Here is a 72,089-nt window from a genome sequence, read left to right as displayed (position 1 = left end):
GGAATTATATTGACTGACCCTTATCAGTAAGGTGGTACATGCTACTCTAGCAGAAGATCAACTTAGTATAGTTGTTTTAATGAAAGACAGGTCCCCAAAATCTAATGGACTACCTTGTGAAGTAGTGACTTTCCCATTATTGGAAGTATTATTCAATATAAGTTGAAGTAAATATATGTATGGAATATTGTAGATAGAATTTCCACCATGGGCAAGAGATTTTATTACTAATACTTGAAAGGCCATGTCAAACTCCTGCCTTCTATAATTCTATAGATATCCTTTGGCATTTGTTGAAATGGATTTTTTTATCATAATTTATATATTGCTAGAAGACCAACACCAAATGCAGTATATTTTTTCTTGTTGGGGATTGTCTTGCTCACTCAGTTTTGTTTAAATTTGTTTAGCTCTTTAAGGTAGGAAAATTTGAGGTATATTTCAGAATTGCTGTTAAGTGGTGTGTTCACTTAATATGCTATGTAATAATAATGATTTTATGAGTCATCTTTTGTAATTGCTTTTGACAATTTCAGTTGAGTTTCCTGAGAACCTAATGTACCTAAATCAACCCTTCATTCATTTGTAATTATGAAAATGTTTTAATGTAAGAGGTCCCTATAAAATGTTAATACCACACATTCTCCAGTTGCAGCCATTAACCACATTAATTGCTATAGCTCAAATTTATGAGGAAATAAGTTAGCCAATGTTGATCTCAACACAATTTATTACAATGATTTACTTCTTTAATATATCTTCAAACAATGCTGCTATTCTTCTTTCATCCAGTAGTCTTGATAGTTGATCCTCAGACAAAACCTTTGTTGCCTGACAAATTTTGTAGGGTTAAAAATCAACCACAGGGAAATGAATGAAAAGAAGAGACATTGGTATAGCTCATCACATTTTCCCATGGAAGTTTAACTGATTTAAGCCAATTGTTATAAGGAAGAGTCCAAAAGGACTGAGATACTACCTCAGTCAGCAAGCATTGATCACTTGTGAAGCAGAGAGATATGGTAACCAGGAGAAATGACAGTTTAGAATATAAATGTGTCTGTAAAACTTTGTGAAGGAAAATGGTGTAAGATTATGGGTAGTATTGCATCCTAAGATTCTGAAGAATTGTGAGGGAAAAAAGGTTTACAAAAACCTTGGCAAGACACTCAAGTCAGATTATCACAACAATTTTCTTGTTGGTCAGTCAATTTTTTAGTTGTGTCAGACTCCTCGTGACCCCATTTGGGGTTTTCTTGGCACAGATGCTAGAGTGGTTTGACATTTCCTTCTCCAGCTCGTTTAACAAATGAGGAAACTGAAACAAACAGGGTAAAGTTGTTGTTTGTCTTTCATTCTCCAATGACTTCAGAAGGGTGATATCTTGACCTGCAAGTGAATTGTACTTAAGTGCAGCAGGGCTATGCAAAGTCATCAGCCTTCTTCTGTCCTCCAGAGTCATCTGGGTCCAGTTACAGGAGATAGGTCAGCATGACTCGAGATGGCTCCAGATGCAGTGGGAGACTTTGACCTTTTTAAGCTAAGGTCTTTTTCAGGTCTCAGTTTATCTGAGGCAACATCCAGTTAGTGATTTAAGGTTAAGTAAGAACTGAGGCAAATGATGGCCTAGTTTGCCAACTCAGAAGAATCAGTCTCAGAGTTTCTGGCCGGAACAGAAACAATTGCTATTTACACTCACTCTGAGCCAGCGGACCTGAACAATGAACAAGTAAGACTTGGGCTGGGACCTGTTATTGGCTGATCAATGAGAGCCAGAGTGATTTGGGTTTAGAGGTATAGTCAAGTAGTGCCATTTGAATTCCAATGGGCTTTATCAAAGCTCTATTTGAGGAAATCATAAATGAAAACCAAATGAGATAAAAGAGTTAATTGTCCCAGTTTTTCAGAAAACAATGATAGAATAAATAAGTAGAGAAGAAAATAAAAACCTAGCCACCAAACCCCAAGATATTTTGTGAGGTTTAAGTGATTAAAATTTTTTATTTCTTTTGACAGAGCACCCACATGTGAAGGTATGGCTCCCCATGGGGACAGAATGAGAGGAGGAAGGAAGGAACAAAGGAAAAAGGAAGGACAGAAGGGAGGAAGAAAGGAAGGAAAGGGATGGAGGAAGGGAGGAAGGAAGGAAGGAAAGAAGAGGGAGGGAAAGAAAGAGCATTGCCCAAATGTAACTGGCCAGTTGTGGCACAGCTACTACTACTACTCACAGATTATTGTTAGTCCTTCGTTCTTTGTCAGGAGGGTAATGTCTTGACTTGCAGGTGAGTTGATTTAAGTGAGACACGGCTGTTCAAAGTCATCAGCCTGACTTTTTCCTCTAGAATCATCTAGTAAGTGTCTGAGACCAGACTCCAGGTCTGGCACTCTATCCACTCTGCCACCTAACCACCTCCATTATAGCAATACTTAAGATTAAAACTATAAGGAAGACTAAATAAAAACTTTAAAATGGAAATGACTGATGAATTTTTTTGACAAGATCTTTTCTCCACTGGTAAAAATGGAGCCACAACATTTGGGCTGTGCTATCACAGTCCCTGATGTGCAGAATGAGAAAGTATAAATGGCACCAAGGAAAAGAAAAATGAAAAAAAAAAAGCTGGACTAGACCAGAAAAGGAACTGTGTACACTTATACTCAGGACATCTATGGTGGAGGCAACAGATTTTTTTTCAGGGTTTTGAAGAATCAAGCCTCAGGATATCTGAAAGAAAACAGAAAATGAGCCCCTGAAAATCATCATTTATTTAATATAAGTACTCCTAAAAGGAGCAGCTGCCAAAATTAGAGTGCAAGATTATATTTTCCATCTATTAGACAATTAAAACATATAAAATTCTAGGGAATGAATAAATAAGCACACTAATTATTTAAAAGATGTCTCAAGGTAATTTGTAAACTGTGAGAATAATTTTGATACCCCTACTCAATTTGATCAATATCTACTCAGTTCATTGTCATTTAATAGATATCAATGATTGTATTAGTGAATTAAATAGAATAGGATTAAATTTGAGTTAAGTTTTGATAGTTAATGCTGTTAGGATAAGAGTTATGAGTAATTAATCTACTATATATTGATGATAATATCATGTATGGATGATCATAACTGATACACTTATACTATGTAGATTTATAGTTTGTTATTGAAGCCTGTATTAAGCTATGTTAGGAATAGGAATAGAGACTTGCTGCCGCTAAGGCCCCTCTTCTACCCACTCCACTTATGTTCTTGTTGGTTGCTGTGCTCCAGAAAACCACAGCTTCCCTATCCTTTTGCGCCTGATGGCCATAACAAGTGGAAAGTCCCAGAATCCTGATGCCTACTCACCGGCTAAACACTCATGACTCGTGACACATGGAAAGCCTGATGATAAAACTTCAGTGTTTAATGGACATTTCCCTTTGCCAACTATGAGATTCCCTTGCTTCTGCAATTTACCAGTCATGAATTGTACCACCTCATTCTATTGTTAGTGATCTCTCAAATTGTATCAATATTCTGCCAAAACTAAGCAAAGGGGTCCATGACTGCAGAGGCAAGTCTTGGACCCAGTTTCTTGAGGAACACTAATTTTCCTAAGTTGAAACTGCTCAGAGTGCCTCAGTGTCTTTGTTGTTGACTAGATTTTGGGGGTCACAAAATGTCCCAAATTTTGAAGAACCAAGTTTCTGCTCTTGTCTGAGTATTGAAAAATAAATTTCTGAAATTTGAAAATTAAAATCCAGAAACGTCTAAAATTAATTTTATGTTTCTGAAAAGAAAGGAGGGTTTTAGGCATTTCTGGATAGGCTGTGAACCCTGAAGTACCCAGCCAGTGGGGAACAGGGGAGGGTAATGGGAATCAGGATAGGGATAAAAGCTGTGTATTTGTCTTAAACAAATGTGCCTATGCAGAAGACACTCACTCTTGCAAGAACGCAATAAAATGCTTTCCTGGCTTCATCAATTAAGGTCTTATTCCTTTGTGAGCCAGTTTCTCACATCCTTGATTCCCCCTGTCCTTCCTCATTCCGTTCACCCAATAATTTGCCAAAATTTTCTCTTTCTACCACCACAGTGTCTCTTTCATGAGACATTTTCTCACTACTTGAACAACTACCACCTTAATTAAGGTCATCACTTCTCCCAGTGGTGTGCTGGCAAATGTTTAACAACCAGCTCTCCATAAAAACTCTATGTGTAACACAATTTTAAGTTTAAATTGTATTGTTAGCATTTCCTTCATCACTTTTACAAGTCTAGACTAGAGAAATAAAATACTTAGCCCACAATATCCTGAGTGCCCCTGAATTAAATTAAAATGTAATTGGGAAATATTTAGCAAAATAAACAAAAGTAAAATAGTTAATATTACATTTCAAAACTGTCAATAAGTGGCCAGAAGAGATCCTTATGTACTGATCTGTGGCCTCTGTTTATATCTGAGTTTGACACCACTGACTTAAACAATCAACAAAACAAAAAATTGGTCTTGATTTGTAGCATTTGCTGATTTCTGAAGTATAAATGCTTCCATTGAAAACTTTAACAATCTGTTCTCACAAGCCAGTTTTAACTGGCTCCAGCATACCTTTGATTGCTTACCTGAACTACTGCAATAGCCCCTTAACAGTTGCCCCTGCCTTATGTCACCTCAACTCTATTCTATTATCTACACTGATGGTAAAGTGATTTTTCTTAATATCAGGTTAGATCCCTAAACACAGGTCACTTCTCTACTCAGTAAACTTCAGTGACTAGCTCTTGCCTCTAGAATAAAATATAGCCCTCCACCCTGCCCTTTTTTCTTGTCATTTAAAGCTCTTCACAACTTGGCCTCAGTGTACCTTTCCAGTCTCACTATATTACTCATTTTCCACACACTATATTCCATTCGTTTCTCCTCACCTACAATTTGATCTCCATTCTTTGTGCCTTTCCACTGACTGTCCGCCATTCCAAGAATGCATTCCTTCCTCACCTTCATCTTGTGAAATTTCAGATAATGGACAAATAATGCTCCAACATCATAATATTCCTCCAGGAATGTGGATAGAGCCTTCAATGGAATGATACTGAATGGATTCTATTTCAAAGATTTCATGAAGACTCAGCTCAAGCATCACCTTTTCCATGAAACCTTTTCTAAATCCTTCAGAAGCTAACGCCCTTTCACACCAGAGTATTTTGTATTTGTTTTTAATATATTCTATACACCCATGTATATGTACATATTCTCCTTTCCCTAGACTGTAAGTTCTTTGAGGGCAGAGACTATTTCATTTTTGTCTTTGAACTCCCCAGTATTTGTCACATAATAGATGCTTAATGCATATTTGTCAATTGATTGATTGATTTACTGAATTTGCAGAGACTTCCTGGTTGCAGTCTTACCTTACTTCCTAGCCAAGGAGTTTTAAAATCTTTGCCATGGAATCCACTCAGCCTCTGTCCATGGAAGGTTCTGTCTACATTCCTGCTTAGGGCTGCAGCCTAGAGGAATACTACAGCATTAGAGCATTATGTGTCCATTATCTGAAATTGTAATAATTGCAATTTATTCTCTCTAGCTAACTCTCTGGTTTAGACATCTTTTGTCATTATATAGAACTTTGTTCATATTCACCCACTGTTTTTATTATTATTTTTAAATTTGCAAATGCTTTAGCTCATCTTTATCTCCTAAGGTCCTTGGATTTCTTCAAGTCCCAGCTAAAATCCCACCTTCTATAGCAAGTCTTTCCCAATCCCCCTTAATGTCTTAGTGTCTTGACTCTGTTGATTATTTCCAATTTATCCTGTATATAGCTTGTTTGTTTATAGTTTACAGTTTGTCTCTTCCATTAGAATGTGAGCTCCTGGAGATCAGGGATTCTCCTTTATCTTTCTATCTCCAGTGCTTAGCACAATGCCTGGCACATAGTAGGTGCTTAATAAATGTTTATTGTAAAGCATTTTGCATCAAAAATAAATTATTACAATCACCCTTGACTTCCAACCTGGGGAGCAATGAAACTGATAGAGGTGTGTTACTCATCTCAAAAACCCAAGGAAAAGTTTTAGAATTTATTGTCTTGCCATCTCCCACTAAATTTTAATTTGCATTCATTTGCTGTTTCAGAAAAAAGAAATCAGAGGTGGAGCCAAGATAACAGAGAAAAGGCAGTGATTTGCCTGAGTTCTCCCCTAAACACCTCCAAACTCCTTTAAATAATTCCACAAAACAACTCCTGAAGTGGCAAAACCCACAAAAGGATGGGGTGAAATAATTTTCCAGCCAAAGACAGCTTAGAAGATCAGCAGGAAGAGTCTGTCACACCTAGGTGAGAGTAGAACACAGTTTAGCACAGGCTGCACCAGCACAGACCTGGCCCAGCAAACCAGAAACAAGCCTTGGGAGTTGTTGAATCAGCAGTGGAAGTGTCTGCTTCCGGAGCTCTTAGCCCACAGATAGTAAAGGGGTTGAACAACTGTTTAGACAGAGGTTACAGGGATCTCTTTGCTGTCAATGGGGCAGGAGTCTTGTTGCTTTGGCCTGGGTGACAGTTCTGCCTGGGTGACAGTTCTGCCTGGGTGGGAGTCTCAGGGTGAGGAGGAGCAGAAGCATACCAGAGCGTATAGCTGCAGTGAAGCAGGGACCCTTGTCACAGTATCAGGGCAGAAAAGAGCGCTTCTGATCACTCACAGACCAGAGCATAGGCCAGGAGAATAGTAAACTCACCTCTCCTTAGATCATACCACCTTAGAAGAACTGAAAACTTAGCCTAGAAGCATCTCTGAAAACAGTTGCACAAAACCCCTGAAATCCTCCAGCCTGGAAGCAGAGCCCCTCTTTAAGAAAGAGTTAAAAGTCAAGAAATAGATTAGAAAAAGGAGCAAACAACAGAAAAATTCTGACCATAGAAAGTTACTATGGTGACAAGAAAGATAAAATACACACTAAGAAGATGATAACAAAGTCAAAACTTCAATATCCAAAACCTTCAAGAAAAATATAAATTGGTCTCAGGCCATGGAAGAACTCAAAAAGGATTTTGAAAATCAGGTAAGAGAGGTAGAAGAAAAATTGGAAGAGGAATGAGAATTCTGCAAGAAAATGATGATCAAGAAAATCAACAGCTTGGCAAAGGAGACACAAAAAATACTGAAGAGAGTAATATGTTAAAAACATACTAGGTCAAATGGTAAAAGAAGTTCAAAAAGTCAATGAGGAACAGAATGCCTTGTAAAGCAGAATTAGCCATATGGAAAAAGAGGCACAAAAATTCACTGAAGAAAAAAAAACTCCTTAAAAAGTAGAATTGGCCAAATGGAAAAGGAGGTACAAAAGCTCACTGAAGAAAATAAGTCCTTAAAAATTATAATTGAAGAAATAGAAGCTAATGACTCTAAAGAAAATCAAGAAACAATAAAACAAAACCAAAATAATGAAAAATAAAAGACAATGTAAAATATTTCATTGGAAAAACAACTGACCTGAAAAATAGATCCAGGAGAGATAATTTTAAAATTATTAGACTACCTTAAAGCCATGATTAACAAAAGAGCCTAGACATCATCTTTCAAGAAATTGCCAAGGAAAACTTCCCTGATATTCTAGAACCAGAAGGTAAAATAGAAATCAAAAGAATTCACCAATCACTTCCTGAGATTCCAAAATGAAAACTCCCAGGAATATGATAGCCAAATTCCACAACTTTCAGGTCAAGGAGAGAATAGTGCAAGCAGCCAGAAAGAAACAGTTCAAGTATTGTGGAGCCACAGTCAGGATAACACATGATTTTGCAGCTTCTACTTTAAAGAATCAGAGGACTTGGAATATGATATTCTGGAGGGCAGAGGAGCTAGGATTACAACCAAGAATCATCTACTCAGCAAAATTAAGTGTAAACCTTCTGGGGAAAAGTGGATATCCAATAAAATAGAGGACTTTCAAGCATTCTTGATGAAAAGACCAGAGTTAAATAGAAAATTTGATTTTCAAATACAAGACTCAAGAGAAGCATAAAAAAGGAAACAGGAAAGGGAAACCATATAGGACTTAACAAGGTTAAACTGTTTAAATTCCTATATGGGAAGATGATGTTTGGAACTCATAAAAACTTTTGCTAGGGCAGTTAGGAGTATAAATAGACAGAGGGCACAGGTATGAGTTGAATATGAAGGGATGATATTTTAAAAAAAATACAATTAGGGAGTGAGAAAGAGGAATGTACCAGGAGAAAGGGAAAGGGAGGGGTAGAATGGGGTAAATTATATGACAGAAAAGAGGCAAGAAAAAGCATTTTACAGTGGAGCAAAAGATGGGGAAGGCAAGGGGGAGTGAGAGAACCTTACTCTCACTGGAATTGGCTCAAAGATGGAATAACACACATACTCAATTGGGCATAGAAATCTATCTTTCCATATAGAAAAGTAGGAGGAGAAGGAGATAAAAGAAGGGGTGTGAGTGATAAAAGGGAGGGCAGATTGGGGGAGGCTGTAGTGAGAAGCAAAACACTTTTGAGGAGGGACAGGGTGAAAAGAGAGAGAATAGAATAAGCAGGGGCAGAGGGAATAAAATGGAAGCAATCATTTAGCAATCATACCTATGAAAAAAATTTGAAGCAAGTTTCTCTGATAAAGGCCTCATTTCTCAAATATCTATAGAACTGAGTTAAATCTATAAAAAATAGGAACCATCCTCCAACTGATAAATGATTTAGAGATATGAACAGTGTTCAGATGAAGTAATCAAAGCTATCTATAGCCATATGAGAAGGTGCTCTAAATCACTATTGATTGGAGGAATGCAAATGGAAACAATTCTGAGTTACCACTTCATCATATCTATTAGTTTGGCTAATGGGAGAGAAAAGGAAGGTCCTTAAAGGTCATTATATAAGCTCACAAATTTTACAAATGAGGGAACCGGTGCCCAGAGAAGTTAAAAAATAGAATTATTAGGATAGATGACATAAACTAAACTAGTAGTCTTTGATAATAAAATAGATAGCAATTATTATAATTGGAGGGGGGATAGGAATATTTGCTGTGGCATCAGGAATAAAGGACAAAGGTCTACAGACCCACCTTGCTCCCTTGTATCTCTTTGAGTGTTTTTGACATTTCAAAGTAATTCGAATTCTCCTTGGGTTTATCTTTCAGGGGCCTGATGGGAGATGAAAGGAGTTCACTAATTCTAACCCAACTATAAGGAGAGCTAGAAGATTTTCATCTGGGTTTAGGATTGTGGGTGGTGGGTAAGTGAAAAAAATTTTTTTAAACAGGGATTTTGGCAACTACCTAAGAGTTTACACATTGTGGTAGGCTTGATTAACGTAGAACTAAATATGGAAGAATTATGATTGTTGTTGTTCAGTCATCTGAGTCATGTCCAACTCATCATGAGCTCATTTGGGATTTTGTTGGCAGAGGTTTTGGAGTGTTTTGCTATTTGCTTCTGCAGCTCATTTTATAGATGAGGAAACTGAGGCAAACAGGGTTAAGTGACCTGCTCAGGGTCATGTAGCTAGTCAGTATCTAAAGCCAGATTTGAACTCAGGTGTTTCTGACTCCACACCTGGCTCTATCCACTGTGCCACCTAGCTCCCCAGAATATGATTAGCTCCTGGATATATTAACCAAGATTAATATTGAAGTATAGATTAGGTAATCTCCCCCAATTAGCTTGTAAGCTCTTTGAGGGCAGGGGCTGTCTTTTGCCTTTGTTTATGCCTGCAGGCCTTAACTCAGTGCCTGGCACATAGTAGGAACTTAAAAATATTATTTGATTGATTAAGTTCCCCATCATTGATTTTTTTGAAAAAGAAATTAATAATGGAGCCAGTAATTTTTATTTAAAGAATGTTTATATCTGAACTAAGGGATAAAATTTAACGTTTGAGGAAGAAGAGGCAATAGCGTAGCAACACCAGAAGATGCCAGCACAGCAGATGCCGGTGGCAACTAGTGGAGCAATAGTGAGTATTGGCTTCAGAGGCAGGGAGGATCAGTAGCAGATTAGAGCAGAAGTGAAGCAAAGGAGGTTACTGGAAGCTGGAACCACGAGAGGTGTTTGAACCATCCTCCAAGTCTTTCTTACCAAGCAGAATGCATCATTTTTACTGGCATGGGGGTTTGTGGGACATTGTGCCCATTTAGGTATGGGAAGCAAAAACCAATTCTGCTATTTAATGTTTTCTTGTTACTTTTCTATCCTGGTCTAATGAAATTCTTTGCTATTTGATTAACTGGATGGGAGCTCAAATTGTATTTACATAATTATGATTACTCAAAACACTCCTCATTAAACCTGGGTAGCAAGGCATTCTAGAGCTGAATGGGTCTCATCACATTATACTATTTAGATGTAGACCTGCCAGGGACAGGTAGATGTATTAGATGACTAACTGAGGTCCCTTGCAGTACTAAGGGCCGATATGATTGCTTTCATTAATTACTGATTCATTTATGTGAATAGGTAATTGTGTACTCACTAATTATCTCAGAGGATGCTGTCTTGGTTTTAGTTGTTTCAGAATTTCATCTGTCCTTGAGTTCCTTAGTTATACCATTATTTTATTATATAATATGCTTCATAAGTTTATAGTAATAATTATATATGAAAATTATTATGTAAATGCTCACAATTTAAGTAAGTTTTAAATTTTATTTATGTTTTGAATTAATACACAAGCTCAGGTTATGTCTCTGTCATTGATTTTAAAATGAAAGGAATTAATAAAGGGGGCAGGAATTTTTCTTTAAATCATCTTTATTATATTTGAACTAAGGATAAAATTCATCTTACAGGTTGAACACTACAGTCAATAGTTGAATTATTGATGAATAAGGGGACTCTTATTGTGGCCAATATTTATGTTCCCTTACTTTCTTTTTTATGGTTAAGAAACTTTCAATGACCTTAGTAGCCATGGTAATAAATCTATTATGTAAAATGCTTGAGACATGTTAACAACTGCTTCATATTCCAAACCACACTGGTGCTGAAACATGCTCTAATAAGCTACTTATGACTCTTCCCAAAAGGTCATTATTGCTTTTGATATAAAAGATTTTCAGAAAATAAATATCCCAGGCTTGCAGCCTATTTGAGCATGATTTGGATGTTAGAAAGTAACAGTTTTTTTCCCGCTCCATTGCTAACAGTTGTCCAAATAATTTCATGAAACAGAGAGTGTGTAGTAAATTTGATCCCTGTTTTACTCGCTCATAAAATTGGTAAGGATTAAATATAAAGGCAATCAAAACAAGGAAGGGCTTCTCACATAAAACTAAAATGACAACTCCGATAAAGAGCAGTCCAGACCTTCAGATTGATAGTGCTGAGTGGGCTATCGATCACTACTGTGTCCTTTCTAGAAGAAACCACTGGACAAAGGAAAATAGGGGCTTTATAGCTGCTCCCAACTTTACAACTCACTTGTTTTTGACACAGGTTCTTTATCTCACTGAATACCTTGTTTTCTGAGAACATTTAATTATGGAAATTTCTTAACTCCTTTAAAGGAGACAGTGAGTTAGAGCCCTGAGGTGCTTTGCAGACAAGTCCTTTTTTTTATTCCAACTCTGTCACACAGGGGAAAGAAGTGCCACCTGCAGGTTGACATAAAAGAGATACAAGAGTGGTTGAACTTTCCTCCAAAGGAGTAGCCAGTAGAAGGTCTCCGTTATTATTCCATATGGGCCCTCAAAAATACCTTTAGAGTAACAGGCTATATGTGGTCTTAGAACATTTGCTCAATCAGAAATAGTATATAACTGCATAGTTTTATGTACACAGAGGTGTTGGAATATTGTAGAAAGAATCCTGCATTTGAAGTCAAAGGACTTAGGTTGGCATTTTGACTGTCATGACTTTGGACAAATCACTTATCTTTTTCGGTTCTCAGTCTCCTCACCCGGGAAACGAGAGAGTTGGACAAAATGATTTCTAAGGCACATGTCAGCTCTAGATTATATGATCTTATGACTTGGCTTTGCCAACAAACATAACAAAATAATAACAGCGGTAACAACAGAAACAAAAGAAAATCAAAAGACCAAAACACAAACATGACTCCTTTCAGTTAGGGAAGGTATGAAGTCTAGCCAAAGAAACGAGGATGTATAAAGGAGGACAGACACATGGGAGATGTCTTCCCCATGGCTCCACCCACCGGGGAAAATGCAGGGAGAGAATACATAAAGTAGGGGAGGGTGATTACTGACTAGTTCCTTCCATGTTAAGAAAATTCTGAAGGAAAGCCAAAGAAGGTAACTAAGCCCTTTCCATGTTCTATAGTCTGGTCCTGATGTTTAGGCTACAGATCAGAGCATAGAACTAATATTTAGGTTTAATCAAATTAACCCAAAGGTGACAAGGTTGCAGCCACATTAACGATTCTCCTGACAGTAGAATGGCTTTTCCTTCTTGAATGCATCTACCAAACAGTACTATTATATGTGTGAACTATTCACAAAATAGCATATCTTCGTGGCCTTTACATAGTTATTAGGCTGCTAGTTCTGCAAGGAAGGGTAAGCTGCACCTTTTTCTTTTCTTGAGGTTGGCCCACCTAGGGAAGGGGCTTGAATTTAAAATGTCTTGTTTGCTAGGACTCTCCCCTTGCCCTTGTAAACAAGGTCCCCTGGCCTGCCACATTCATGTTGAAGAGGCTTTTGATTATCTTTTTTTTGCATTAGCTTGACTCAAGGCCTCAGTTAGTACAATAGTCTTAGGAAAGGTTAATGCTTTGTTTGCGTAAGCCAGATTCAGAGAGAGTACTGTGCTACCTGAGTTACTGAAGTCCAAGCACTATACATTGTTGGCACCCTATTGACCACCATCAAATTTATCTAATGATGATGTAAACCATGATCTCAAGGTGTGTCAAAAATTCTGGGATCCTAATGACTGAGTTTAATCCTAGGGGTTGATTCTAAGGGGGTCAGTTTCTCATTGACTCCATCTAGAGTTGATCTTGGAAAAAATCTCTTCATCTACTCAAGGGAAAGATCCTTTCTAGGGCTTTGCACTGTGGGTAAAATGGCTCCCTAGTTCTTGTACAAACACTCCTGGCATATGGAATTCCAGATGTGGAATAGCCTTTATTTCATTCCACAGAAAATGTAAAAGACTTAAAAGTACTGGAGCCCATAAATAGGTATAGAAAACAAAAGAGCAGGGTGGCACAAGGATCAAGTGCTGGACCTGGAATCAGAAAGACATGAATTTAGATCTGGCCTCAGATGCATACTAGCTATGACCCTGTACGAGTCACTTAACCTCTGTCTGCTTCAGTTTCCTCATTTGCAAAGTGGAGATAACTATAGAACCTACCTCCCACGGCTGCTGTAAGAATAAAATAGAATATTTGTAAAGTGCTTTGCAAACCTTAAAGTGCTATATAAATGCTAGCTGTCATCATCATCATCATCATCATCAGATTAGCTAGTGTCCTACAAGGGTATTGACCTTGTACCTGCTATCTAACTCTATGACATTCTGGTGAAACCCATTTTCTAACTGAAACCTCCATAGTTCTAAATATTGTAATGCTACCTTGTATTTTAGTCTTTCCTTGGAAGCTAATATACTTTGGGAGATGTTAAACAAGCAATCATCTTTCCATTTAGTGTAATAACATATAATAGTATAACAATAATTTAGTGTAATTTCCATTACACTATTTGAGTAATTCACTGGTTTTGCTTTCTAAGCAAGATGCAACATAGGAACCATGTGGACAATTCTCTTCTTCCTCCATGAAACAAGCTGTATCAGGAAATTGCCATCTCTTTCTAGAAAATTTGATCCCTGAACTCCCAAACTTGAGAACTTGAACCTGGGGTTACCTGTGAGGCAACTCCCAAAGGTGGAAGCTAGCCAAAGAGATTGAGGTGGTTGCACAAGAAATTCACTGAGCAGTATACATTATAAGAAGGAGTGGCATTAGTGACTCTGCTCAGTCTTGATTCCAAGAATATCAAGCCTTCCCCAGGGGAAGCTAATCGCCTAAAATCTCATCACCACGCAGATTGACTCAGCTTTTGATACTCAACAACTTCTCTGCTCCTTCAGTTCCCTCTCCCTTTTGACTGGAGGGCTGAGCTATAAACTGTCCCCCAAATCTTCTTTTAATGTAGGACCCGGAACTTCCTAGGTAGCTCTTTGTTTTCAATCTACCTCTTGCCCCTTCAGTTTCCTTTTGTGTGTGGTCTTCCCCTATTAGATTGTAAGCTCCTTGAGTGCAGAGATTGTCCTTTTTCTTATTTGTATCCCCAGACCTAGATGCCCTGCCTGGCACATAGTAGGTGGTTTATAAATTTTTATTGAATTAAATTGAATTGGTAGAAGACAACAATATGAGGAGGCCTAATAGAGGAGTATGATGAGTAGAACAATCCTGTTAGAATTACCTGAGTTTCCTTAGGACCTTTTTCATGTTTTCTGATAAGATGAGTTTTCTGAGGCTGCCCTTCATCATTCTAAGGCTGTGTTTGGAAGTTCCAGATATAGTAGTTCCTTCAGTTCTACGAATACTGATCTTCTTTTCTTTGTCCTTCCCAAGGCTTAGTTCAAATTGCTCACAGCCTCAGGTTGCAACGCAGGAGCTGTAGGCTATAAGTCCAGGGTATTGTCCCAGCTAGAGTGGCCTAGTCATGTTACCATAGCTGCTCCTCCAGTGCTTCCAGCTGTGACAGCTTCTTCCCTGGCTGTCTGCTAAAATTTCCTTGGATCTTATAGCAGAAGCAGACCATTGTGAGATAGCAAATAAGAGAAAAATCTGTAATGAAAAAAAGCGTATCAGGCAGTAGGAGTTTGTTCTGTGATAGAAAAATTAAGAGGTATGGTCTAGTAATGGTCAGTTTCCATTATTCTGGTGGAGGATGTAAGTTCATTTCTGGGGAGTTACTTGTTCAAAGTGGCCATTTTGGGGGTACCCAGTACAATGCATGTAGGGGGGGCAAAGATAGCCATACTGGGACACTGACAAGAAGGACACAGCCTATGATAATGAGTTCTAAGATTTGCAAGCCATACAGCTATCCTTTTCCTAAGCCCTGGTGGCTTGCCTGGGTCTAATCCTCACTCTGCAAATAACTGAATCATCCCAAAGGCAGCAGGGTTGTAGCCACTCTAATAATCCACTGGCAACCATAATGGCTCTTCCTTCTCCTTAAATGGCTCACTTAAATGCTGCTTCTGCGTGGTTATAATTGCTCACAATGCAAATCGCTAGCTCCCCACATCTCTGCTGGCTTTCCCTAATTACAGTGCTAATGTCTATGTGACTTTTGAGGGTGCTGGAAGAGGAGTATTGGTCTTGCCACCTTCAATGGAATGTACTTTATAATTAGTTATTTATATTACCTTTGGGGCCAGCTAGGTAAGTTGGTTTGCACAGGGTGCTAATGAGGTCAGGGTCATGGGTTTGGTTCTCATATGAGCTAATTTCTGTCATATGGAATAAAAATTCTGTTACACACACAGAAAATGTACCCCGTGATCCAGGTCATGTGAGCAGAAATGCAAATGTAAGAGCCTTCAAATTTCCTGGGGGATTATAAGTACTCCAACCCCTCCCCCCATCTACAGATTATTTTATACTGAAGTCCCATTCAACGATAAATCTACAAAGGGACAATTTTAAAGCAATACTTGCACAGAATAAATGTATTTTAAATACTTTCCCACAACTAATTAAGTCTGACAAGAATTTTTTTGTTACTCTACAGTCAGGATCAGAATTCTGTCTCTTAGGACTTTCCATTATTCTACTGATGGTTCAAAGGCCACAGAAGAATGAAATTAGTGTTGGGTCTAGAGTTAGGAAGACTTGAGTTCAAGTCCTACCTAGGGCACCTCCTAACATTGTGGCCTGATGCCTCAGTTTCCTTTGCTGTAAAATAGGGATAATAATAACTTTTCCCACACAGGATTTCATGGGGCAGTGGATAAAGTGCTGGATCTGGAGTCAGGAAGACCTGAGTTCAAATATAGCCTCAGATGCTTACTAGTTGTTGACCCTGGGAAGGTCACTTTACTCTGTGTGCCTCAGTTTCCTCATCTGTAAAATGAGTGTGAGAAGGAAATGGCAAAACTCTCCAGCATCTTTCAATGGGGTCATGAAGAGTCAGACATAACTGAAAAATGACTGAATAACAAAAACACAGGATTTCTGTGAGAATTAAATGAAATAATATATGCAGTTATTATTATTGTTGAGAGGCAGAATGGATAATATCTAGGGCACTGGATTTGGTTCAAATCCTGCTTCAGGATTGACTAGTTCTGTGATCCTGGGCAAACGACTTAACCTTGGTAATGTAAAATGTAAAATGATAGAGTTGGACTCCCTGGCCTCAAGGCCTGTACCTTCCAGCTCTGATTTTATGATTTTTCTATGTCAAGGTTTGAATCATTTTAGGCCTCAGTTTTAGGCCTATTTTATTACAATCTAAATAGAGTGCTCCCTCTTCTCAAGAAAAACCAACAAAGAAATTTAAGGAGCTTAGCTGGAGAATCTCTGTTAATACATCATTGCTTACAGGAGTAAAACCCTCAAATCCTGTAACTTATTAACGGCGATCATGAAGATGACCTCCTTTTAAACATGACCTATACTTTTAGGATTGAATATTTCAATTTCAATTCTGTCTAATTCCAGAGTAATCTAACTGCTAACTTGAAATGGAAAAAAAAGACATTTTACTATGGAGTTGTTAGAGGGTCAACCTTGGAAGCAGGAAGATCTGTATGCAGATTCTGCCTCTGATATACCAACCAATTAATTGATTAATCAGCAAGCATTTATTAATCGTATGTACCCTGTGCTAGGTTCTAGAGATATAAAGGCAAAATGAAGCAATTCCTGCCTTCAATGAGTTCATAAAATTAATGAGAGAATTCAGTGCTTTTTCTTATTCCTCCAAAAATTCTAAAAGAAAAATTTGATACCAAAAGGCATTTTGTTAGAAATTTGCCATGGTGATTTACTTTTATTTTTCCTCAAGTTCATGGTATGTGTAAAATAAGGCACTTTGCTGGATTTATTCATTCAAATATGATTATTGATAATAAGAATAGCTAGCATTTACAGAATATTTGAAGGTTTGTAAGTGCATTATGTGTCATCTCATTTAATCCTCATAATTTTTTAGGTACCATTATTATCCACATTTTACAGATGAAGACATTAAATCTGACAGAGGTTAAGTGACTTGCTCAGGGTTACACAGTTAGGAAATATCTGAGGTTGTATTTGAACTCAGGCCTTGCTGACTCCAAATCTGGCAATCTATACACTGTGACATGAAGTCATCTTCTATTTACTAGTTTATTTAAAGTCTTAGGTTGTTGTTATTTAGTCATTTCAGTTATGTTCAACTCTTGGTGACTCCATTTGGGATTTTCTTGACCAAGATACTGGAATTTTCCATTTCCTTCTCCAGCTCATTTTACAGATGTGGAAACTGAGTCAAACAGGGTTAAGTGACTTGCTCAAAGTCACACAGGTAGTGTGAGGCTGGATTTGAATTTGTCTTCCTGACTCCAGGTCCAGTATTCTATCTGCTGTGCCACCTAGCTCCCCATTATGTCATGTAGTTATCTTCTGTTTACTAAATACAAGTAAATTGGAAAATGACAGACCTTAAAAATGATGCAGTCTTGGTAATTAAAAAAAATTTTTCCTTTTGTTTCCATACCGCAGTCATTTTCTCTTAAACACTTTCAACCCCTTTGAATCCTGGCTTATAACAAAACATTCAAGCTAAACGAACTATAAGGGAATTGTATTCCACATCTCCTGCCTTCTTACTGAGAGCAAAGAGGTGTGCTTCATTGCATCCATGAAAATTGAAACCATTGGAACTCAATAGCAATCCTATATGTTAATTCCACTGAAGATCATTGTTAGCTTTCTAACTGATGTCTGTCCTCCAATCCTCCAGTCTGTTCTGTGCACTAAAGATTAATTTTCTTATTTTTGAATTCCTGCTTCAATTGTTTTATTCCCGCATTAAATGTGGTTCTCCGTTGCCTAAAAGATAGTTTAAACTCCTTAGTCTGGAACTCAAGGCTCTTCACAATCTGTCTTTAACTTGTCTTTCCAGGTTACTCCTTATCAATTTCTTCTCTCTCAAGACTGTGAACTAATATTTACCTCATAGAGTAGTAATGAGACAAATAAGTTTAGACACACACACACACACACACACACACACACACATATATATATATATATATATATATACATAGGTATACATAGGAAGCTTTAAAGTGCTATATAAATATTTATTATTATTAACAATTGTTAATTTTTCATATATTGGAGGAATTGTTATTCTTATATGTCTGGGGCTGCAGAAGCAAGTGGCACAGTGAATAAGACTATGTAGAGACCAAAAGAACAGGCCAGTGAAGAGGCAAGTAAAGTCAACAAGTATTTATCAAGCACTTACTGTGCAACAGCAACTGTGCTAATTGCTTCAAACACAAACATAAAGACAAACAGAAAAAAACCAAGACAGTCCTTGCCAGCAATGGTCAGGAACATGGTAGAGAAAGTCCAAAGAATGGGGAGTAAACCTGGAGTGGAGAGAAGACATGGATGTTCTGGGCCAGGGAGGGGAACCTGCAGCCTTGAGGCCACATGTGGCCTTCTAGGTCCTTGGGTGTGACCTTTTCAGAGTCCAAGTTTTACAGAACAAATCCTTTTATTGAGGGGATTTGTTCTGTGAAGTTTGGATTCAGTCAAAGGGACACACTTGAGGATCTAGAGGGCCACAAGTTCCCCGCTCCTGGTCTGGACTTTCTTCTTAAAATGGAGGTTCTTGGAGGAACTAGCTAATAAGAGGAAGGGGCTGCAGGAGCAGAGGATACTTTCAGTGTGGGAAATCCAGTGGTAGAGTGAATTTCTGGGGTATAAAATCATCTGTGGCAGGGTAGAGAAAGTTGGGAGGATCATGAGTGTGGCCTGGAGAAGATAGAGGCTCCCAGACTTGTTTTGATGCTAGATGCCCTAAGTTTCTGGTTGACTCCTTCTTCTGTTACCTGAAGGCGTGACCCCTCCGCAGGCCTTGACATCTGACATAGTTCCCTACCCAGCTTTCTCTGATCATTCATGGGACTTTTGACAGCTAAAGGAGTTTCATGAGCTCCCTGGCTGGGGGAGTAAGGGGATCAAGGGAAGTGAATGAATTCCAAGAAGGAAAGGGAGAATTGAATGGGCTTAAAAATGGAGGTGGAATGGTGACATTTTACTAAAATCTCATCTTTCCCTCTCTCCATCCTAGAGGCCAATGCAACAATACAGGAGTCAATTAGATTTTGGGGGGGTTCCCACATCTCCTTCCCTTGCTTTTTTCCCTGCCTGGTATGATAAGGTGAATTGCAGGGAGGATAGGAAGGGGGTTTAAGGCACAGAGAAATGCTTTAATCCACTAGAACCTCATGAGGTGGTTATTATTCATTGCTACATCTGGAGACTTTTCCTGGTAGGTCTCCAAGTTGGCTGCCACCAAGACACCTCATTCTCAGGCAGGAAAATGGAGTCAGAAATCAAAGACATCCTCTCAGCCACTTTCCTCAGGCAATATTCCGTCAGGATGGGTCTCTGTCCTTAAACTCATAATCTCAAGATTTCAGAAAAAGGAAAAAAAAGCCTCTCTATTAAAAAAGATTAGGGACAGATTCTTTCCTCCCCTATTTAAAAATTAGAATGCCCATTCTAATTTCCTCCAAAAGCCAACTGCTAGAGTATTTTGATTACTCCTGGCCTACAGACAGTAGTTGTCATGATGTGAGTTATAAAGTCACTGAATTAAAAAAGATCACAGACACCTTTGTCCATCCTCCCCAACATTGGCCCACTTCTGTTAATCTCTCTCTGAGGTTGTTTTTGCCCTCAAGCCAGTCATCTGTTATATCTTTCTTCCTCCACTTCACTTATAAATCCCATTACTGTGGTCACATCACTGCATTTCTGTAACACTCTTCTAAAAATTACAGAGAAGGTAAAAATGTTGGCAGGGCCAGTTATACTTATATTTTGCTTGCATGGATTTCCATCGAGTTCAGATGTGTCTGAGTACATGGGATGTGGTGCCCTTCATGCGTAACTGCTTGGAAGGCATACAGTTTCTGCTAAAGCCTCTCCTTCCTGGCTTCCCCTGAAGACATGAAATGTCTTGGCAGCCATACCTGCACTTCAGTGCTTTCTTAATCTGAAACACTTTTAATTTTGAGAAAAATCCCCTTTTGTGGGGAGCTGCGATGTACAGAAATGTCACTCAGAAGCATAATTAGTGCTTTTCCTGCCTCAGCATTTCCCCAACTACAAAGTAGACTGATATTGCTTCTTCTAGCAAAACTTACAAGCTTTTTCAGGCATTCCTCAGCAATCTATATTTGTGTTATGCAGGAGCCTGCAGCAAGCTAGGCCCAGCTAAGTTTGCTTAGGATGATCTTTCTTTGGTCCTAACATTTCCCTGATGTTTTTGGTAAGGCTAGATAGATCCATAACCATAGCTGGACAATGGGAATTTTCACCCCAGGTGTCCAAATTTATAGTGCATTGATAGCACTTATGTATAATTTGCAGTGGAGAGGTACATGAGCATAGAACAATGTTAGCAAGGTTTTTTTTGAACTAGGCTTGTGATTTAATTAGTTTAGGAAACTCCCAATAAGGAAACATCCAATTTACCAACACAGGTTCACAGGTTCTTTTTTTTCTTTTTTACTGTTACAAGTATTTATTATGTGCCAGGATCAGCACTGGAGATATATGTAAAACTATGATCACTCCCCTCAAGGAATTCACATTCTTTTTCTAGATTCTTAAAAATTTTTTTTGGAGAGGGGAAAGACAGGGCAATTGGGGTTAAGTGACTTGCCCAAGGTCACACAGCTCGTAAGTGTGTCAAGTGTCTGGGGCTGGATTTGAACTCAGGTCCTCCGGACTTCAGGGTGAGTGCTCTACTCACTGCACCACCTAGCTGCCCCAGAGCTCACATTCTAATAGGGGAGAATCCATCCCCACTTCCACCCCCCCCCATATACATACAAAGTTTATACAGTTTAAATGGGAGGTAAGCTCAGAAGTAAGACATTAGAAATCCAGGGAACTGCAGAAATTTATTGCAGAAATTGAGATGAGTTATTTCTTGAAAAAAAATAAAACAAAACGGGGAAGCCAAGGGGGTAGAGATCTAAAGGATGAGGAACAGCCAATCAAAAGCCATGAATTTGGGATAGAAAGTGTTGTATTTGAAGAACATTAAGTCCAGTGTCATTGGATCGTAAGGTCGTACGTTCTTTACAACTTATGGTTTTAGAGGGTTGTGCTGAGAAGTTAAATGACTTATTCAGAGCCACACAGGCTCACCACATAATTTTATATAATGTGAACACACAGCACCTAATAATTCATGCCCTCATGGAGCTTACATTCTAATGGGAGAAGACAACATACAGAAGGGAGCTGAAAATCGAGAGAGCATTGGAGGAAAAGCATATTATATTTATACTGTATGTTTTATATTGTATAATGACAAACATGTATGTTAGGACTTTAACTTATCAGGTGATCTGTAATTTATACAACAAAGTTGCAAAGAGGGAAATTTAATCTTGATGTTAGGCAAAACCTCCTAACGATTAGAGCTATTTCAAAGTGAGATGGGGCCCCTTAGATTGCACTGGGTTTCCCTTCTCTGGAGGTCTTCAAGCAAAAGCTTGTTGACTGCCTGCCAGGTATGTTGTAGAAGAAATTCTTGCAACCGTGTGAGTAGAACTAGATTGGGTTTGAGATCTTTTCCAACTGAGATTCTCTGAATTTCATTGTTTGATTAATAACAAAAGACTGATTATCACAACGATATTTCTATTTTCCTCAAGAAATAGTGATTTGATTTTGCTGTTGTACTGCCAAAGCATGCAACATCATTTCCTTCATGGGACGTATCTATATAGACTGAGAGTCATTGGATTGATCCATATTGCGTGTGGGGAGCATAGCTTAACATCACTTCCCTTTTAAGCAGTGGAGGGGAATATGGCTAGTATGAATTTACTTACTGTAAAAGATTTGATATAGTAAACTATTGCCTACCTGGAAATACAACTTTTGCCTTAATTTGATTTTTCTTGCCTTTTTTCATATTTTGGCTCATGGCACTTTGTTCTCGCCTGACTTCTACTCTGATTTGCTTGCTTCTATATACTAATACAGCTTGAATTCATAGGATCCTGTGTACAGCTGAAACACATCTTAGGGGTCATTTATTCTGATCTCATTGGTTTATAGGCAGCGGTATATTGGAGGCATCTATAGCTGGCTTGTGAGAGCTGATTGTTAAATGTATAATGTGAGCATTTATTCTTTAGAAATTAGCAAATGCTGCAAATCAAGGCTTGATTTATTATTTTCTTGATTGTCTATACTTAAGAAAGTGATGAAGATAAGTGTTAACAATACATATTAAACTAAAAAGTATATTCTTATATTCATTTGTTTTTGGAGCACTGATTGTTTAACATGTGCCAGAATACTTTCATTTATAGGTGAGGTAAATGAGGCCCAGGATGGTTAAGAGACTTGTACAAGGTCACACAGGTAGGAAAGATAGAGGTAAAATTTAAACCCATGCCTTTTGACTCCAAAGAAGAACTCTTTTTGATTAACCACTCCTAGTTTAGCTACCTTGTCATCTCACTATTTTTTTTTACCTTTGGCCTCTTTATGTTGATCTTTGCTATCTCTACTTTTGGTTCTGGACACATAGCTCTACCACCTGAGCGTAATCAGACACCCTGGACTGCTGTGGGCTGACAGGCTTTTCTAGGTCATCTGGGTGATGATGATGATGATGATGATATAGACAAAGCTGTTGCCTACAATCATTTAGACAATATTGAGCCATGAACACTTAATAACAATGTTTTTAGTAGATGTTGCCATTCTGAACCTTTTTAACTTCCAAACTATGTAGAGTGAAAAGTTCTCAAAATATAGAGACCTAGAAGAAGAAATTAAAACCATGTGGCTACAGGAAGAAATGCACACCAGTAATCTCTTCCATTTTGTCTGCTACTGGAGTTTTCCTGAAGGCATTTTTTTTTTAGTAAATCTGCAGAAGATGACCTTGCTTGTCAATACTTTTATCCCATTACAAAAATCAATTATTTTAGCCACTTGCTCAATAGCCTGGTAAATATTAAGCCTAAAAGAACAATAGTAGGATGTCAGATTGATAGTTTCTATCCAAAGTTCATTGAACATGAGAATGAAAAATAATAGCTAACATTTACATAACACTTGAAATTTGCAATCTTTTTATGCTCATGATCACATTTGATTGTGATGGGACCAAATCTTTCCACTCTGGTTTAAATGTTGGGAGGGTGGGTGGGAAGTGAAGAGGGGAGAGAATTTGGAACTCAAAGTTTTAAAAACAGATGTTCAAAAACAAACAAAAAAAGTTTTTGCATGCAACTAGAAAATAAGATACACAGGCAATGGGTCGTAGAAATTTATCTTGCCCTACAAGAAAGGAAGGGAAAAGGGGATGGGAGGGGAGTGGGGTGACAGAAGGGAGGGCTGAATGGGGAACAGGTCGACCAGAATATAAGTCATCTTGGAGTGGGGGGGAGGGTAGAAATGGGGAGAAAATTTGTAATTCAAACTCTTGTGAAAATCAATGCTGAAAACTAAATATGTTAAATAAATAAATTTAAAAAAATATTAACATTGGTTTATGCCAGTCTTATTTTAAGCTCACCTATAAAATGAAGGGGTTGATCTAGATGGCATTTGAGGGTCTTCTAGCTTTATGATCTTATAATCCCAAGATCCCAAATTTTCTGGATTGGAGTATGGGACAAAATCTGAAAATGACAAATTAAAAAAAGGGAAATGTCCTTTTCCATACTTTGTTCTGCTCTTTTTGTTTAGATATTTTAATTTCCTTTAGTCAGATATGGATCTTCAGAATAGGAACGTGATGTAAGATTCATATTTGCATAGGAAAAGAGTTCAAAGCATCTTTTCTAGGAGAAAATAAGAAATGTATTTGAGGCAAAATAAATTGAAGATATTTTCTTAACAGGAGACCTAATCTTTGGGCGTGCAGAAATAACTAAGGTACTTTAAAGGGTTTCTGAAACTGACACAGTACTATTGTAATTAGAAACAGGTGCATATAAATTAGTAAAGAAAGAAGACTAATTGTTACTAATGGACCTTTACAGTAGAAATTTTACATAATAAAATGCTTAATTAAGCATTAATGACCAAATAAATGGTTGGCGATTTCATCTCACTTGTGCTAAATTTTGGCCTAAGGTGAAGCCTAATAGGTTTGTAATGGTGAGGCTGCTGTTGCTTGGAGATATTTGTTAAAAAAAAAACATCAAACCTATTCTGCATTTATTTAGAGCTTGCTGATGTTTAATATAGATTTAAGGGATGAACATCCTTAGATGGGCCTAGGGCGCTAGGGAGACTCTCACATCCAGGACATATAAATTGACTGGAATCACATTCCTCAGAGAACTGCCTCTACCTCTGGACCAAAAAAAGCTGAGTGTTTTCACATATAAACTATTCAAGCCACCTTGGATAGTTTAGACATTAGTCAAAGGACCTCCACTGTGTAGTGAGGCTCTTGGTCTGGACTCTGCACATTTTGATAATGAATTTTGATAAACCAAACCAAGAAATAAAGCAAAATGAGGCAGAAAAGTTCAATTCAAGTTTTTCATGATCATGCATGAACAATATTTCCCACTTTGAATTTTTTTTTCATCAAGGATACTCAGAAGTTCTCTATTTCATTAAAGGTCTGTTTCCCCTCATGAGACTATACTCAGTTTTTCTAGTTAAGTTATTCTTGCTTGTAAACCTAAAACTTTTGCCATCTAGAAAAATATATAAACTTCTAAGCTTTCTACTCCCTTGTAAGTTGTGGCTGCTAAATCTTGAGTGATCCAGTGCTTAGTGCAGTGGCTAGCATGTAAAATATCTTGATTGACTGATTATTGGTTGATCCTGACTATGCCTCAGTATTGGAATTCTGTCTTTCTGGCTGCTTGCTGTATTTTTTTACTTTGGTGTAGAAGTTCTGTGTTTTGGCTATAATGTTCCTGGTACTTTTTTTGGGAATTAATTTAAGGAGGTGTGCAGTGGGGTCTTTCAATACCCACTTGAATCTCTGATTCTAAAAGACATGTGCAATTCATTGACTCTTAGATGATCTCTTGTTGATCTTTTTTCCCTGTTGATTGCTTTTGATATGAAATAATTTATATTTTCCTCTATTTTAAATAATTTTTGCTTTGTTTTAATATTTCTTTTTTTTCCTCATGGAATAATTGGCTCCTATTTGGCCCATCCTAATTTTTAAGAAATCTGTTGCTTTGAAAGAGCTTTGTACCTTTTGTGCCAAGTTGTTAATTCCCTTCCCAATTCTTTCTCCCAGAGCTTCTATTTCTTTTCAAACTTTCCTCTAGCGTTCTCATTTCTTTTCCAGTTGTTTCCCATAAGACTCTCATTTCATTTATAAAATAATTTTTAACTCTTGATCTGTAAGTGTGTCAAGTGTCCAAGGCTGGATTTGAACTCAGGTCCTCCTGAATCCAGGGCTGGTGCTCTACTTACTGCGCCACCTAGCTGCCCCCCATTCTAATTTTTAAGGAGTTACTTTCTTCAGTGGGTTTTTGTAGCTCTTTTGCCATTTAGCCAATTCTTCTTAAGTAGTTATTTGCGTCAGTGAAGTTTTGTGCCTTTTTTCCCCACCATTTGGCTAATTTTTTTAAAGGTGCTATTTTCTTCAGTATTTTTGTGTACCTCTTTTACCATACTTTTAATTGAATTTTCATATTTTTATGGCCTTGCTCTCCGTTATTTTCCCATTTTTTTATCTACCACTCTTACTTGAGTTTGAAAAATTTTTTTAGGTCTTCTAGGCATTCTGGTTGGGCTTGGATGCAAGCCAAGTTTTTCTTTGAGGCTTTGCTTGTAGTTGTTTTGACATTGTAGTTGTCTTCTGATTTTGTGTCTTGATATTCCTTATCACAGTAGTAGCTCTGGTTCCTTTTTTGTTGTTTGCTCATTTTTCCCCCGGCCTACTTCTTGACTTTGAAGCTAGATTAAAGTTCAGCTCTGTTCCTGGGGTTGGAGGGCATTGTCTCAAGCTTCAGGCTTTTTTTTGCACTGCTATTTTCACAGCTTGTTCTAGGATTTTGGAAGTTTTTGATACTTCCAAGTTTGTGTGATTTAAAGAGAGGTGTGGTCACAGCTCTCATGTTCTGCACTTCCTTACCTAGGAAGAGCCACTAATTCCTTGGGACAGCAAGGGTTAGTGTTCTTCAGGTCCTCTGATCCCTTAGTAAAGCAAGTAGCACTGCTCCTCAGGGTCTCTGCTCCTATGGGACTACAGTTACTTTTCTGTGTTCTGTGACTCTGGCCTACAAGTGAGTATAGGCAATGGAGTAGCTAAATAATGCCGCTAGCACAGTGGTGTCTGGAATCTCTTTCTCACTAGTTGTCACATCCTTTTACTGTCTATAGCTTAAGAGGTCCTGAAGTGGCTGCTCCTCCTGTTGTTGCCTCCAAGGCCCACCACTGGTGTTGCTGCCACATGGGCTTTTATCCATCCCCACCCCAGTGTTACATATGTCTCTTTCTGACATCATGAGTTGTCTTAGACTGTAAGAATGTCTCACCTTGACCTTTTGTTGGTTCTGGCACTCCAGAATTTGATTTGAGGTATTATTTTAAAGTTGTTTAGAGGGGATAATTGAGAAAGTTTGGTTGCCTCCACTCTACCTTTTGGCTCCTCATAACTTTTCTTAAAAAAAATTACTTTCAATCCAAAACTGCCCTGCTTGTTTGTATCCCTCTGAACATCCTTTTGTTCTTTGATGTTTTTAAAAATGTTTCATTGATTCTCTTTTTAAAAAAATTCTTTTTTTGACATCTCCTCTCTCCCCTCTCTAATTCTTCCATTCACCTAAATCAAAAATCCTCCCCTATAACTAATAATCATAGGAAAAAAGTTCACACATTGCTCACATCTAAAATGTTTTTTATTTGGCATCTCTAGTCTATCACTTATCTGTCAAGAAGTGAGAAGAATAATTCATCATTGAGCTCTTGGAATAGAGATTGATCATTGATCAGAAATCTTATTTTTTCAAAATTGTTTTTGTTTATAATTTATTGTATAAATTATTCTGGTTCTGGGATCACTTCACTCTACATCAGTTCACATATGTCTTCCCTGCTTTCTCTGAAACTTTATATCATTTTAAACTTTTGTTTATTTTGTTATTTCTTAAGAAGCAATAATATTCTATTTTGTCCACATACCATAATATGGTAAACCATTCCCCAATTGATGGGGGCCACCTTAGTTTCCAGTTCTTTGCTACTACAAAACTATTACTATGAATATTTTAAAACATGAGTCTCTTTTTCTTTTTCTTTGACCCCTTAGGAACACAAGGCCTAGAAGTGGTATTGCTGAGTTGAAGGACATGGCTTTTTGAATATAGCTCTAAATTGATTTCCAGAATGGTTGGACCAATTCATAGACCTGCTAATTAGTGTGCCTACCCCATCACATCCCTTCCAACAATTGCTAGTTTTTTGTTTATCATTGTCAGTCAGATGAGTATGAGAAGGAACCTCAGAGTTTTTAAAATTTGCAATTCTCTTTTTATTAGTGATTTAGAGAACTTTTTCACATGATTGTTAATAACTTGCTTGAGAAGGGGGGATTCTCATGAAGACCTTATGCTTATTTAAAGCATTCTGTGAGGTTTCGTTAGTATGGGCTAAATCAGAGATATTTGACCTTTGTATGGGCCCCTTAGGTATTCTAGTGAAATGTATGTACCCCTTTTCAGAATAATACTTTTAAATGCATAAAATAAAATAATGGGATGACAAAGGAAGCCAATCATATTAGAAATTCAGTTATAAAAATGTAAACCCCCTCCCCCACCAAAACCACCCAAATTCATGGATCTCTGAGTTAATGGAGTCCTGATCTAAACCAAGTTTTCAATCTCATTTCACCTTTAGGGACAGTAAACAAATACATTTTAAATAAGTATAAACTACAACCTCCAGTATGATTCTCTTATATACTATTAATCCAAGAACTCTCAAAGGCAGTAATATTTGTAAAATGAAGAAACAGGCCATCTGTAATCAATCCCTCACTCACATTTGTCAATCTATTTGTGTTTTTATAAAAAGTTACTTTTAAAAGTTGGAATGCTTCAGTTAGTCAGGAAATAATTTTAACTGACTCTGATTTCATATAATTATTTACTCAGTTGACTGTGAGGAGGAGAACAAGAGTTATGATGAACACTGTGTTTTAAGTGGATGTTATAACTGGGTGCTTCTCTTGACTTAAGCATTAGGTCATGAAATTTCCTCACTCTATACTTCAAGGATCCATTAATTAACTGGCATAGGTATTTTCCTCTAATAATGCAATTTACAACCCGTCTATAATGTGGTAGTTTTCGAATTTGCTGTGACTAATTAAAAAAAAGACAAACAATTATCCTGTACCTATTAATATTTTAGAAACTCCCTCACTAAAAGCATGTTCTCTCTCTTCACATGTTTTGAGACCTGGACTTTTGATTTAGGTAGCACCTTTCCTTGACATTTAACTCTATCTTGCACTATCAAGGGTTTTATGGACAGAAATAACATAAAAAATGCGTCACCATCTAAAAAAAGATTTGCTGTGGTTGAAAAGTTCACCTTCCTGTGGCCTGTCTTCATAGCCCTCCAGGTAGATTGGTCCTTGGACTACACTTATATACTTCCCTGGGCCTATACAAAAACATTTTTCAACCTAACGGGAACCACAAGAACTTGCACTCAATAGTCAAAAACTTTGAGAGGTCGGGATCACCAGCATGTCATGACTAGGCAATGGGACATAGGGTCAGGCTTTAGTGGAGGTTTCTCATGAAACTTCTAAATGAAATAACCATGAAATTATGTTTGACATTAATAAAATAAATGAAAAGCTCATTTTATAAGAAAGAATGGCCTTCATCAGACAGCTAGAGCAAGTATTATTCATTTTATATGCAATACAAATAATAATGATAGTTGCTAGTAATTATAGTGTTAAAAATTTACAAAGGACTTTTCATACATCATCTCATTGAATACATGTATATGTGTTCTAGAGAGTACCTTAACTTTTTTTTTTTGTTTCAGAGACATGGAAACACTTTAACAAATTAGTTTTACAAACATTATCTTACTGAATCCTCACAAAAACCCTGTTAGAAAAAAAAGTTACTAGTGTTATTTTCCTTTTTTTAATCTGAGGAAATTGAGACTTGGAGAAAACTTAAGTAATTGGCCTGAGGCCACAAAACTAATACATTGTTGAGCCATATCTTCTGGTGATCATTCCAATTCACTTTTTTTTTGGAGGGGAAAGGCAGGGCAATTGGGGTTAAGTGACTTGCCCAAGGTCACAGAGCTAGTAAGCTGTGTCAGGTATTTGAGGCTGGATTTGAACTCAGGTCCCCCTGACTCCAGGGCAGGTACGGTGCTCTATTCACTGTGGTGCTCTACTCACTGCGCCACCTAGCTGCCCCTCAATTCACTTTTGATGACAATACTCTTTCTATAATGTTTGTGTGGGGGAAGTAGCTTGGGAATAAAAAGGCAGCATGGTGTAGTTGAAGGAGAGCACGTGGAGTCAGGAAACTTAGCTTCAATCCTGCCTTACACGTTTACTGATGTGTCATCCTGGACAAGTCACTTAAAGTTTCAGAGTCTCAGTTTCCTCGACTATAAAATAAGGATAACAATACTTGTCTATTCTCTCTCACCGGCTTATTATAAAGAACATGCTCTGCAAATCTTAAGGTACTCTATAAATATGAGTTATCATTAAATCCTAGAGGTAAAAAGGTACAGGGAAATGAATGCTAGACTTTGTGTCAGAAGAGGCCTGGGTTCAAATCTCACCTCTGATATTTACAAGTTGCTATGTACAAGTATGGACAAATTATTCTCAGCTTCCATTTCCTAAATGCGACTGACAACATTTGTAGTATGTACCTCACAGGGCTGCTGTAAGGATAAAGTGAGATAATGCATTTAGAGAACTTTGCAAAACTTGAAGTGCCATATAAAGGTAAGTTGTAATTATTAGGTAGGGCCTCTGGAGACTTCATGGAGAATCTTGGTGCTAAGAATTCTGCATCTTAGCTTTCCTACTGACTTAATCTAGTGAATAGATAAGTTGCTCTCTTCCCCACATTCTGAGCATGAACTCTCATATTTTGAGGTTCCCTCACTGATATTCAAGCTTTAAAACTAGCACTTGGCATGATTTTCCTCCCGGTGGTTATGGATTTGTGCTAATGGAACTATACACTCTTATCCTGTCCCTTGGGAGATAGCTATCAGGGGCTAGTGGTATTGTCTGTCGCCATGGAAAAGGCTGATGCTTACTGGTTCGTACAGGGATTAAAAAAAATATAGCCTGTCCTCATTAGCATCCTGCTTTATCAGCTAAGCTAAACTGTCACATATATATCATAAGAAATCAGAAAGTAAAAGGGGGTAGGCAGCTGTTTGGCTGGTAGGAAGCATCAAGGATTTTGAGCCTCTTTCTAAAATAAGAGAATTATAGGACCATACACAGTTTTTTTGAGAGACAACTAAGAGTTTTAATAAACTGAAAACAGGTTAATAATTTTTAATCAATTAGGTGATATGAAGCTTTATGATTTGAACAATAAACTAGGGTTCTTGGAGTTTTTTTTAAAAATAGGTTCTTGTTGATGTCTTTTAACATTGTCTAGATTTTCCCCTGTATCTTTTCTTCTCCATCTCCTAGGAAAAATAGGTTCTTGTTGATGTCTTTTAACATTGTCTAGATTTTCCCCTGTATCTTTCCTTCTCCATCTCCTAGGAAGCCATCCCTTATAACAAAGAATTAAAAAGAAAAAGAAAAAAAGAGATGGGAAAATCTGCATGGATGACTCTGGTCCCACTTTCTCAGGGTCAGGCCTATTCAATTTTACCATCTTTAGGGTTCTTCTGGTATGCTGAAAGGTTTGGGGAGTCTCATTTCTCTGCCACTGTCTCAAGCCATCAATGGCTCTGTTCTTCTCTCCCCTCCTTTTCAGCTGCCCAAGTAACTAGTACCTTGGTTCCACTTCACTACTTACTATTGGACTGGACTTTGCAAATAAATATTTACTTCAAAGAGATAACCAAAACAATTAAACGTTTCACCCACCACTTTAAGGGCATAATTCCCTTCTACAGCCCTTCTCTGGGGACAGAGGGATTAGATTCGCAGTTTAGCTCAATTCTAATCTAGTATTAGTCTTGCCGAATTAAAAGCTGCAATGCATAGGCTAGAGGATTGACCCTATGCCCCTCTGGGCATTGATTTTGGGCTGGCTGTATCATTTGGTTTGGATTTTTAGACTCCCACATTTCCTTAGCTCATGTTCCTGAACCAAATCAAACTTTATTTCCTGCACTTAGAATAGAAAAGGATGTACAAAAAAGAGCAAAGATCCAAACCTGTTTTTGTTTTGGAGGGGGAGAATCACATTGCCTAAGGTGGAGGGGAAATGAGAGAGATTGCCATAAGCCTCTCTTTACTTATCACTGCTATGAGTTAAGGAGTCCTTCAACCTCAGACTAAATGGAGGAAAAATCCCCAGGGGTTTGGTAATGCTGCAATATCCCTTATTTCTGGACTTTTCTCCTTCCTCTAACATTGCTTCCCTGGCTTTGTTTTCCTGGCTTCTTTAAGCACCCATTAAAATATCACCTTTTACAGGCAGCCTTTCCCTATTCTTAATTCTAGTGCCTTGCCTCTGTTGATTATTTCCAATTTATCCTCTATATAGTTTGTTTGTACATAGTTATTTGCATATTGTATCCTCTATTAGACTGTGACCTTCTTGAGAGCAAGGACTGTTTTATACCTTTCTTTGTCTCTCCAGCACTTAGTGTTTTGCCTAGCACATAGTAGGTGCTCAATAAATATTTATATATAATATTTATATATTGACTGGCTAATTAAGGTTGAATTTGACCTAGGGTCTTCCTGACTCCAGGCTCAGTGCTCTATCCACTGTACCACGTAGTTGCCTCAAGTTTTAGGCCAAATTTATTCTCTGTAATTTTGCAACATTCATCTTTGATTAGTTTTTAGGCATCATTCTTTCCATTTATACTGTTGTAGTCATTGTGTATATTGTTTCCTTGTTCTATTTCTAATTTTTTTTTGGAGGAGGACAGTTGGGGTTAAGTGACTTGCCCAAGGTCACATAGCTAGTAAGTATGTCGAGTGTCTGAGGCTGGATTTGAACCCAGGTGTTCCTGACTCCAGGGCTGGTGCTCTACTCACTGCACCACCTAGCCACCCCTCCTTGTTCTATTTCATTTTGCAACAGTTCATGAAAATCTTTCTGTGTATACATCTCTGTATAGATCACGTTTAATAGTCCTTATGACATAGTGACATTATATACATATGCTACAGTTTGTTTAGCCATTTACCAATAGATTGACATCTTGTTTCCAGTTCTTTATTTCCACGAAAAGCTTATTATTGAAATGCTATAAATATTTTTCCATTTATAAATAACCTTTCTATTTATCAGTGACTTCCTTGGAGTATAGTTCCTAGCATTAGAATCAATGGTTCAAAGGTTATGTACATCTTAGCCATTTTGGTGACATAATTCAAAATTGCTTTCCGGCATGGAAATTAATTAATGCAATGCAGTAATGTTCTTACTTTTCCATAATTGCTCCTATATTGGAAGTCCTGGACTTTTAATTTCTCATGCCTGACTGGTTTTGTGATTTTCTTCAAAATGGTACCAAGGATGTTAGTGAGAATCAACACATTGTGATGAAAATATAATATTTGAGTATATTTCAAATGATCTCCTCGACATACAAAATATTTTTGGTTTTGAGGGGCTGCTATAGTATTTCATTTTCTGTAAACTAGTCATGCCAAAAGGAAGGTGTTTTGTATGAGTGCTGGCTTTATGCTTCCCATAAAATATTCCATATTACTCAGGTGCTGAAGTTGCTTAATTATATCAGAGAAATCCGGTCAGAAAGACAGATTCAAATATCCAGGGACAAGAGGGTCAGTAGATCTAGTTGGAATCACAGGATTTCAAGGCTTTCTCTCTGTCAACTTGTACCCAAATTAAGGATCCTTGTTCTCGTACCTGGCAAGTAGTCATTAGGCCTTGACTAAAGACCTCCGATGAAGGGAAGCCACTACTTCTTATGTAGCTCATTCCACTTTTGAATGCCTTTATTGATAAAGTTTTTCTTTATATCGAGCTTAAATATTATAAAAAAGAATAATAATCATAGACTATGCAATAGACCTTTGTGCTTTTTTGAAGAAAAGCAGAGATTAAAATTTCTTATTCTATATTTTATGAACAGAACCTTGGTTTTGCCTGAAAAAATTAATATCTAATACTTAAACTCATAACATAGGTGCCTATCGTTGACTAAGAGAGATTTAAGCTGATGTAAAAGAAATTTAATCTTAGGGTTCCTGTTTGCAATTTAAAGTTATACTTTCACATGTAAATTGAAATTCAATTGAAGAGCTGAATTGTGAAGTGCCTAGCCTACATTTACTTATATTGTCAAGTTTTCCCCTTAACACTTTATCTCAGATTTGGATTAGGGATTAGCAAGAATGTGATTGCTGATTGGACCTGATAGCTACAGGGCCCATGCTGGCAATTCTACCATATAATGGGGTCCCAGAAGTAGAGGGCTGTTATGATTTTAAAAAAAGGAGTACTTTATGCTCTAAGAAACCATTACCATTTTGTGGCACCAAAGTATAGATTTGAAAGGTTAAAGCATGAAAAAGACAGGGAAGGAGCCTTAGAGAAGTGGCCACTACGTCTTGGGAATTCAATTCAACAAATATCTATTAAGCTTCCGCTAAGCGGGATAGCCAGATGGATAGAGTACTGGGCCTGGAGTCAGGGAGACCCTGGCTTCACGTACTAGCTATATGACCCTGGACAAGTCACGTAACCTCTCTTTGCGTCAGTTTCCTCATCTGTAATTAGGGATAATGATAGCATTTACCTCCCCAGGATTGTTATGAGGATGAAATGAGATAGTAATTGTAAAGCACTTAGGACGGTCCCTGGCAATAAGTGCTGTATAAGTGTTAGTTATTATTATCATGATTATTTCTATTTGTAAGGTACTGCAGTAGGTACTGGGACTACAAAGATAGCTATGCACCTTTTCTGAGTTTTCTTCAAGGACCTGGTTAACTTGGCTGGATAACCAGTGACCATGTCTGTTTTCTGCGGTGTGATAAGAGAAGTTTTTCATTGCCTATATGTGTCTACCTGGGGCTGCAGAAATTGTCAGTGCAGGGCCCTAGGATACCAAGTGTTACCATGGGGGAATTTAGTTGATAATGTCCATATACCATATGGTCTGGCATTAGTGGTCCTATTCTCCCAGGGCAGTAACTATTATAGATCCCTGATAAAATTAATGTATTATTGCTTTAGCTAGCCATTACCCAGCAGCACTCTGATCAAAGGGCATATGGAACTGATAAGTTTTGATGGGACAGAGGAAAAGGGAAAAGAAGGTACGGATGTGCTGTGGGCTGTGGCATTCCTGGAGGAGTTCAGGGTAGCATGAGGGTATTAGTTATGGAATCCTCAAATATCTTCCTTCAAAGCACAGCTTGAATGCTCCCTCTTTTATGAGGTATAGGCTGGTTTCTCCCGAGGGGGTACCTCCCTCTTCTCCCCCTAGTTATTAGTAGTTCCTCTCTTGCTTTGTATGTACATTACATTTATCTTTATGCTGAATCCGTTCAGTGGAGGCAGGTTGTTTCATTTTTCTTTGTGTCCCTCTCACCTAGCACAGTGCCTTGGATATGGGCCTTGTTCGATAAACGTTGAATTGAACTGAGTATCTGAGAAGCAGAGTAGTGTATCATCTGTGCAAGGCGTGTAATCAGTGTGTTTTTTTTTTAAATTGAAGTCCATCGTCTGTACTCTAAGATTTTTCTGATTAATGGGACCTTTTGGATTTTGTGTTTCACTACTATAGCCTTCAAGAACCCTGGATTTCTACCATGCCACAATGAGGCATCGGGGTAGGACTTGGTTAAAAACAACATCTTGTATATTAGTGAGATACCAGGACTTATTATAAGCACGCTTTTGGTTTTAGCTCCACATACCTTTAAAATAATCTCTTAGGTTGTTAAGACTTTCTTTATAGAGAGGATAGTACTAGTGACTACAACGAATGGGCCATTCTGCCGTGACACAGCTGCTTCCAGTCATGTCTCAGCAGGTTGCCTATATTTCTCCCTCCCCATTATAGCTGATGGATGTTGAATAAATGGCCTAGGTGCTACCCTGAAGGGTGTTATGGTGATAATTCAGCGAACAGACTACGGAGAACAACCATACTATGGCTATTATTTATTTGGGATGCCTTGATATGAGTCAGTGGCTGTAACAATGAATTAAAATGTACTTTCAAAGAATCTAATAAAGAAAGGAGAGGTTGTAGGTACATTAAAAATTCAATAGCACAATAGTTTTCTTGCAAGCTTTATTGCTTCCACTGAGACTTCAAGAAGCTTTTATTGACATTTGGATATGATCTCAGGTTAGTGTGTATCTCACTAATGGGAAGCTGGCATGGTAATGAAAGAAGAATGGTGATATTTTCATGACCATTTTTGATTTTAAATTACCTGCCTTGCTCAAGTATTTGTTTATAATTCTTCTTTGTCAGGTTCTCAACCAAGCACACCATTTATTCTCTTAATTTTCTTAAGTACACCATTTTGTTGTTGATAAAAAGACCCAGGGAAAACATTTATAATCTTCTTCCATTTCTTTTCCCCTATTCCCACCTCCTTTGGAAAAAAAAAAGTACAGAGTTTCAACTCATGATGCTAACTTCCACTTTGGCAAAAGTATTACTAATAGAAAATAGGGAACAGCTAGGATGATTCTGACTCCATCTCCCTCTTACCCTGACTCGTTGGGTGTGTTGGCTTTTTAGCTCAAATTATACCGAAGACCAGTAAAATATTTAAATTCACCTTGGATCACTCCATCCATTGTCATTTTTCCATGTCTCCATGCACCCCCAACTTGCATTCATGGTACTACATAGAGGTAGCAGTGATGGTGAGGTCCATGATACCTCCTATCTGTAGCACTGACATGACCCAGGATCTGTTTCTACTTGGGCAGGAAAAGTGATAAAGATAGAAGAGTCCAGTATGATTTCCTATTTTCAGGGAACCAATTTTGGCAAGGAGATGTGTCTGGACATTTTCCAGACTCATGAGAACAAATAACAATTGGTCTCTTTCACTTAGTCTGCGTCTGCTCTGGAGGTATGGTGCGTAGAGGGAATGACATGAGAGAAAAAAGCTCTTTATTAATGTTCTGAGTTGGTGAGAGTCAAGTTCTTAGCATCATTGGAGCTAGGAGTGAATACTATGTCAAACTCCGCAAAGGCTAACTATTTCCAAATCATGCTGCCTTTACTCTGGCCATTTTCTTCCTTCTCCCTTGGAAACTGTGGAACTCTAGACTCTGACGTGAGCTTTTTTGCCTTATGCTGCATAAAACCAGGCCTCCACACCACCTGTTCGGCCATTTTCAAACCTTGTCACTGTGCCCCCATCACTCCAAATTCCCTTTTATATGTTCTCCTTTCCCATTAGAATGTAGGCTCCTCAAGGGCAGAGATGGGCTTACTTATTCATATTTGTATCCTTAGCACTTAGCACAGTGCCTAATATACAGTAAATGCTTTCTTCATTCGTTCATTCATTCATTCATTCATTCATTGCCTTCCCCCTTTGGGACCTGCTCAGTTGTGAAACATTGTGTTCCACTTTGCATGGAAAAACAACCACATACTGTGTTCTTGGTTCCGTTTTTTTTCAGTGATACCAGAAAAGACAAATGCTCTGGAGCTAGAAGATCCAGGCAAGTGTGAGGCAGAGCTGCCTTTAGCTCTGCCACATAGACCAGTTCAGTTCCTTAGGGGTCACATCTCCTCGGCCTGGATACTTGCATATCATTTATGAATTGAACCAGAGCTAAAATAATTGTCCATCTCTGTTATTTTATATTCCCTTCTAGGGTGCCACTTCTGAATCTTATTTTGTGACCTTTCCTCAGACTTTCCAACATTTTAATTGTTAGGAGATAAAGTGCTATTACTGCTCCATGCTTCTGGATTTTTACTGTAATATTTTTTGTCTTTTAAATTGGTAATAGCATTGTTTATGGGGCGGAACCTTGCTATAAAGTGTAAGTCTTCATTGTCTTCCCAAAAGTGCTTATCTCTTTAGGATCTCTTTAGGAATATAAACAAATTAATCAATTAAAAACTTTTATTAAATGCTTAATATGTACAAATACACATAAAGACTCTTCCTGACCTTCAGGAGTTTGCATTGTTGTATGCAAAGACAACATGTATTAGGCAGTGTTGGCCATAGAAAGGTGTTTTGGTTTGGGAAGTAAAAGGGATGATGGGTGAATGGAAATGTACGGGACTCAATTGATATGGTCTTTCCAGAAGTAATGATAGTATTAAACTGATTCCTGTTCCAAGAGCAACAGATGGAAATTAAGTGAGTGGGAGAGACAGATTGCAAGGAGACAGGTGCATGGTCAAATGGGAAGTGAAACTTGGTCTGAGGTTCTTGCCTTTGTGAATGTATTAAGTATGGCAAAGCTTTCTTAAATTGTAGACTGGAATATCTATACAAGCAAGTGTTTATATGAACACTATAGGGATGGAGTAGTGCAGTAGAAAGAGCTCTCTTTGGAGTTAGAGGACCTGGGTTCAAATCCCTGTTCTGCCACTTACAACTTCCAGATGCCTCTAGCAATCTGGACAAAGGAATCTATCTCTACCCAGACTACTCTGGTTGGTTTTCTCCTTCATGAGCTGGGTCACTCTAAACTCCAATGCGGAGGTGCCAGGTTAAAAGCTCAACGTTTTGGAGCAGAAATTCACCTAGGTTAGATTCTGTTTGTATTCTTTTTTTTATTGTTTGTCAAATATTTATTGGGTAAGTGGGGAAGATTGGCAGGGTCCAGTTTAGTCCTTCTTGGCAGCAGCCTTCCTCATGACAGCTAGGATGTTGCTGAGCTCCTCTCTCTTCCTCTTGTCCCAGATGTGAGTTCCCACTCTTTTTCTGATGAACTTAAGGGCTCTCCTATCCTTAGAGACCTTTAATAATTCCATGGCGCGCCTCTCATAAGGGGAAAATCCACACACTTCCCAGATCATATCTCTCACAAACTTGGTGTGTTTGGCCGTTTGAAACGTTTTTGGTAACTTTGTGGCCCTTGTTGAGGCCCACAGCCTTGGGCTATCAGATGGCCATGGCTGCAGCGCAGAGCCCCAATGGCAGCCACAGCAGAAGAGATTCTGTTTATATTCTAAACAGAAGTAAGGTTTCTTAGTTGGGTGGGGTCCTGCCCAAGATCTAGGAGAATCTACCCAAAGCAGTAGGGTGATCTCCTCCATCAGCCAAGTTCTTCTGAGACTGGCTGATTAGCCTATAGAGGCTGGTCCCTGAATGAAGAATTGAAAATCCTGGATCTTAATTAATAATAAGTTAATATAATAGAAAATAATAACTTCTCTCAGTCTTTGGCTTGTTTTCCTCCTCCTTAACTCTCCAGGAATGCAAAAAGAAAAATAAATCTTAATGACAAAAGCATTTTGGAAGAAACTTGCTGCAATGCTTTTCTTTTTTCTTAAATACAGTTTATTTAGAATTATGTATTTCTTAATAAACTTATTTAATCAAACCTAATTACATACTTTATCTTAGTCATTCTGTAGTAAATATTTTTTTTTCTGATTTACAGTTTTATGCTCATACTGAAATAAAACTAGATTTGAGAACAGTGGTTCTTAAAATTGAGGCATATTTGATATTAGTAAGCATTGGATTCCAAATCCAACAATAAATCCTGCAGAGAGGTTGACACATCATAATAGTAGTTGGCATTTCCATGGCTCTTTCAAGTCTACAAAAGTCTTTTCTTCATAAAAATTCTGTAAATTAGGTCGTCTAAATGTCATCTCAATTTGCAGATATGGAAACTAGCTAACAGCAGTTCAGTGACTTGCCGGAGGTCACATGAAAAATGTCAGGTAGGGCTGAGATTGAGATTGGGTTTCTCCATCAGACGTCTAGCACTCTTTCCCCTGCCATTCACTGTCTTGCAAGCAATACACATGCGCCTGTGTGTGAGGTTCATTGAAATCACAGTTTCATGGTAAAATAGAAATGCAGCTTGATTATCTTGTTTTTTTTCTTTTGCCTTTGATGTACAGATCCAGATGTTTCCACATCTCAGACAGCTTTGGTATTGGCTAGAGATCTAGGAGACTGGGAACTGCACACTGAGTCATGTGTAATTGAGTTGCTTGGACATCTTGACCCAAAGAATCTCGGTAAAGATATGCTTTCATAACTTCACTTTCCTGCTTATTCTGGCTTCCTTTTAATTGCCTGTTGCATTGAGGCCAGCCTACCCAGTCTACATTCAAAGCCCTCTGCCAACTGGTTCCATCTTACCTATTTGACATTATTTCTTTCTACGCTCTCACATAAATCCTCCACTCAAATCTTGGCATATTTCTTATTTCCTCCAAAGCACTGAATTTAGAATTACAGGATGCATGCTCAAATTCTTGGCACTGCAATTTTATTACCATTTGACTTTGAGCAGATTATTTAGTCTTGATTGTGCCTCAGTTTCCTCATCTGTAAAATGAGGAAGCATAATTTTGTAACTTCTAATGGTTATTAGCTAGAATTTATATAGCATTTGAAGGTTTAAAAAACACTTCACAGTATTATCTTATTTGATCCTCACAACAACCCTATGAGGGTAGGTGTTATTATCACCCCCGTTTTACAGATAATGAAACTGAGGCTGAGAGAGGGTAAGGAACTTGTCCAAGGTCACATAGTTACTAAGTGTGTGAAGCAAGATTCTAATTCAGGTCTTTCTGACTCCAAATCCAGCATTGCTGAGCCACCTAGCTAGCCCTCTAAGATCCTTTCTATTTCTAAATCTATGATCCTGTGAGGAGAATCTAATTTCTGTTTCTGAGCTTTTGTCAGTACTATAACACCTCCCCTCTCATTTTAGAATGCCTTATTCATTCCTCTACACCTATACAAATTCTTTAGTTCCTGGCACAGTTCAGTACATATTTTTTTAAATTTCCCCCTCTCCCCCAATTACATGGAAAACAATTTTTAACATTTGTTTTTAAAAATTTTTGAGTTCCAAATTCCCTTATTTCCTCCCCCCCCCCATTGCTAATGCAAACAATTTGATGTGGATTATACATGTGCAGCCATGTAAAACTTCTGTTGGCCATGTAGTGAAAGAAAATACAGCACCCCCCCCAAACAAACAAGAGAAATAAAGTTAAAAAAGTATACTTCCATATGAATTCAGACTCTATCAGTTCTTTCTCTGGAGGTGGATTGCATTTTTCATCATAGGTCCTTTGGAATTGCATTGGATCATTGCATTGCTGAGAATAGTGAAGTCATTCACAGTCAACCATTGTATGCTATTGCTATTTCTGTGTACTATGTTCTCCTGGTTCTGCACATTTCACTTTGTATCGGTTTGTGTAAGTCTTTCCAGATTTTCTGAGAGCATCCTGCTCATTATTTCTTACAGTACAATAGTATTCAGTCAGAGTCATATGCCACAACTTGTTTAGCCATTCCCCAGTTAATGGGCATCCCCTCAATGTCCAATTCTTTAACCCCCCCAAAAAAGAGCTGCTATAAATATTTTTGAACATATAGGACCTTTTCCTTTTTTTATCTCTGGGATACAGACCTAGTAGTGGTATTGCTGGGTCAAAGGGTATGTGTACTTTTATAGCATTTTGAGAATAGTTCCAAATTACTCTCCTGAATGGTTGAATCAGTCCACAACTTCACCAACAGTATATTAGTGTTTCCATTTTCAAACACCTCCTCCAACATTTGTCATTTTTCTTTTTTGTCTTATTAGCCTATCTGATAGGTGTGAGGTGGTACTTCAGAGTTGTTTTAATGTGCATTTCTCTAATCAGTGATTTAGAGCATTTTTTTCATATGACTATACATAGTTTGGATTACTTCATCTGACAATTGTCTGCTCATATCTCTTGACCATTTCTCAATTGGGGAATGATTTGTATTCTTATAAATTTGATTCAGTTCTCTATATATTTGAGAAATGAGGCCTTTATCACATAAACTTGCTATAAAATATTTTTCATTGTTACATTTACAGTGCAATACCCTCCACCCTATGTTCCCTCTGTTTATCCTTCTCTCTGCTTTCACCCTGTCCATCTTCAAAATGGTTCTGACCACTGTGTTCTCTAATCAGTCCTCTCTTCTATTAGCTCTGCCCCCTCATGCCTTTCCCCTTCTACTTTCTTGTAGGGTAAGATAGATTTCTATACCCAATTGACTGTGTACGTTATTCTCTCTTTGAGCTAATTCTGATGAGAGTAAGGTTTAAGTGCTCCTCCCTTCACCCCTCCCCCATCTTTCCCTTCACTGTAAAAGCTCATTTGTGCATATCTTTCCCTTTCCCCTTCTCCCAATGCATTTTCTTTCTCATCCCTTAATCTTATTTTTTTAGGTTTCATCCCATCATATTCAACTCACACCAGTGCTCTCTGTCTATGAATACTTCTCCTAACTGCTAAAATAATGATGAAGTTCTTAGGAATTACAAGTATCATCCTCCCATGTGGGAATGTGAACAGTTTAACCTTATTGAATCCCTTGTGATTTCTCTTTCTTGTTTACCTTTTTATTCCTCTCCTGAGTCCTATAATTGAAAGTCTAATTTTCGATTCAACTCCAGTCTTTTCATCAGTAATGCTTGAGAGTCTTCTATTTTGTTGAATATCTATTCCCCCACCCCCGAATTATTATACTCAGTTTTGTTGGGTAGGTGATTTTTGGCTGTAATCTTAGCCCCTTCGCCATCAGGAATATCATATTCCAAAACTTCAATCTTTTAATGTAGAAGCTGCTAAATCTTGTTATCACGATTGTGGCTCCATGATATTTGAATTGTTTCTTTCTAGCTGCTTGCAATATTTTCTCCTCTACTTGAAAGCTCTGGAATTTGTGTATTCCTGAGAGTTTTCATTTTGGGTTCTGTTTCAGGAGATGATTGGTGGACTCTTTCCATGTCTATATTCCCCTCTGGTTCTAGAATATCAGGGATGTTTTCCTTGATAATTTCTTGAAAGATGATGTCTAGGCTCTTTTTTGATCATGGCTTCCAGGTAGTCCAACAATTCTTAAATTATGTCTCTTCTGAATCTGTTCTCTAGGTCTGCTGTCTTTGCAATGAGATAGTTCACATTTTCATCTATTTTTTCATTCTTTTGATTTTGTTTTATTGTTTCTTGATATCTTGTGAAATCATTAGCTTCCACTTACCCAATTTTAAATTCTAAGGAATTATTTTCTTCAGTGAACTTTTGTACTTTTTTCTATTAGGCTAAATCTTTTTTTAAGGAGTTCTTCTCTTCAGTGGATTTCTGAATATCTTTTTTTTTTCATTTAACCAATTCTGCTTTTTAAGGAGTCCCTCTCCTCAGATTTTCATGCCTCTTTTTCAATTTGGCCTATTCTGTTTTTTAGGTGTTATTTTCTTTAGTATTTTTGTGTGACCCCTTAACTAAGCTGTTGACTCATTTTTCATGATTTTCTGCACCACTGTCATTTTTTCCAAATTTTTCTTTTACTTCTCTTATATAATTTTAGAAATCTATGAGTGCTTCTAGGAATTTTTTGGGGGGTTTTGCCCAATTCATGGTTTTCTTTGAGGCTTTGCTTGCAGCTGTTTTGACATTTGTCTTTTTGTGTTTTGAGCTTCCTTGTCACCATAGAAACTTTCTATAGGCAGGTTCTTTTTTTTTTTGGTTTCCTCATTTTTCCAGCCTTTTTCTTGACTTTTAGCATTATGTTAAGGTTGACTCTGTTTCTGGGGTACAGAGAGCACTTTCCCAAGCTTCAGGGTTTTGTGCTACTGTTTTTAGAGCTAATTCTGGGGGTCTGTAAGTAAGTTTTCAGTATTCCAAAGTGGTATGATCCAAGGGGATGTGTGGTCATTGATCCCCTGGCCTGTGCTCTGGTCTGTGAATAATCACAAGCATTCTTTTTTTTGCCATGAAACTATAACTCAGGTCTCTGCTTCCCTGCAGCTGTAAACTCTAGTGTGCTAGAGCTCCTTCTTGCCCTGGAACTGCTACTCAGCACTGTGATCTGGATCCATGTATGAGCACTGCAACAGAATCCTATATCTAGTGCCAGCAAATGGACCTCTGTAATCTCTTTCTGACCAGCTGTCTGACCTGCTTACCATCTGTGGGCTGAGAGGTCTGGAAGCCACTGCTGCCAATTCAGTTGACCCTAAGGCCTACTGCTGTCCTGCCAAGTCATTGTCTGAACTGGGTTCCACTTTCACCTCATTAAGACAGACCTTTCCTGCTTATCTTCTAAGTTTTCTTTGATTGAAAAATTATTTCACCCTGTCTTTTTGTTGGTTCTGCCACTCCAAGTTTCATTTTTAAGGTGTTCTGTTAAAGTTGTTTGGAGGGTAATTTGGGAGAGCTGAAGCGAGTCCCTGTTTCTTCTCTTGCATCTTGGCTCTGCCCGCCCCCCCCAGTAAATATTTAAATGTTGTTTTTTTAAAAAAAAATTATTCAGGAGTCTTTCCTGAGTTCCCCCACCCATAATCAACTTTTCCTTCTTGGAATTCTTGAAATATGTATGGTATTATGTCAGTATGCACACACACACACACACACGCACGCACACACACATGCACACACACATACACAGTGTTTCCTTGTCTTGTGCTTGGTTGTGGGCTATGTTTGAAAATACACATAAAGGAAATAGTTTTCAACTGTGGCTATCAATAGCTGCCACCTAAAAGTCAGTACTTCTGTAATATAAGCAGAGGAGGTTGGCAAAGAGTTCCCATTGGGTAGTAAAGAATTCTTAATGTGACTGTGAGCTCAACAGATGGGAGGGTTTTTTTGACAATAATAGAAATAATAACTAGTATTTATAAAGGATTGAAAAACACTTCACATATGCTACCTCATTTGATCCTTATAACAACCCTGGGAGGTAGGTGCTATTATTATCCCCTCTTTATGGATGAGGACACTGAAGTTGAGAGAGGTTAAAAGGCTTGCTTGGGGTCACACAGCTATAAATATCTGATTCAGCATTTGAACTCGGGTCTTTCTGGCAATAGGTCCAGCATTATCCATTATATCACCCAATTGTCTAAGAACATAGGAACAAAGTATTTAAGGCTGGAAGAGACCACGGAAATCATCTGAGAATCCAGTCTCCTGATTTATACAGGAGGAATCTGAAGCCCAAGATCCCAAAGAGTCAAAGATTTAAATTTGAGTAAAAACCCCAAATATGGTGTTCTTTCTGTTTCACAAAGTGGGAACATAAGAAACCCTAAATTTATATCTAATACAAAGGCTTCCCTGTTTATGGAAAAAAGAAGAAATTTCATGGGAAATAGAAGGAACCAGATAGTCATTGTGTTCTTACCTTTGATTTCCAGGTTGGGTGGGATACTCAAAGAGAAAAGAATAAAAGAGTGAATTTTGTTCCCTGATTTTGTGTCATAAGTGCTTATGTATCTTTTTATAGAGATTAAACAATAAAGTTAAGGAACACAAGGGCTTAAATTTCATTCCAATTCTAGTTGCTTCCAGCTCCAGAGGAAAGCAACTGCTGTAGTGTTGGGGACCAGTTGAGATAGTGCAACTGTAAGCTTCAACATAGTTGGTGAGTGAATTGTCAATTTAACTTAGAATTGAGTCACATTAGTTCTTGATTTATAGTAATAGAAAATGGGAAAAATTCAGGATATAAAATAACATTCAAAGTAACCACCTTATTGTTTATCTAAAATATTTTTAATTATCATATTGTCTATTCTTTCAATTATATGACTCTTTTTAGAATTAGTAGTTTATCTTAGAGTCAGTGTGTTTAATACTGGTTCCTCTATACCTCATTAAATTGAACAGAGAATTTGAGGCCTCTGGGCTGTGCTAGCTAACCTAAGGAATGCCGTCTTGTAGTGAATCTTTAGAATTATGCCCTGATGACCTTGTGGAGTAATCTAGTCATTTAGAAGGGTGAGATAGGGAGTGAAATTAAATCTAAGCTCATCCTCAGACAACAGGCTTATAGCTGTTTTTGTTTTTTTGAATTATACACAGAGAAATTCCAGTTTGGGCACCACTAACCTAACTTTTAGAAAACTTAGGGTCTCTTACATGTTGTAGGAGACACCAGAACAGGATTTTTCTAACAAAAATGAAACGACAATCCAATTTATGTAACATATACATACACATATACATATATACACATACACACATGTATATTTATGTGCATTTGTATGGGTGCATTTATATGTCTATATTTATATTTGCTAAGAATGCTAGACTGGTTTTCTCAGTTTTGTAAAGACCTTAAAGGCAACTTTGTTTATGTAATTTATTTTAAACTTAAATACTAAAATTTAAATATGCAATAAGAAAAGAAAGAGGAACATATTATAAACGTAAATACAAAATAAGAAAAGAAAAAAAGGCATTGCCATGTGTACAGCAGAACGTAAGAGGAGAGTCAAAATATACAGCAATAAATTTACTTTTCAAGAAAGCCTATATAATAAATACAACACGTTGTGTTCTGATATGTCCATCTTTGCTTCCTGGTGAGTTTTCTTTTGTTCTCTGCTGTGTACTTTTTCGTTTGTTTCTTTGCCCCTCTTCCTTCCCCGCTCTCCCAAGAAGGCTACAATTAAGCACATCTACACATATACATACACACACAATATATGCACATACATACACATATACATATTTACACACAAACATATATGTAAATACATGTATACACTTACATATACTTAGATATCTATAATCATACTCATATACAGACATGTACATTCATATACATCTATGTAAGACTATGCTATACTTATTTGTCCTCTGTTTCTTTGAGGGTGGATCGTGTCTTCCTTTATTTTCCTTTTATTTTTCAAGTCTTTTCATATTTTTCTAAGTCCATCAACTTGTTGTTTTCTATACTACAGCAATGTTCCAACCTTATACTGTCTAGTTGTGTTAAATAGTCCAAAACAATATTGATTAATATGGCTGACATATAACATAGTCTCGCTATTTTTCTCTTTTCATTAAATCTATTTTAGCTTTAACTTGCAGTCTTTTAATGTAGCTGCTGCTAGGCGTTGTGTGATTCTATTTGTGTTGTATGTTTCTAATTGTGGCTCTGCCATATTTGAATTATTTTTTTTTCTTGTTGCTTGTAATATTTTCTTTTTGAGCAGGGGGTTTTGGAATCTAGCTATGATATTCCTGTAGGTTTTCCTTGTAGACTCTCTTTCAGGTGATCAGTGGATTTTTTTCTATTTCCACTTTCCCCTCTTGTTCTAACATGTCAAGACAATTTTCTTCAATTATTTCTTGTATCATTGCATCAAGATTCTTTTTTTGATCATAGCTTTCAGGTAGTCCTAATATTCTTATGTTTCTCTTCTTGATCTGTTCTCCAGATCAGTTTTTTTTCTCATGAGATGTTTCATTTTCCCTTCTATTTTTTCATTCTTTATATTTTATTTTGTTATTTCTTGGTCTCATAACTTTGCTGGCTTCCCTTTGCTGAATTCTAATTTTCAAGGAGTCATTTTCTTCCTCAAGATTCTATATCTCCTTTTTCAGTTGGTTGACTTTCTTTTCATAATCTTCTTATTTTTCTTGGACTGTTCTTATTTTTAAAAACATTTTCCTCAATCTTTCTCATTTTATTTTTAAATTATTTTAAAAGTTCTATAAATTATTTTTGCACAGATTACCACTTGATGTTACTCTTTGGGGTAGGAGAGGCTTTTTTCTCATTTCAGTTTATTTATTTATTTTAGTTTTCAACATTCACTTCCACAAGATTTTGAGTTCCAAATTTTCTCCCCATCTCTCCCCTCCCCCCACCCCATGATGGCATGCATTCTGATTACCCCTTCCCCCACTTTGCTCTCCCTTCTATCACCCCCTTTCTCTTATCCCTTTCCCCTTCTATTTTCCTGTAGGGTAAGATAGATTTCTATGCCCCATTGCTGGTGTATCTTATTTCCCAATTGCATGTAAATTTTTTTTAACATTTGTTTTTTGAAACTTTGAGTTCCAAATTCTCTCGCTTCTTCCCTCCTCACCCACTCTCATTGAGAAGGCAAGCAATTCCATATAGGTTTACATGTGTAATCATGCAAAACACTTCCATAATAGTCATGTTGTGAAAGATTAACTATATTTCCCTCCATCCTATCTTGACCCCCTCTCTGTTTATTCTATTCTTTCCTTTGACCCTGTCCCTCCTCAAAAGTGATTTCTGATTACCTCCTCCCATCAATTTGCCCTTCCTTCTATTACTCCCCCCTCTCTTATACCCTTCCCCCCTACTTTCCTGTAGGGTAAGATGGATTTCCATGCCCAAATGAGTGTGTATTTCATTCCCCTCTTAAGCCAAAACTGATGACAGTAAAGTTTACTCATTCTCTCTTACCTCCCCCCTCTTCCCTCCAGTGTAAAAGTTTTTTCTTGCCTCTTTTATGTGAGATAATTTACCCCATTCTACCTCTCCCTTTCTCCTTTCCCCAGTCTATTCCTTTCTTACCCCTTAATTTTATTTTTTAGATATTATCTTACCCTGTGCCCTCTGCCTTTATATATTCCTTCCACCTACCCTAATAATGAGAAAGGTCTTATGAGTTACAAATGTAGGAATGTAAACAGTTCAACTTCAGTAAGTCCCTTGTGGTTTCCCTTTCCTGTCTACCTTTTTATGCTTCTTTTGAGTCTTGTTTTTGAATATCAAATTTTCTATTTACCTCTGGTCTTTTCATCAAGTATACTTGAAAGTTCTCTATCTTGTTGAATATCCATTTTTCCCCCTGAAGGATTATACTCATTTTTTTTTCTGGATAGGTGATTGTCAGTTGTAATCCTATTTCCTTTACCCTCCAGAATATCATATTCTAAGCCCTCTTATTCCCTAATGTAGAAGCTGCTAAATCTTGTGTTATCCTGATTGTGTTTCCACAATACTTGAATTGTTTCTTTTTGGCTGCTTGTAATATTTTCTCCTTGACCTGGGAACTCTAGAATTTGGCTGTGATATTCCTGACAGTTTACCTTTTAGGATCTCTGTCAGGAGGGGATAAATTTTTAAATTATCTCTCCAAGATCTATTTTCCAGGTCAGTTGTTTTTGCAATGAGACATTTCACACTGTCTTCCATTTTTTCATTCTTGTAGTTTTGTTTTATAATTTCTTGATTTCTCATAGCTTCCATTTCTCATTAGCTTCCATTTGTTTCATCCTAATTTTTAAGGAATTATTTTCTTCAGTGAGCTTTTGGACTTCCTTTTCTATTTGGCCAATTCTGCTTTTTAAGGCATTCTTCTTCTCATTGGCTTTTGGACCTCTTTTGCCATTTGGTCTAGTATATTTTTTAAGGTGTTATTTTCTTCAATATTTTTTGGGATCTTCTTTGGCAAGCTGTTGACTCATTTTTCATGATTTTCTTGCATCACTTTCATTTCTCTTCCCAATTTTTCCTCTACTTCTCTTACTTGATTTTCAAAATCTTTTTTGAGTTCTTCCATGGCCTGTGACCAATTAATATTTTTTCTTGGAGGCTTTGGATGTAGGAGCTTTGACTTTGTTGTCTCCTTCTGAGTGTATGTTTTGATCTTCCTTTCACCAAAGTGAGATTCTATTGTCTGAGATTTTTCCACTGTTTGCTCATTTTCTGAGCCAATTACTTGACTTTTTAACTCTTTGCTAAGGTAGGGCTCTGCTTCTAGTGTGGAAGGTGTACTGTCCCAAGTTTTGGGGGTTTTGTGCAGATGTTTTCAGAGATATTTCCTGGGACCTGTAAGTTTTTACTTCTTCCAAGGTGGTATGATTGAAGGGGAGGTGTTTGCTCTTCTCCTGGCCTGCCCTCTGTTCTATGAGTGACTATGGGCACTCTTTTCTGCCCTGGAACAGTGAGGAGGGTTCCCTCTCCACTGCTGCCAGAAGCTCTGCTATGCCAGTGCTCCTCCTAGCTGTAGGACTGCCACCCAGGACTGCAACCCAGATCTGAGTATGTGCAAACCAACAGAATCCTGCCTCAGTGCCAGAAAAAAGATCCCTGTAGTCTCCTTCTGATCAGTTGTTTGATCCCCTCACTGTCTCTGGACTGAGAGCTCTGGAAGCAGCTGCTGCCACCACTGCCCTAGGGCTACACTAAGGCTGGGGCTGGTTCATGACCAGGTCTGACAAACATTTCCAACTGACCTTCTAAGTTGTCTTTGGCATTTGTGAGTTGAGAAGTCTGCAAACTGTCTCAGCTACCAGTGATTCAGTTCCCTGAGGCCTGCTCTGGGTTTCCTGGGGCCTGGTCTGTGTCAGCGCCCATGCTGGACTGTGCCTCTTTCCCAGCTAGGCACCACACACCTTTTCCATCGACCATCGGGGTTGTTTTGGGCTGGAAATTTGTTTCATTCTCTTTTTGCGGGTTCTGTTGCTCAAGAATTTGTTTAGAATAGTTTTTTACAGGTATTTGGAGGGTTTTTGGGGAGAGCTCAAGTGATTCCCTGCTTTTACTTCACCATCTTGACTCCCCCCAGGAGAGGCTTTTTTGCTTCAGTATCTTCCTTTGAAGATCAACTCTAGTCTTCTGTATTCCCATAGTAACTTTATATGGTTGGGTTCTTTCTCCTTTGCCTGCTCATTTTTAAAAAAATTTATAGGAGCTTGCTATTGTAATCACTTCTAGTCCTGAACTATGGGGTATGGTGTCTCAGATCCTCCTTTAGTTCTACCCTCTGGCCTGGAACTTAAAGCAAGAATTCTGCCCTCCTATTAGTGCTCACAGATAGCAGTATCCCTGTCCCATTGCTTCTACACTCACTGGGTGTATGCTGGTTCTTTCTTGCCCAGGGCTGTGTCTTGGCAGCGCGGCTGGACCTAGTGTCTCCTATCAGCTGAGGTTCCCTCAATCTTTCCCTGCCTGACTCCCAACACTGTACGAGAAGTGAAAATTCCTGTGGCTGGTGCTGAGGCTGGTGCTACGCCCCAACCCAGCTAGCCCCCAGGCTCCTGACTTGCTGTTTCATTGGAACTAGCCTGGAAGTGTTTTCACTTCACAGGTTGTAGTTTGTCCTGGAAGAGAAACATGACATTAGTGAGGCAAGACTTGCAATTGGCTTTGATTTGAGTGAAGAAGGGTTGTGCAAAGTCACCAGCTTCACTTTCTCCTCCAGAGCCATCTGGGTCCAGTGGCCAGGTATTGATCAGGATGACTGCGGATGGCCGAGGTGATGGCAGTGGGAGACCTTGGCCCTTTTAAGCTAAGGCCTTTTCAGGTTCTCACTTTGAGTGAGGCAAAGCCCATTCAGTGAGTAGGCCTCTGTAAGAAGTGCATCAAGGGATGGCTCCTTTAATTGAAAAAAAAATCAAACTGGGAGGGGAAGACCTCAGGGTTGCTGACCAAAAGAGAATCAGTTACTATTTACTTTCACTCTGAGACACAAGGGCCCCAAAATAACCATTAAGTGGTGTTTGGGTAAGGACCTGTTGTGCAATCCAGGGACCAAGTCTTGAATCTTTTTTGGTTGTCCCAAGAGGACACTGTTCCACCCCAACTCTTGTTTATTTTTGCCATTCTATGTTTACCTTGAAGTGCTATTTTGTCTTATTTGTGGAGGGAATCTGGAGAACTTGGAATTTTCTGACCTACTTTGTCATCTTCCCAGAATCTTCTCCATAAAGGCAACTTCAAACATTTTATTATGTAAAGGAACATTTCTCTGGGTTGGGAGTCAGAACTTCTAAATTCCAAACCAATTTATAGTTGAGTTAAAAGATCTGATTACAAGTCTCAGAGCTATAAATCAATCAGTCAACATGTATTTGCTGAGCAGCTTCTATGAACCAGCCTCTGGGGTAAGTGGTATAGGAGGTACAGAGAAAACTAAGACATAGTCCCTGCACTAAAGATTCTTGAAAAGACAAGATTAACACACCAGAAATAATAAGACAGCATCATAAGGCACCATATAATTAAGTTCTAAGTGGTATGTACAAAAATTTAGTGGAATAGGAGTTCAAAGAGGGAGAGATCACTGTGGATGGAATATTTATGGATGGCTTAATGAAGAAGATGGGACTTGAATGGGGCTTTGATGGATAGTTGTGATGAATAGGCAGGGAGGAGAGAAGAGGACATCTACAGCTGGGAGAGCATCTTGAGTGAATAAATTAGCATGGTATGCATAGGGAGAAGAAAGTGAAACATGCTGGACTAATGGTAAGACTCATTAAAAAGTGGTGGGAAATAAGGATGGTTAAATAGGGTTGGGCTTTGACAGCAGAGGAGCTTAGAATTAATGCCATAGGTAATGGGGAACCATTGTAAGAGCTTGAGCATGAAATTGATATGATCAATTGATTTGAGTGGTATCAAGAAAAGATTAGATTGGAGGATGGATTTTAAGGGATGGAGAAAATCATTTATGGGACTGTTGCATATTTGGAGGGGTGTAAGGACATGCTTAAGGCATCACTAGTAATAATATTAAGAGCATAGACCTAAAAATCTATTACAGATTAGAAGCTACTTACAAGGAGGAATTAATTCATTCTTTGAATTTGCACCCTCAGTAATTAAAAAAGTACCATACTTGTAGTAGTACTTAATAAATGCTTATTGGTTGATTGAGAATTGATGAGAGGAGTGAGACCAAAAGTTTTGGTCTGGGAGATTGGAATATTTGGTGCGCTTTTAACAGCAATGGAAAGTTGGGAAAGGGAGCCAATTTGGGAGTAGGAAAGATGATGGTTACTCATTTTATAGAAGCCAAAAAGAATTGGTTTTATATGTAGTTTCAAAAAAAACCAAACTATTTCAGATTTTCCAGAATGATTCCTGGTTTCTACATCTTTGTGTGGATCTTGTTAGACACGTGGGGGAAGTGCCATTCTTTTGGTTTCAGCCACTATTTCTGGGCTCTTTAAAGTCAGTTTCAATGACTGTTTTAGAGGGAGGGAAAACAGCAGATGGCAGGTACCGCATCAGTTTCAATCGAGACGATGGCTCAAAAAGGTCCTGGACAACTGTAAAACCAACTACCCGGGAAAACAACCAATCTCACCCCAATCTCTCCTACTCTCTAGTAGATTGTTTTTGGTGAATTTCCTCTATCTTTTCTTTCATTACGCTGCCTCAGAAAATTTAAGCGTGAGCTCCTGAGGTGAATTCAACATTCAGCTTGGTTCTCAGTCCTTCTTTGTATTGGAGGAATTTCTTCACCAGAACTCTTACCTGGTCGTAGCAGTGAAGCATTGAAGCCCAAAAGATCAAATGAGAAAACATATATAAAGTGCGTTGCAATCTTTAAAGCCCGATGTGGATGCTGACTATTATTACTATTGCTATTATTATTATACTCTGTTAATAAGTTGGATAAAGCAGCTCTAGCTATCCTTAGAAATGGAAAGCTAAACTGATTGGAGCTGTCAATTCTTTTCTGAAAATGTGTCTATTCAAAAGGTTACTGATGTAAAAGAAGTCGCTCGATTCTCCCTTTTTGCCCATTCATCTTCTTCTGACACAGTTGATAGACTGTTGGACCTAGAGTCACGGATACCTGATTTCAAATCCTGCCTTAGACACTAGCTCTGTGACCCTGGGCAAATCACTTAACCTTTGTTCAAGCTTATTTTCCTTACCTGTAAGATGGGTAAGATGGGGTCATAATGGCAGTCTAATAGAGCACGTGCACACACAAATGCATATACACACATATGTGTATATAAACATATACATATGTAATATATGTATATATTGTTCTTTAATATTATATGTACTTCATTGAAAATCTTAAAAGTACTATAAAATGTTAGTTATTATTTCAATAATATACACATGTCCTAGATATTTAAAAATTTTTAGTCTAATAAAGTTATTAGAGAGTAGGTCTTCATCTTCCATTTTCTCTCATCTCATTCACTTCTTAATCCTTTGTAGTATGGTTTCTGACCTCATCACTAAAATGAAATTGCTCCCACCAAAGTTATGAGTGGTCTCTTAAATGAGAAATCTGATGGACTCTTAGCCTCCATACTTCTTGTGACCTATTTTTATCATTTGGCACTGTTGACATTCTCTTCTCTGGGATATTTTCTCTCCTCTCTCCTTGACTAGATAATTATCTATCTTCCACTTCAAAACTGTAAACATACCCCAAGTCCTAAGTAATCTTCTTTTCTATCTTTATATTTTCCCTCCTAGTTATCTTATCAGCATCCATGAGTTCTATTATCTATATATCTATATAGTTCTATATAGTGACTCCAAGATCTAGAGATCAGTTCCTAGGTCCATTCTTCAGCTCTAGTCCTACAATACCACTTTCCTATTGGATATTTCCAATTGGATGTTCTGCAGGCATAATAAGCTCAACATGTGTAAAACAGAAATTCCTTGTGAACTTCCCTATTTCTGTTAAGGGTACCACCATCCTTCACCCAAGTTTTCAATCTCAGTGTCATCCTTATAATTTTCCTTCTCCCCACCTATCCATTCATTTGCCAAGTCTTATTCCTAACTCCACAGTATCTTTTGCACATGACAGAAGGCTGTGCAAGGTCACCAGCCTCACTTTCTCCTCCAGAGCCATCTGGGTCTAGTGGCCTGATATTCATCAGGATGACTAGAGATGGCCCAGGATGCAATGGGAGACCCTGGCCCTTTTAGGCTAAGGCCTTTTCTTGTACTCAGAGTGAGGTAACGCCTATTCAGTGAATAGGCCTCTTTAAGAAATGAGTCTAGGGATGGTCCCTTTAATTAGAAAAAAAGAAAAAAAATATCAAGCTGGAAGGGAAGACTCTCAGAGTTGCTGTTTCAAAGAGAAACAGTTACCATTGACATTCACTGAAATCAAAGTCAACTGCAAGTAATGTCATCATTTCCATGATGTCATGGTCCTCTTTGAAAATGAAGGACAAACACACAGTCTTTTGCATGTGACTCCTCACTATACCCATGGCTTTAACCTTACTTTATTTAGGTCCTCATCACCTCTCTCCTGGTGTATTGCAAAAGCCTCCTACTTAGTCTCCCTGCCTGAACTCTCCCTTCTCCACTCCATCCTCCATTCCAAAGCAATATTCCTAAAGCAGAGACTTATCAAACACTGGCTACACCACTTGGAATGCCATGGAACCAGACTGAAATGTAATTGGGAAATATTTAACAAAATAAATATAGAATAAATGTAGATAACATTATATTTTAATATTACATTTTATAATATTTAATGTAAATTAATATGTAGTCCACAGTGTTCCTTATGTATGGATTAGTGGATCCTGTTTCTATTTGAATTTGATACCACTGTCCTAAAGTTCAAGTCTGATCCCTGCTCAAGAAGCCCTAGTGGCTTCCTATTGCCTCTGGAATAAAATACAAACTCCTCTGTTTGGCATTTAAAATTGCTCATAATTTGGCTCCAATCCATCACTCTAGGCTTATTACACATTATTCTGTATATGGCTTTTATATTCCAAGTTATTTATTTGTTGTCTCCTTCATCAGAATGTACACTCTTTGAAGGCAAGCACTATATATATCCTCAATGCATGGCACTGTATCTGGCACATAGTAAGCACTTTCACATTTGTTGATTGGCTGACCTATGTGACCTTGGGCAACTTACCTTCTCTGGAGCTCATTTTCCTCATCTGTAAAATGAGGAGATTATGATGCCCTCTAAGGTCTTTTCCAGAGCCAAACATATGATTCACTACGATTAAAAGAAATTCTGTTATCTCCTTATGTCTTTGTACCAATTAAGAACACCACTGTCTCAGGTACTGAATGGTACATACTTGGAATAATGGGCATCTTGTAAATAATTGAATTATATTCATTTTACAAAGACTCATGATATAATTTGATGTTGAAAGTTAATCCAGAAGTAGACAGAGCTTAGAAAACATATTTGAACTGACAGAACCATAATGTTTTCTAAGGTGGTAGCCTGCCAGGTTTTTTTAATGTTCTGTGCCAGGTACTGTAGCACTTTGGTGACTAGCCACTAGAGCTGGAAAAATCAGGCTGTCAATTTTCTTATTGACAATGGCATAATTTATTTTCTTAGTAAACTCAATTAGTGTTATAGCAATAGATGAGAAGAAGTTCTCAAACTCATTCCAGCCCATAAAAGAATTAGTTGCCCTATAATTGCGTAGTGGAAAGCAAGGAAGTACTCTCCTAATCTTAAAAGCACCATCCAATGCTTAGTTACATGGTTATTTGGTGTTAAATGAGGGCTATTTTTCTGACAGGAAATTGCTTATAATAATTTAATTCAGCTAGAGTATCTAGGTTCACCTAGAGTTTGTGAAATAAATGTCAAGAGCTTGAGAAATTTATATGGCTTGTCACTTTGTTTAATGTATCTTCAGGCTCTGCTAAGAGTCAATGACTTCCTGAGGCAGTCTTATTCAATTCCCTTTACAGGATCAGTTTGAAGTCTGCTTCAACATTTTGATAGACACAGTGTAATATGTTTTCTTTGTCATTTCCAGAAATTAGCCTGTTCTCACAGAGTTAGGTGTAGGGGTCTGTCATTTGAGTCAAAAAGACCTGAATTTAAGTTCTTCCTTTGACATATGCTATCAGTGTGACTATGGGAAAGTCACAACCTCCTGTTGTCACAATCGGCTCATTAAGACTATAAATTAAAGAAGGAAGAAAGAAGGAAACAAATGTTTAATAAATGCCTACAATATGGCAGGTGCTTGACAAATAATATCTCATTTGATCCTCCAACAACTCTTAGAGGTAGGGGCTATTAACATTAATTTGAAATTAATTATTACTGTTAATTAGAAAATCCAAAGCAAAGCCAGGATAGTAAAGGGCAATACACTATGGAATAAGGTTAAGGTCTTGATGGAAGCCATTTCTTCTAACTTCTCCCATGTGGTATAGTAGAAGGAGAGTTGGGTCTGGAGTTAGGGAGACCTGAAAATGAATTCTTGCTCTGATGTTTATGAGTTGATTGGGCAAATCACTTAACCGTTTTAATAGTGCCTTGGTTTCCTCCTGTGTAAAGTGTGTTTGTGTGAGAAGTTTATAATAATTGCACTGGCTAAACAACAAAATTTATGTGAGTTGAATCCTAAATAAACTTTAAAGTTCTATATAAACATAAAGTATTGTTCTTACCCACAGCACTACTAAGCCAGGGCATTCAAAGAATAAGTAAGAAGATTCTTATTTCATTTATTTAACTACCTTTTTTTTCTTCCTCTCTCAAGGATAGATGTTGGGCTAGAAATTTTCCAAAAGTTGTATAAGGTTAATTTTATAGGCTAGCTTTGAGAAAGAACTAGTCAGGTTTATACTCTATGTTTATACATAAGATATATTTTTGCATGGTTAGAGATGTAAAATAATCTTGTGCCCACAGATTCCATGTTGAATCATGCTTATATCCCTAGTATGAATCCAACTTGGTCATAATAAGTTATCTTCTGAATATATTGCTGTAATCTACATGCAAGGATTTTATTTAAGATTTTTTTGCATCTATATTCATTAAAATTAAATCTACAATCACCTTTTTCTGTTTTCTTTCTCTCTGGTTTGAAAATCATTATTTGCGATATAAAAAAAGTTTTGTAGAATGCCTTTCTTATCTATTTTTCAAAATAATTTTTTTAGGGTAGATATTAGTTGTCATTTAGATGTGAATATTTCTAGATTTTTTTTTCCTTTTGTTCAGTTCTTTCTGAGATCAGGTTGTACAGCTTGGCAAATCTCCACAGCCTTTGAAAACACAGGTCACCTCCATGTCATGAAGAGAAAATGGAAGGGATTAAGTGGAGGTTTCCGTATATGTTTTTTTAAAGACTAAAAATAATCATATAAAAATTCATCCATCCATCCATCTATCTATCCATTTCATTGTTGTCTCCCTCCATAGAATGGAAGTTCCTTTAGGTCAATGGTTGTTTCACCTCTATCTTTGTATCTACAGTGCCTAGTACAGACATTTAGTAGGCACTTGACAAATGTTTGCTGATTGATTGACTCAACAAATATTTGAGTATCTACTAATCATAAGACATGGTGGTAAAGGAATGATTACACCCAGCTTCTATAGTCTAGGAGCTATTGATCTAGTTGGGTAGTTAAGATGAACACCCAAAGAATACAGTACAAATCACTATATATCATGTCATTGTTACAGATACTTCTGATTGGCATTCAGCAGCAGCAAAAGAGATCATTTTCCATTGTGGTACTCAAGGAAGGCTCCATGAAGAAGGCAGGCACTGATCTGGGCTTTGAAATATTAATCATATTTTGATGGGTAAAAATGGGGGCCATAAGAGGCTATTTCAGGCCTCAGGGATTTTGTAATAGTGAAATATTACTAAATGGATTGTCAACAAATCTGGGAATATTAAAGTTATTTTCCTTATATATACACACTTTTGTGTTTTGTACCAGATGAACCTATTTTTGGCTAGATAGAGTAATTCATTCATGGGACCATCTATCACAGTGGATAAAGTGTTTGACCATGAGTCAGGAGGTTCTAAGTTCCAGTCCTGCCTCAGACACTTAATAGCCATATGACTCTGGACAAGTCAATTAATCTTTCTAAACCATAGTTTCCTTATATGTAATGTGGAGATAATAATAGATCTACCTCCCAGAATTATTGTGAGGATAAAATAGGATTATATTTGTAAAACACTTTGTGAATGCTAAAACACTATATAAGTGTTAATTGTGATGATGATGATGATGAAGGATGATAAAATTACACATCCAATATCAAAGTAAAGAATACATTTCTATAATCTCAGATTTATTCATTTTATATAAGTAAGGACATAAAGAAATCAAGAGGGAAGAAAAAAGAGATAAATAGAAATTCTTGTTCAAAATAGACCTAGTAGAAAATGAATTTTAATTATGTCTCAATATGTAAACATTGATAAACTATTCATTGTTGAAAAGTCACTAACTTAAGAAGCTAAATTGTGTCTGTATATGCTTTATATCTAAATCTATAAATGCTTTTAAAAAGTCTTATATGCAAGTGATATTTTTAAAAATTTGGAATCCCTTGTCTACCCGCATTTTAAAGCATTTAAAAATAGAAACAATCCATCTGATTTATTCTAGAAGTCTTTAAAACAAGATGGAGACCACTTATCTGTGGATTTGGGGGAAATTCTCAAAAGTAGAATGATAGATTCTGTGTTAGCCTAATTTATTACTAATGCTGATTGCTTCAAACTCCTGTAATGAGTTATTCTCATTTTAAAATAATTACTATACATACCTTATCTTACTTATCTTTAAATGCTGCTATTTTAAATATTTGACAGATAACTATTTTGTTTAATTTGTTCTTATAATTTTATTTTCTAACGTTTAGCCACAGCTGACTTGAATGACAGTAAGTAGTCAAAGGATTAATCTTAAAGAAAAATCAATAAATTTATTGAAATTGACAATACCATAGTAGAAACTACAAGTTCTCCCTCTCCTTCTCTCCACCACCCTTCATGTTTACAAGTCAAATCAAATAGTGAAGTAATATCAGTCCAAAGAATTCTGTGAATAGATCATAGAACTAACTGGAAAATATGTAGTGGCAGAGAGGAACTCATTCCCCAGCTTTGGGCCATCTTATACCCACTCTTTGCCTATGACTCTTTCACCTGTCCCCTCTGTAAACATGATGGAACAGGCCATCTTCACCAAGGAATTCCAAGACTAGTGGCCCCCATTGAGAGAACCAAACTACTATTGTAAATAGCATGCAGGTACACAAATTGCTGCTGCTAAGCAGTACTAAAGCAGAAAGGATTATATAGTCTGAATCCCACAGGAACAGAATCCCTTCTGGTGGAGTAATTGCAAATATCATCAGATATTTCCCCACCCAGGTCCTTAACTTTGCCTTTAAGGATAAGTGTAAGCAGGTGTTTTGAGGAGGAGTTTAAGAAATATTTTGCTGGTAATCTTGTCTCTGGTAGTACAGCTGGAGTCACTTCCCTCTGCTTTGTCTACCCCTTGGATTTTGGAGAACCTACTTGGCAGCTGATGTTGGGAAATCTGGCCTGAGAGAGTTCAAAGCCATGGGAAAGTGCTTTGTTAAAAACTCCAAGTCTAATTCAATTTGTGGCTTGTCTCAAAGTTTCAATGTCTCAGTACAGGGTATTATTATATATGGAGCAGCCTACTTTGAAATCTATGATACAGAAAAAAGATATGCTCCCAAATCCCAAGGACAACCATATTGTGATAAGTTGGTTAATTGCACATACAGTGCCTGCTGATCTCTTATCCCTTTGATAAGGTAAGGTGGTAAATGATGCAGTCTGAGCACAAAGGCGTTGATATTGAGTATACTGGGATGATTGAGTGATGGATGAAGATCACCAAAGATATGCATAGCAAAGCTTTCTTTAAGGTGCCTGGTCCAATGTCCTTAGAGGCATGGGTGAAGTTTTGTGCTTGTCCTGTATGATGAAGAAAGTAATCTAAGAACATACTAACTAAAAATTCAAATGATGAATATAGATCGAGATTATGTAGCCATAGTTAGCATTTTCAACTTTTGACCTTTAAGAAATTCCTATTGTTTTTATCCAGTTCATAGCATGTTTAGAGAGGAGTCAGGAAAACTTCCTAGAAAAAGAGACTCATTTATTGTGATCCATTATTCATTCAATGCAGCTGATGATTCAATATATTGATTTTATTGGTTTGGGGAAAACAGTAGTTACTGTTGGTCCAAGAAGACAGATCAACTTCTACCGTTTAGTTTAAATGGTGTTTTGTAGGACCGTAAATTTGTTGTTAAGTATTTAGTTAAAAAAAAATCACATCTCCAACTTGTAATTAAGCATGATATATACTATTTTGCACAACTGGAAAAAAAGAAAATACTATGTAGCACATAATTATTACAGGGATTAAGATATATAGTAGCTGACATTTATATAGTGCTTTAAGGCTTGCAAAGCCCTTTGCATATGTTATCATTTCTGATGCAGCAACCCTGTGAAATAAATATTATTATTATCCCAATCTTACAGAAGAAGAAACTAGGTTGAGGAAAGTTAAGTGCTTTGCTTAGGGTCACAAAATTGAGTATCTGAAGCAGGATTTAAATTTGTCATCCTTACTCCAGGTCCAACTATCTACTATGACATATTGCCTTTCATATACCTAGGGTCAAACCTTGTCCTGTGAAGTGCAACAAACTAGACACAACAGTAATCTATTAAAACACAGTTTTATGACAGATGAGTCATCTCCCTTCTCTACCCTACCCCCAACTCTTTGAAGCTACAGGGATTATTTCTTTCTTTTTATTTGTATTGCTAGCACTTAGTACAGTGCTCGATACATAGTGGGTACTTAACAATGGCCAGTTGATGATTTGTCATTATGAATGGGGTCCATTCTATGTAGAATTCAGTGAATATGAATAAAAAGTTTTTTTCAAGAAAATTCTCATCCATCACTGTGCTCCCATCCCATAAAGCAATATAGAAGGACTGAATGAGTATGGAGGTTGAATGATCCCTTTAGGTCCTAGTTATTGGTGTTGTTGGAGGGAGGAATCTCTGGGTATTTTACTGTTGCTGCCCCTGTTCCACATCTCTTAATCTCACAAAGAATCTCCTGCCTCTGGAGAGGTTGGGGCGGGGGGAGGAGATTTCACATTGCGAAATCCATCATAAAAAACAAATGATATGTCTAGTGGTATAGGTGGTCCAGTTAATTTTGTTATCATCTAATTGCTTTCTTCAAAAATATAGTTATTGAAGATGCATGGAAATGTTCCATCATTTATATTTCCAACCCAGGAGGCTTTAAACTTTAAGCTTTCTTTCTTTCTTTTTTTGACATGAAACTCTTACTTCAAAGATGCATAGATATCTTGATTAACATTCAACATTACCCTGCTTAGAACTGATGTGAAAATATTCAATGTAACAAATGGGGAATGGCTCTTATTTTTTATAAATTTGGCTTCATTCCCTATATATTTGAGAAATGAGTCCTTGGTCAGAGAAACTGGCTATAAATTCCCCAACACACACAATTTCCTGCTTTTCTTTTATTTTTAGCTGTATTAGTTTTGTTTGTGCAATACCTTTTTAATTTCATGTAATGAAAATTATCCATTGTACTTCAGGCAGTTCTTTAAGGCCATAAATTTCAGAGTAAACCTCAATCTGTATTAGAGAAGGAATTTGCTCTTGAGGAGTTCCCTACAACAATGAATTCAGAGGCTTAGTCAAAAAGAAAAGAAAATCCTGTTCATGAAGTCATCAAGGCAGCTCCTTTTCATGGTCAAATAGATTTCCTTCTAGAACCCAGAATTCCAAGTTTTTTTCACTGTTTGTAGATAAGAATTCTTTTTTTTTTAAATTTTTTTATTTAGTTTTCAGCATTGATTTTCACAAGAGTTTGAAGTACAAATTTTCTCCCCATTTCTACCCTCTCCCCTACTCCAAGATGGCTGCATATTCTGGTTGCCCTGTTCCCCAGTCAGCCCTCCCTTCTGTCACCCCACTCCCCTCCCATCCCCTTTTCCCTTCCTTTCTTGTAGGGCAAGATAAATTTCTACGCCCCATTGCCTGTGTATCTTATTTTCTAGTTGCATGTAAAAACTTTTTTTTTTGTTTTTGAGCATCTGTTTTTAAAACTTTGAGTTCCAAATTCTCTCCCCTCTTCCCTTCCCACCCACCCTCCCTAAGAAGTCAAGCAATTCAACATGGGCCACATTCGTATCATTATGTTTAACCCCTCCACAATACTCATGTTGTGAAAGACTAACTATATTTTGCTCCTTCCCAACCCATCCCCCTTTATTGAATTTTCCTCTTTCACCCTGTCCCCTTTCGAAAGTGTTTGTTTTTGATTACCTCCTCCCCCATCTGTCCCTTCTATCATCCCCCCCCTTTTTTATCTTCTTCCTCCTTTTTTCCTGTGGGGTAAGATACCCAAGTGAGTACGTATGGTATTCCCTCCTCAGGTCAAATTTGATGAGAGCAAGATTCACTCCTTCCTCCTCACCAGCCTTCTCTTCCCCTGCTACAGAACTGCTTTTTCTTGCCACTTTTATGTGAGATAATTTACCCCATTCTATCTCTCCCTATCTCCCTCTCTCAATATATTCCTCTCTCATCCCTTAATTTGATTTTATTTCTTTTAGATATCTTCCCTTCATCTTCAACTCACCCTGTGCCTGCTCTCTCTCTCTCTCTCTCTCTCTTTCTCTCTCTCTCTCTCTCTCTCTATCTCTCTCTTTCTCTCTCTCTCTCTCTCTCTATATATATATACATACATATATACATACATACACACTCACATACACATATATACATAAAGATATATATATATATATCCATATTCCCCTCAGCTACCCTAATACTGAGGTCTCATGAATGATACACATGATCTTTCATGTAGGAATGTAAACAAAACAGTTCAACTTTAGTAAGTCCCTTGCAATTTCTTTTTCTTGTTCTTTTTCTTGATTACTTTTTCATGCTTCTCTTGATTCTTGTGTTTGAAAGTCAAATTTTCTAGTCAGCTCTGGTCTTTTCACTGAGAAAGCTTGAAAGTCCTCTATTTTATTAAAAATCCATATTTTGCCTTAGAGCATGATACTCAGTTTTGCTGGGTAGGTGATTCTAGGTTTTAATCTTAGCTCCATTGACCTCCAGAATATCGTATTCCAAGCCCTTCGATCCCTTAATGTAGAAGCTGCTAGATCTTAGGTTATTCTGATTGTGTTTCCACAATACTCAAATTGTTTCTTTCTGGCTGCTTGCAGTATTTTCTCCTTGATCTGGGAGCTCTGGAATTTGGCGACAATATTCCTAGGAGATTTCTTTTTGGGATCTATTTGAAGAGGCGATTGGTGGATTCTTTCAATTTCTATTTTGTCCTGTAGCTCTAGAATATCAGGGCAGTTCTCCTTGATAATTTCTTGAAAGAGGATATCTAGGCTCTTTTTTGATCATGGCTTTCAGGTAGTCCAATAATTTTTAAATTATCTCTCCTGGATCTATTTTCCAGTTCAATGGTTTTTCCAATGAGATATTTCACATTGTCTTCCACTTTTTCCTTCCTTTGGTTCTGTTTTATAATATCTTGATTTCTCATCAAGTCACTAGCTTCCACTTGCTCCAATCTAATTTTTAAAGTAGTATTTTCTTCAGTGGTCTTTTGGACCTCCTTTTCCATTTGGCTAATTCGGTCTTTTAAGGCATTCTTCTCCTCGTTGGCTTTTTGGAGCTCTTTTGCCATTTGAGTTAGTCTATTTTTAAGGTGTTGTTTTCTTCAGTGTATTTTTCAGTATTTTTTGGGGTCTCCTTTAGCAAGTCATTGACTTGTTTTTCATGGTTTTCTCGCATCCTTCTCATTTCTCTTCCCAATTTTTCCTCTACTTCTCTTACTTGCTTTTCCAAATCCTTTTTGAGCTCTTCCATGGCCTGGGACCAGTTCATGTTTTTCTTGGAGGCTTTTGGTGTAGGCTCTTGCACTTTGTTGACTTCTTCCATCTGTATGTTTTGGTCTTCCTTGTCACCAAAGAAAGATTCCAGAGTCTGAGACTGAATCTGGGTGCATTTTCGCTGCCTGGCCATATTCCCAGACAACTAACTTGACCCTTGAGTTTTTCAGTGGGGTATGACTGCTTGTAGAGTTAAGAGATCTATGTTCCACACCTGGGGGTATGTGCCAGCTCTGCCACACCAGCACTCCTCCTTCCCCAAGAACTCCCAACCCGGACTGGAGTTAGATCTTCAGCAGGCTCTTCACTCCTGCTCTGATCCGCCACTTAATTCCTCCCACCAGGTGGGCCTGGGGCCAGAAGTGACTTTAGCTGTAGTTCTGTAGTTGCACCACCCCCACTCCCCCGGGCGGTGGCCGAACAGCGAACTCCTTCTACTCCCGCAGCTTTTCCCACTAATCTTCTCTGTTGTCTTTGGTGTTTGTGGGTTGAGAAGTCTGGTAACTGCTGCAGCTCACTGATTCAGGGCGCTAGGGCTTGCTCTGCCCGGCTCCTGGTCTGGTTGGTCCATGCAACACACGCTCATGCTCGGCTCTGCTCCGTTCTCCTCTGATCCCAGCTCTGTGTGGGATAGACCTCACCCAGAGACCATCCAGGCTGTCCTGGGCTGGAGCCCTGCTTCCCTCTGCTATTTTCTGGGTTCTGCAGTTCTAGAATTGGTTCAGAGCCAATTTTTGTAGGTTTTTGGAGGGGCTCAGTGGGGAGCTCACGCTAGTCCCTGCTTTCCAACTGCCATCTTGGCTCCGCCCCCCCACACTCCTCCCCCCCCCCCGTAGATAAGAATTCTAAAATAAAAAAGAGAGAGACTTTATTAGACTCTTAGAATTCCTGTTTAGCATACTCTTGTTCTTTATGTCTAACAAGTATGGAGAACTCTGGCTTCGGAGTAACACTTGAAAAACATAACGATTAAGAGTTTTCACTTCTGTTTCTGGAGTCCTTCAGTCCTTTTTGTTTTTTTAATCCAAAGGCAATCCAAAATTAGGCATTTTTTTCCTTTGAGGGAGATGTTTTACTTTAAAGTTCATTGTACAATGCTGGCTTAATGACTGGAACTGTAGGCTGCAAATGAAACAAATAGCATCAAGTTCGTGGTGTAGAGAATCTGATCTATGGTTAATTGGGGAAGATTGACAATATTCTCTTTTAAGATTGAATTTTAATATTTTAACATTAATTTAAAATTAATTTGGTCTCAAGGATAGCACTGATACTTTTTTCTCCTAGTCTAGACTTTGTGACATTCCTCTAGTAGGTGATGAATTTATGTTATGATTGTTATAATTGTGCGATATTTTAGCAGGAGTGAATGGATTTGCTTTTCTTATCTCATCCAAAGAGCAAAATGTTGAAGTGTAGTCTCTGTTTTTGAGATTAGAAGAGTAGATATTTCATTTTCAAACCTATGTTGATCCTCTAAGAGAAAGTTTGAAGGGATTCACAAAACCAATCAAAAATGGATTCCAAAGCCATTTTCAAGAATGCTGTAATACAGTGGTCAAATGTGATCTACATTGTAGAGCCTTCAATTGATGCCCTGTGTAATCTTGAAGCATCATAGTTTATGCAACTGGACCTAGGAAGAATGGAGGGACTTACATTTCATATAACTACCAGCCACTGTGGCTGTGTAAAACCAACAACAACTAGCACACAGAGGGCTGCCAACACAGGTTCTTTTGATCTGCTTTCCTAAGGAAATTAATGTTAAGGGGTTAACAATCTTACTTTAATCCAACATACAAATATCATTCACTTAGTTCAGGAGGAAAAGCCAGCACCCTGAACTTCAGAGCAAGTACAAACAAATTACAAACATACACAATATAAACGGACCAAACCATAATTCATAGTTACCAGGAAAGCATCAACACCTGGGTTCATGAGCCAGGGAGCTCTTAACAATGGTTTGCCCAGAGTCATGCACCACTCTTCCAGTGGCTGAGAGCCCCAAGGTAGAATGTCAGCCTCTGGGTTTATAAGTCTTGTTCTTGGTTATGTGGCCTAAAAGCTTCTGACCTCACAAATATGTGACTCAAACCCATGTAAACTAGGCTTTCCCTTGAGGCAAGGAGGTCATCAAAGACTTCTAATTTAATCAAAGAAAGAAAGGCCAAACTCTTCAAGGGCACTTGATTAAATCAGTGCTAAAAAAGAAAACAGTAAAAGAAAGTCCCACCTTAATTACCAATACAACATCTCAATCCATTTGACAACGGAAGTGAAGCTTGTAACCTTGAGTCTCCCATCTAATACAAGAGGGAACCTCCCTTGCTCTGTCAACTGGACAATTGCTTATTTCACCAGACAGCTCGATTCTTGAGATTTGCCACTAGTGATCCAAAGGAACCAGGGCATGGTAATTGCTCTGTGGTAAAGCCACTTAAACTCTGTTTAACAGCCTTGCTAAATTATATTTAGATAATCTTTAGAAGAAGTTTGTTCAGAAAGAGGCACTGGCCCTTTTAGAAAATAGGTTTGGCTTTAAACTGTTATTTCCATAACACAAAGCTTGTGTCTGAAGCCGTGATAGCTGATTGTGTTTTAGAGATGGTTGCTCAGGAGACCACTTAGCAGCTGGTAATCACTGTTAGAAGGGAGAGATGCTTTCCTTTCTTTTTTCTTAAAGAAGAAACTTGAAAATGATTCTTTTCTGATTAGGAAAAGACAATCATGGGATTTCACACAGGCAATGGAGAGACACTCTTAAGGGTCAAAATTTCTCTCTGTTTTGAAGAAGAAAAACTTGTGGAAACTCTTAGAGCTCAGCAAAATGAGTGCAAGTATTAAAAAGGGAGGTTTTGCTGAAAGCAGTCATACATAAGATTTCCTACATGTATGACATAAAAAATCCTTAGGCATTTAAATATCAAATTTTAAAGCCTAGAACTCTCCTATATGAGCTCCTCTAGGGGTTTGGATTATATCTTACAAAATTTGGGGCCAATTGAGATATATTCTATTCAACACTGGTGATAACACAGGTTAGATTAAAATAAAAACTAAGGTTCAATGGGAAAGACAGTAACTTATGGTAATTCTTTACTATCTAGCTCTTTAATACAAATTATTATAATATTTATGTCTAGCAGTATTTTTGAGCTAGAAAAGGAAACTTGAGTGAGAAAGAATGCTAGACTTTCTCTTTTAACCATCTCTTCAGGAAACCTGTTTGGGAGACCTTGAAGATGCATTTCTGTGATGTTGGGTAAGTCACTTCTCCCTTCTGGGTCTCATTTATCTTACCTAGGAATGGAGGGAGATGACCTTGATTCTCTAATTTCTCTTCCACCTCTTTCTGATATCCTGTGGACTGCTACTCTACAATCTTGACACTATGACTCATCTGGTGGCAGCATTTCCTCTTTGAACGTGAAGACCGTAGAAGAAATGAGCAACTTGTTGAGAGCTAATGTTTAAAACCTTAGGATAAAAAACTTGGTATTAATAATCATTGAAAAATTAAGTTCTTTTAGACTTACAAAGAGCTTTACTTGCATTATCTTGTTTGATTCTCACAATAACTTTGTGAGGTAGGTGTTATTATTTCCAATATATAGATAAAGAAACTGAGCCTCAAAGAGATTAAATGACCTGCCGAGGGTTTTACACTTAGCAAGTGTATGATGTGACAGTTGAACTCAATTAATCATCACAAATTTATGCAGTACCTACTATGTGCTACACACTGTATTAAGCATTAGTGATACAAAGACAAACATGAAACAGTCCCTTCCCTCAAGGAGTTTACATTCTAATGGGGTGGGGAGGAACTAATATCTGTCCAACATTGTCTAGTCAATTTCCCACTAAACCGCTTTTTATCAATTAGTCACTAGTTTCCTTTCTACCTCAAATTTTTCTTTTTCTAGGGACAGTTTTTGATGGTGTTCTCCATTGTATTAGAATTTCTGACATGTATGCTATGTAAAATAGAAATATTGATGTGGAAGAGGGCACTCAAAATTCCGAAGAAAACCTTTGCATTGAAAGCATTGTACCCATTTCCCAGGATCCCTGGACAGAACTGAAAATCACTGTAGAAATTCAGGCCTTAGAAATAAATTGCTGGAGCCAAGATGGCAGCTAGAAAGCAGGGACTTGCATGAGCTCCCCACCAGGTCCCTCCAAAAACCTAAAAAAAATGGCTCTGAACAAATTCTAGAACTACAGAACCCACAAAATAGCAGAGGGAAGCAGGGATCCAGCCCAGGACAGCCTGGATGGTCGCTGGGTGAGGTCTATCATGCTCGGAGCTGGGAGTGGAGGGGAGCGGAGCAGAGCCCAAAGTGGGTGGCGGCAGGACCAAACAGACCGGGAGCCTGGTGGAACAAGCCCTAGCGCCCTGAATCAGTGAGCCATGGCAGTTACCAGACTTCTCAACTCACAAACACCAAAAGCAACAGAGAAGGTTAGTGGGAAAAGCTGCAGGGACAGAGTGAAAAGAGTTCACAGTTTGGCCACTGCCCCAGGGGAGCAGGGGTGGTGCAGCTACAGAACTTCAGCTGCAGTTGCTTCCGGCTCCAGGCCCACCTGGTGGGAGGAATTAAGTGGCTGATCAGAGCAGGAGTGCAGAGCCAGCTTAAGATCTGAGTCAGGTCCAGGCTGGTGGTTCTTGAGGAAGGAGGAGTGCTGGTGTGGCAGAGCTGGCTGCATAGAAATAACTCTGAAATCAACAGTGCATCCCCTCAAGCTCGGAACAAAGTACTCTTTACTCTACAAGCAGTCATATCCCAACAAAAAACTCAAGGGTCAAGTAAGTTGGCTGGGAACATGGCCAAGCAGCGAAAATGCACTCAGATTCAGTCTCAGACTTTGCAATCTTTCTTTAGTGACAAAGAAGACCAAAACACACAGCCAGAAAGAAATCAACAAAGTCAAAGAGCCTACATCAAAAGGCTCCAAGAAAAACATGAACTGGTCTGAGGCCATGGAAGAGCTCAAAAAGGATTGGAAAAGCAAGTTAGAGAAGTAGAGGAAAAATTGGGACAAGAAATGAGAATGATGCAAGAAAACCATGAAAAAGAAGTCAATGACTTGCTAAAGGAGACCTGAAAAAATACTGAAAAAAAGATTGAAGAAAACAACTTAAAAAATAGACTAACTCAAATGGCAAAAGAGCTCCAAAAAGCCAATGAGGAGAAGAATGCCTTGAAAGGCAGAATTAGCCAAATGGAAAAGGAGGTCCAAAAGACCACTGAAGAAAATACTACCTTAATAATTAGATTGGAGCAAGTGGAAGCTAGTGACTTGATGAGAAATCAAGATATTATAAAACAGAACCAAAGGAAGGAAAAAGTGGAAGACAATGTGAAATATCTCATTGGAAAAACCACTGACCTGGAAAATAGATCCAGGAGAGATAATTTAAAAATTATTGGACTACCTGAAAGCCATGATCAAAAAAAGAGCCTAGATATCATTTTTCAAGAAATTATCAAGCAAAACTGCCCTGATGATATTCTAGAAACAGAGGGTAAATTAGAAATCGAAGGAATCCACCAATTGCCTCTTGAAAGGAAAACTCCTAGGAATATTGTCGCCAAATTCCAGAGCTCCCAGATCAAGGAGAAAATACTGCAAGCAGCCAGAAAGAAACAATTTGAGTATTGTGGAAAAACAATCAGGATAACACAGGATCTAGCAGCTTCCATGTTAAGGGATCGAAGGGCTTGGAATACGATATTCTGAGGTCAATGGAGCTAGGATTAAAAGCAAGAATCACCTACCCAGCAAAACTGAGTATCATACTCCAAGGCAAAATATGGATTTTCAATAAAATAGAGGACTTTCAAGCTTTCTCAGTGAAAAGACCAGAGCTGAATAGAAAATTTGACTTTCAAACACAAGAATCAAGAGAAGCATGGAAAGGTAAACAAGAAAAAGAAATTGCAAGGGACTTACTAAAGTTGAACTGTTTTGTTTACATTCCTACATGGAAAGATGATGTGTATGATTCATGAGACATCAATATCAGAGTAGCTGAAAGGAATATGCATATATATATATGTGTATGTATGTATATTTATATACATATGTGTGTATATGTATGTATATATGTAGGTATATATATATATGTATATAGACAGAGGGCACAGGGTGAGTTGAATATGAAGGGATGATATCTAAAAAATAAAATCAAATTAAGGGATAAGAGAGGAATATATTTAGAGAGGGAGAAAGGGAGAGATAGAGTGGGGTAAATTATCTCGCATAATAGTGGCAAGAAAAAGTGGTTCTGTAGGAAGGGAAGAGGGGGCAGGTGAGGGGCAATGAGTGAATCTTGCTCTCATCGTATTTGACCTGAGGAGGGAATACCATATACACTCAATTGGGCATCTTACCCCACAGGAAAGAAGGAGGAAGAAGATAAAAAAGGGGGGATGATAGAAGGGAGGGCAGATAGAGGGAGGAGGTAATCAAAAAAATACTTTCAAAAAGGGACAGGGCCAAGGGAGAAAATTCAATAAAGGGGGATAGGTTAGGAAGCAGCAAAACATAGTCTTTCGCAATGTGAGTGTTGTGGAAGGGTTTTACATAATGATACGCATGTGGCCTATGTTGAATTGCTTGCCTTCTTAGGGAGGGTGGGTGGGGAGGGAAGAGGGGAGAGAATTTGGAACTCAAAGTTTTAAAAACAGATGTTCAAAAACAAACAAAAAAGTTCTTGCATGCAACTAGGAAATAAGATACACAGGCAATGGGGCATAGAAATTTATCCTGCCCTACAAGAGAAGAAGGGAAAAGGGGATGGGAGGGGAGTGGGGTGACAGATGGGAGGGCTGACTTTGGAATGGGGCAACCAGAATATATGCCATCTTGGAGTTGGCGGGAGGGTAGGAATGGGGAGAAAATTTGTAATTCAAACCCTTGTGAAAATCAATGCTGAAAACTAAATATATTAAATAAATTAAAAATGTAAAAAGAAACAAAAATAACAAAAAAAGAAATAAATTGCCTTTGGCATTAGAGAGTACAATTCCAAGAACAAACAATGGGAACCAGGTACTCAAATCCCTTGTGCATTTTACTTATGAAAGCTCATAACAATGGAAAGCAACTCCATAGTTCTCAAAAAGGAAATTTATTGATTAAAGGAGGCTTTAATTGTAAGGTGTAAGACATTAAATATTGATAGCATTGCTGAATAGTACCAGAAACCACTAAAATCAGCACTGACCTTTAGGACAAATATTTTTTTCCTCTTGCTTTTTAGTGAGACTGTTCAGTGATTATATAAATTGTTAATTATTCATGGTATGTAATCTTTTAAGAGCCACTTCAATCATTTGTTCTGACCTTCTGTCTTCAGCTAGTAAGCACTGGATCTTGGCCAAGCATTTATCAATACTTTTGGAACCATTTCCCACCTCCACTTTTCAGCACTAACAATACACCTACTACATAGTAATTCTGTGACCCTGGTCAAGTCAGTTATCGAATTCCCAGATTCAAATTTCTAGGACTACAAATTGTAGAGAAGGTGCTAATCTAAATTGATAGAGAAAACTTCTCATCTGGAGCTTCCTACATTGATTAAATCACAGAAAATAGTTTTAAAAAATGAAACTATTTGAGGAACATTTCCTCTGCCAATAGGTACATCTCAAGTGTTCTCCTTCCCAGCTTGGTCTTACATTCTTCTCTGATACTAGCCAAGTGCCCTCTTGGTTTTGTGATGTGTGTATTTGTGTGTGTGTGTGTGTGTGTGTGTGTGTGTGTGTGTATGTGTATGTGTGTATGTGTATGTGTGGTGTCTCTGACTTTCCATTACAGGATGGTATACAGGGGATACAATCTCCCTAGCATGAGACTGTATTCCAAAGTTTCCCCTTATACCAACTGAATTTGTCTTCAAAAGCTGATTTGGCTTCATGTTTTGTGCTCTTTGCCTCAGGTACAAAAAGTGCCAGTTTCCATTCTCTGTTGTTTAGATTGTTTAGAGAATTTTTTTTATTCATAATTTAAAAACATTTGGATAAAATTAACTCTGAACAATATCCAAAATAGTATAGGAAATTTTTGGTTGAGGAATGACATGTTACTGTAACATCTTTTCCTTAGCACTATGGTAAAAAAAAATTGGAGCCAAATATATATTTTATAGGATAAGACTGAATTTTGAAGGTATATCTTTTTTAATTTTTTTATAGCACAGAATGTTTCTGTGTAAAATTGTGATACTTGTCTTCT

At 37.7% G+C, this 72,089-nt stretch overlaps 1 pseudogene; it reads left to right on the top strand.

The window, feature by feature from the left end:
- Positions 1-30,141: 30,141 nt before the first annotated feature.
- LOC118836958 lies at positions 30,142-59,845 on the top strand (annotated as a pseudogene).
- The last annotated feature ends 12,244 nt before the right edge of the window (positions 59,846-72,089 follow it).

This window comes from Trichosurus vulpecula, chromosome 2, assembly GCF_011100635.1.
Source record: "Trichosurus vulpecula isolate mTriVul1 chromosome 2, mTriVul1.pri, whole genome shotgun sequence".
Lineage (NCBI taxonomy): Eukaryota > Metazoa > Chordata > Mammalia > Diprotodontia > Phalangeridae > Trichosurus > Trichosurus vulpecula.
Note: the sequence above shows the minus strand (reverse complement) of the source record. Positions and strands in the feature narration are given on the sequence as shown.